Raw genomic sequence first — 72,089 nt, 5'->3', positions numbered from 1 at the left:
CATAATAGAAAGTATTTAGAATATTTTAGGGGATTATCAAGCACTTTTGGTGGCAATTAAACACTTTTCAGTCATTTGCAAAAACAACTGCACACTATTCAGTGAATTTGAAAATGAGCATAACATACTCTAAACAGTCCTTCCTTTGGAAAATACAACAGAGAAACAGTAGGATGTTTACAGCAGTAGATATGTTTTTTAAATGTGTACGTTATCATTATTTAAAATGTCAAAAATTCCAACCTAATATCCATCAATAGGAGAATGAACAAGTAAATCGTGGTATGTTCATACAATGAGAAAGAATAGAGCATGAAAATAAAAAAATTAAAGCTAATAAAGTCAAGCTGAATGCATTTCAAATTCTTAATTCTGAATAAAAATAGAGAATATATATAACATGATTATTTTCATATAAATTTAAAAATACATAAAATGATAGCAAGGAAAAAATCAAAAGATAAATTGAAATAAATTAAAATGAGACTATCATAATCCAAAATCTGTGGGACACTGGGAAAGTGGTTCAAAGAGAAATATTTATAGCATTACAACCTATCTCAAAAAATAAGAAAAAGCTCAAATAAACAATCTAACTTCACATTTAAAAGAACTTGAAAAGAACAACAAACAAAGCCCAATATGAGTAGATGAAGGGAAATAATAAAGATCAGAGCAGAAATAAATGAAATAGAACCTAAAAAATGATACAAAAGATCAGTTAATCAAATACCTGGTTCCTTGAAAAGATAAACAAGATTGACAAACACTTAACCAGGCTCATCAAGGAAAAACAGAAAGGACCCATATAAATAAAATCAGAAACAAAAGTGGAAAAATAACAACTGACATCAAATAAATACAAAGGATTGTAAGAAAATATTATGAAAAATTATATACTAAAAAACTGGACAACCAGGATGAAATGGATAAATTTCTAGAGACATACAATCTCACAAATAAATCAAGAAGAATCTGAGAATCTGAATAGACAGATGACACCTAATGAAATTGAAACTAATCAAAAAACTTCCAACAAACAAATGCTGTGGACCAGATGGCTCACAGATGAATTTTACCAAACATTCCAGGAGGAACAAGCAGCTCTCTCTATCAAACTATTTCATAAATTCATGAGGAGGGAAAGCTCCCAAACTCATTTTATGGGGTCAGCATTATTCTAATTTCAAAACCAGATAAAGATACTACAAAGTAAAAAAATTATAGGCCAATATCCCTGATGAACATAGATGCTAAAATCCTCAATAAAGGATTAAAAATCAAATATAGCAATGCATCAAAAACATCACACACCATAATCGAGTAAGCTTTATTCTGGGAATGCAAGGATGGTATAACATTCAGAAATCAAAAAATATAATTCACCACATAAAAAAAATAAGGACAAAAACTACATGATCATATCATTAGATGCAGAAAATACACTTGATAAAATCCAGCATGGATTTATGGTAAAAACTCTCAGCAAAGTGGGAATATAGAAAACATACATAAACATGATAAAAGTTGTATATGACAAACCACTGCCAGTATCATATTCAACATGCAAAAACTACAAGCATTCCCCCTATAATCAGGAACAAGACAAAGATGTCAGCTTTTATGTCTCTCATTCATCATAGTTCTAGTAGTGCTAGCCATAGCAATCAGACAAGAAGAAATAAAGGGCATCCAAATGAGGAAGGAAGAAGTAAAACTGTCTTATTTGCAGATGACATGATATTGTATATAGAGGGCCCCAAAGATTCCACCAAGAAACTATTAGAACTGATACATGACTTCAGCGAAGTAGCAAGATAAAAAATTAATATCCAGAAATCAGTTGCATTTTTATATATGCCAGTAATGAACTAACAGGAAGGGAAATTAAGAAAATAATCCCATTCACAATTGCTTCAAAAAGAATAAAATGCCTAGGAATAAACCTAGCCCAGGATGTAAAATTATAAGACACTGAAGAGAGAAATTGAAGAAGATAAAAATAAATGGAAGCACATACCATGTTTTTGGATAGGAAGAATTACCATCATTAAAATGCTCATACTACACAGAGCAATCTATAGATTCAATGCACTTTCTATCAATATTCAAATGATGTACTTCACAGAACTAGAACAAAGGTTTCAAAAATTTTTATGGAAACAAAAAAGGCTGAACATAACAACAGCGATTCTGAGAAAGAAGAACAAAGTTGGAGAAATTGTATCACCTAAGATCAAACCATACTACAAGGCCAAAATAAAAAAAAAAAAAAACAGCCTGATACTGACATAAAAATACACACATAGATCAATGAAACAGAATAGAGAGCCCAGAAATAAACCCACACCTTTATAATCAATTAATATTTGACAGAGTAAACAAGCACATACCATGGGCTAAAGATTGTTTATTCAATAAATTGTGTTGGGAAAATTGGACAGATATGTGCAGAAAAATAAAATTAGACCACCTTCTTATACCACACACAAGAATAAATTCAAAATGGATCAAAGACTTAAATATTAGATCCAAAACCATAAAAACCCTAGAAGAAAACATAGGCAGCAAAATTTTGGACATTGTTTGTAGACATTTTTTATTGTATATACCTCCCCAGGCAAGGGAAACAAAAGAAAAACAAACAAACAAAGGGGATTATATCAAGCTAAAAAGTTTTTCCAGAGCAAAGGAAACCATTAACAAAATAAAAAGACACCACACAGAATAGGGGAACATATTTGCTGTTACATATAATAAGGGGTTAATGTCTAAAATCTATAAATACTTACTTAACTCAACACCAAAAACAACAACCCAATTAAAAAAATGGACAAAAGACCTGAATAGACACTTCTCCAAAGAGGACATAAAGATATCCAATAAACTTATGAAATGATGCTCAATGTCCCTAATCATCAGAAAAATAAAAATAAAAACGATAATGAGATACCATCTCACACCCATCATAATAGCCATCAGTAAATCAACAAACAAGTGCTGGTACGGTTGTAGAGAAGGGGGAACCTCTGTACACTGTTGGTGGGACAAACTGTACCCCACATGGTTACAGCCACTATGGGAAGCAGTATGGACAAATCTCAAGAAATTAAAAATGCATCTGCCTTTTGACACAGTGATCTGACTTATGGGAATATATCTGAAGGAACCCAAAGCACTGATTCAAAAGAACCAAAGCACCTCTTTGTTCATTGCACCTTTATTTACAGTTGCCAAGATATAGAAGTAGTCTAAGTGTCCATCGATAGATAGATGAATAAAACAACTATGGGGCATCTACACAATGGAATTCTACTCAGCCATAAAAAAGAAAATATGACTTCACTCATATGTGAAATCTAGCGTACTGAACAAACAAGCCAAACAAAGACAACTTCATAGATGGAAAGCAGATGATAGTTAGTAGTGGTATAGGGGGTGGAGAGATGAGGCAGAAAGCAAAAGGACTCATAGACATGGCCAGTGGTGTGGTGATTGCTGGGGAGAGTGAGGCATAAGAGGACCAAATGGTAATGAAAAAATACAATAAAGATTAAATTTTTAAAAATTAAAGGCACAAAATGAAGAACCTAAAAAACATATAAAATGAAGCTATTTAACTGCTAAAACTATACACAAAAAATAGTTAATACGAATTTATTCTTGCAGTTATGTCTAAGGTGAAAAGAGGTGATTTTGGAAAAGGGTACACAGAGGACTTCTAAGAGACTGCTAATTTATACTTTAAGCTGTGTGATATAGGTGGGTAGATAGATGATAGATAACTTAGACAAACAATAGAGGTTCCTAAGCTTCTCCTCATTTTTTCCTTAATTCTTGTTTCTTCATTCTGCTCTGGTTGAATATTTATTTATTCCTTCTGCTCCAAACCATTGATTGAGTCCTGGTTTCCTTCCCATCATTGTTGGTTCCCTGTATATTTTTCATTATTTCACTTTTCATAACCTTCACTTTTTCCTCTATTTTGTGACCATACTCAATCTGTCCTGTGAGCATTCTGATTACCAGTATTAGGAACTGTGCATCTGATAGGTTGGCTGTCTCTTCATCACTTAGTTGTATTTTTTTTTCTGGAGCTTTGATCTGTTCTTTAGGTATGGTGGAGCCTTCAGTATGCGCCAGGGCGGGACAACCCTGGTACCCCTGAGATGGCATAGGGCTTAACGCTGCAACTGACAAGTGAGCCTTTGTTTCTATTGTGTGGTGGCTTTTGCTCTTCCTTTGCCCTGTCTTGATTGTTAAAAATGGCTATTTCTTCCCATCCCCCATTTCTTTATTTAATTAAATGGATAAAAATAAAAGAGAGAAAAAAAAAAAAAAAAAAAAAAAAAAACACAAAAACTACAATCACAAAACAAAAGGAAAGAAGGTAGAGAAGAAGAAGAGAAGAAAAGAAGGTAGAGGGGGGGGGGAGCAAGAGAGGGGGGGAGGGGGGGGGGGGAGAAAGAAGTGAATGACGGAAGAGGGGGGCTGGGGGGGGGGGGGGTGGGGGGGGAGGGGTGGGAAAGGGAAACCAGAACAAAAAAATAAAAATGGCTATTTCTATCAGTTGTTCAGTGGGTGAATGTATTTCTAGAAGTGCCTGACCCTTAGTATACTTAGGGTTGGTGTTTGTGTACCTTTGTAAAAGCTTAGTTCGTTTTCCCCTAAAAGGGTAGGATTTTATTCTTCCCTTGATTGATGTGTGTTTTTGAGTATGATGACTAGCTAATCTATTGGCTTAAGTCCTAGTAGGTCGCTTTGTATTGCTCTTTATCTATAGTGCAGCAGTGGGAAGAGAACAATCTGTGAGTGACTCTAGTTAGGTCACAAATCAGTGATTATAACTGATAAAGGCTTTTGCTTTTTGTAAGAACTGTTTGAAATATAACTCTAAAAATGGTAAATGAAAGTGTATCAGGCTGACAAATCCATTTATTTGTCCCTAACTGTCCATTTTACCTAGGATTTCTATTGGAAATAATTGGCTTTGGAAAATTAAAGGTATCTCTTGACTTTTTATTTGTCATTAAAATTGTCTTTGCCATTTATCTTTATGACTTTCCTTTTCTTTCTGATTTCTAGTTTCCCTTCTTCCCATGTTTTTCTTGAGTTTCCTACTCTAAAGCCCTTCTTCCTATATATCTATTTCCTTTATTTTTTTCTTCATTTTCTTCCTCTCCAATTTCTTCTTTTTGCTCCCCCCCAACAATCCTTTGTCAACTTGCACAGATCACCTATGTCTTACGCAAACCCTCTGAGACACACTCAGACACTCTGCAACATACTCAATCTTGCGACTTACCTCATCCTTTCTGCAAGACTCAACATTCCAAAATAACCATTAGAATTATAAGTGAGAGTGTACTAGAACTTTGTAGTCTCTTGAAGATTCTTGGATAATTTTCTTATTTGGCAAAGCTTTCCATGTATTTTGAATATATTAAATAAACCTGATTAATCTAAAATTTTTCCTTTGTAAGAAAAGGAATAAATCCTTGAGTTATTTCGGGGACCTTTGAAATACCCCAAAGCTATAGGAAAAAGTCTTTTAAAATGTAAATCCTGGAAAGCTTGCCAAACATATTTAACCTAAGAAGTATATTATGAAATCATATTTGACTATTTGTTTAAAATGATAATAAAAGGCATGAAACATCAATGTAGGCTGACAAAACTTCAGTTCCTAGGATGGAGAAACATAACATAAATTTTTTAAAATTAATTAAGTATTTGAGTATCACACCATGACACATAATTATTTTACTAAACAAAACCTTGGATTTCAGGCAGATACAGGAAAACTTCATACCAAGGTTTTTTATAAACGCTTTTAAATTTATGCAGTCCTTCTGCAATACACAGTCCCTCTCAGTTTATTTCTTTTTAGTTCATTCAGAAGTAGAACAGTTCTTTTTTTTTCATTGACAGATGCATACACTGCTCAGAAGCGAGCTGTTTTGTTATTTGTAGCCTTGACAACCGCAAGGAGGCTGGAGAAGAAGGGTGGTGATGTCAGGCTTGGGTGACCTTCAGTCATCTCAGTTTTTAAAGTACCAGTTTTTTTTTTCTTTTGAACATTGAGGGGGTTATTGCCTCTGGGGACAGAGCAACAAAGGAAAAACAGGGTAGAGAAAGTAACAGGAGAGAGCCTAGGCAAGCTGCTTTGGTTTCTTTAAAAAAATATGGCTAGGAAAGGATTGAGCTAAGACGGGGCTGCCTTCATTCTCCTGGAAGTTAGGAAACAAGGTTCTGGAGACAGGATCTGGGGGTTAGTCCAGGTCGTGCTTCCGCTGTCCATTGCTCCCCTGGCTGCAGGTCTTCTTGGAACCCATAACATACAGAGGAAACAAAAGGTTCATTCTTGAGGAGGGACAGGGAAAAGATTGTGAGACATTTACTTGGCAAATGCAACACTGCACCTCAGGGATAGGGTCAGGGGGTGAGGTTAGAATGCAGCAGGCTTACAACAGGTTAATGATTTAAACCTGGCTATGATTTAAAGGCAGAAAAGACTAGGGGAGTTTGAGCGGTAGGTCAAAGTGTGCTGTTTTGTGAGAGGGGCTCCCAAAGGCCATTACATCTTTGGTCATCACCTACTCTCTTACAGATCATCTACAACAGCCAGGAGGACTTGGAGTACTGGGTGAGTAACCCTTATTTTCTACATCCCCAGATGGACCAAAGTTACATTACAGTGATGGGAGTTCTCTATGACACCCTGCACGTCTTAGGAATTGACCCCAGACACCTCCATGAGGCCCCCACTCACACAGGGACTCCCAAGAACTTGGACCAGAGGGAGGATGTGCCTCTTCAGTCTTTGGAGCCCAGGAGATCCTGAGCATAATCTCAGATGTTATTCTGTTTCTGCCTCCAAACTTAGACTCAACATATCTGAATACCACTCATCCACAGCACTGCTGGGTTATCTTTAACTCCAAAGGTGAGACAGGCAATAAAACATTGCTGGTGAGACCATTGCTCACTGCGTTCCAGACAGCTGGAGACAAAGGGTGGGATCCAAGTCACTCTCTGAGTCACAGCACCAAGATATGTTCTGGATGGGGAGAGAAAGAGACCTGAGTCAGAAGGCCCTTCTCCTCGACCTCAGTTCTTCTCTTGCCCACAGGAGAATAAGTCAAGTGAGAGACAAATACGAACATGTACAGTGGAAATGAGACAGCAAGTTTATTTGTGAAATATTCACACAAGCATGGAGCTGCAAACAGGCACCCTGCAAGTCTAAATGTCCCCCATAGAGAGGAAAGAAAGTTGTTAGGATGTTTGTTAGGAAGTTTGTTCTATGCACTTGAGCAGAGGGTACAAGTGAGTACTTAGCGAATCCAAATATGCTGACTATTGGGGTTCGGGGGTTATATGCCTCAGTCAACTTCTAGGTCACCCTCCTCCCCCTGGGAAAAAATGTACATTACGAAGGCTTTCTTTCTCAGTTAGTAAAGGCTCTTCGTCTTCATGAAATCACTACAGAGGCTCCCTTCCCCAGCATAAGCCCCCCCCTCCTGTGCAATCCCTGCTTATGATATTTAGGTCACCCAGCGATCTTAGTGAGATCAGTCCAGAAGCCCCTTTCTCAGCACAGTCTCAAGGACTCTCCCCGCCCTCTGTGCTATTTGCTTCCATTGCTCTGGACACCTGACAATTTTATCAAACTGAGCTCAGAACTGCTGAGTTAATTGGTGAGACAGGTTTTCCTTTTGCTTCTAGCCTTCTTTTTGTTAGATTGTAATGGCCAGGGTCCTACCTTTATTTCCCCTCTGGCCACTCATTCCTAGCTGCTTCCTAACAGTATGAGATAAAACCTTGTTACAAATCCAGTGTGTGTGGATATGTGACACACACATAAATACATACATATACATGCACATGTAATATATACAACTAAAATAGATGGATAGATAGATATAGTTTATATATACACATATACATATGTATAATATACATATCTTAGTACTTTTTCTTTCTGGTTGATTTCTGACATTATTGAAGATGTGTATTTTTTCCAGTATGGAGGATGAATTGACTTGGATTCATCCTTGAATGTATCTCAGAATTATTTATTTTATTTTTTGTATGATGATGCTTGGAATTTATTCTTTGGCTGCAAAAAACTATTTCATGCTAAATTAGAATGACATATTCATGAATTAAGTCAAACAAAGTATATTATTCTCACAATTTGTGAAAAAATTGCTTTTATTTATGTGGTAATTATTCTGTATCCCATATTAAAAAGATTAAATTCAGCCCACATGAGTAAGAAACCATAGAGAAAAGCCATTTGAAAATTCTTAGTAAAAATGTACTTTGGGCGTGGTATAACAAACAATTCCATCATCTTTATGATGAAAAAAAGCATTTATAGATTTGGTTGAAGATTTAAATTATAAAAGGTTCACACTGTTAACCTGTTTTTAGCCCATAGATGTTCAGTAATATCATCCTGAAACATCCCTTTTACACTGGCAACTACTACTTGGCCCATTCTCAGTAGTCGAACGGGTTGGTCACTATGGCTACCACCAGCATCTTCCTTTCCGGTGTATGTCCCTTGTGCTCACCTTTGACCATTTCTCCTTGGTTGGACAGGGGATGGGAAGATGGAAGCTTTAGAAATCCAATCTGCCTTCTCATCCAGAAGTTAGCTTTGTCTCATAGCTAATTTTTTCTTGTATGTTCACCACAAACAAAGCCTGGAAAATCTAGTGATGTGATATGGGGCCTATATGAATTAAGAAATCAACTTTATTGCCATTGCATAGTATTTATTATGAACCCTGAGACATGGACAGAGTCATGAAACTAATTTAATGCCACTTCTTCGTATTTCAGACAAGGAAATTATGGCTTAAAGAGATTACTGTCAAACTGGCCAAAGCCACATTAAATATTTAGTGGCAAGTTCCTAAGGAAAATCCCCTTCTCATACAAATAAGATATTCAATAAGTTTTGTTTTTGTCTTCTCCCCTAAAGGCATAGGCAATTCCATGAGTTTTCAGATTTCTTACAAAGAGTGTAATCAGCCAAGGAGACTCTGGGGCTATACATTTATTACTATTTGGTAACATGGATCCTGAAATTTGGGGGCATTCCAACAGCATTCAAGGTAGAAAGTAAAGGCCCAGAGGGTTGAAATAACCTCCTTTTTGATTACTTTAAAGTTCATACATTCCTGTTAGTGATATCTGCCATGTTTGTGGTGGTAAACCTATGAAAACTGGCAGGAAATCCATGTTACCTTTGTCTGCTCTCTGTGCCTCAGGGAATTTCTCTGTTGAATATTGAAAATTTAATAATATCAATAAGTGCTTTTATATTCTCTGACTATTCCACTGATGTTTTTAACTTTAGTCAAACTATGTTTGCTATTTAGAAATATTTCTCACTCTCTGCAGATTGCGAACTCAGTTGGGAAGGTGCTAATGAGGTCACGGATGTGTTATCCCATCTGGTTGGAGACAGGTTTTCAGAGCCAAAGAATGAATTCCAAACATCACCAAGTCATGTAAAAATAATATTTCTGAGATACATTAAGGATGCATCAGAGTCAACCCATATTCGCTACTGGAAAAAAATAAGCAGCCTCCAATTTCATGCCTCACCACAAGGCCCACGTCCTCCACTCCCCTTACTGGCTGCACATGACTCACAGGGGCTCTCACACACTCACGTGTTATCTAACTGTATTGTCAGGAGAAAATAATTGAGTGTGGTGCCAGCGAACATTGCTAATAATAAGAGCATGGACTTTGAATGTGACTAGAGTGGGATTCCAGTCTTTGTTGATAAATATGCAAGCTGTATGGCCAGTCATTTAAGTTAAGTATCATTTTCTTTTTCTTTACAGTGGGGGTAATAATGATACATCACAAAGATGCAGTGCAAGTTAAATGAGCTAGTATACATAATGAACAAGCATAATGCCTTATGCATTCTAGCTAATAAATATTTGTTTAATTACACATTTTGAAAAATAAGTAATATCTAGTCCACATTGGGAAACAACTATTTCCTTGGTGGCTCTTTTTGGATTATTTCTACTCTTGTTATAATTTGACACAGATTAACTTGCAGGTTTGTCTCAAAAGTAATTTTGACATTTTCAAAGAATGGTTTGAAAAATGAAAACCATCTTTGGCTAGATGTTTTACCTATGCAATCGCTTTATGGAATGAAGGCACGAGAGTAAATTATCTCTAATTCCCCTAATGGAGTGAAATTATTTTTATCCATTATTTTATGACTATCTCCATAACTGGTTCAGTCTCATTATCTCACCTTTTCCAGAAACGTGGTAAAGGGACAGACACTCGAGGATAAAGGAGAGGAATTTTATTGGCAGTAAAAAGGGAGACATTGAATACAGACCAGTACAGAGGAAAAATGCAGGTGGAACTATGGTCTAAGAAGCTGGACTTTGGATAGGCCTAATCAGGGTGGTTGGCTTTTTGTAACATAAGCTTACAAGCCTATACAGAAACAGAAAAGCTTTTGGGGTTTTCAGAGTTGAGGATCTCTGTGGTGTGCCTAACAACGAGTTAGTGTGGTAAGAAATTTGGTCAGCTCATCAGTAACATTTGCACAGAATGCTAACTACTGGGTCTGGGCTCAGGAGCATCGTTACCTCCATAGAAAATTGTTATTTTTCAGGGATTTGCTTGGCTGGGACTCTAGCTGATTCTGTACATCATGACAACACAGATACTCAACTGGAGAAAGCTATTGGAATCAGAAGCAGTATTCAGCTCTATTACATCAGCACACACTGCTGAGAACCCAGGTGAAATCACTGCTGATGAGCCGCCATGCTGCTTTTTCCTCCGTGTTTCAAAATAATGAAACATTTTACCATTGAGGAGGTATATGTGGGCATATGCAGCTATCTTTTATAGTTTGCTTGGGTGGCTCTAACAAAGAACCACAAACTAGGTGTCTTAAACAATGGAAGTTATTGTGTCACAATTCTGGAGGATACACATCCTAGATTAAGGTGTCAGCAGGGTTGGTTCCTTCAGTTGACTATAAGGGAGAATGTTTTCTATGCCCTTCTCCTAGCTTTCGGTGGTTTTGGTGTTCTTTGGGAAAAGATGCATTTATTTTGATCTCTGTTTTTATGTTCTCATGGTGTTCTCCCGCTGTTCATTTCTGTATCCAAATGTATCCTTTTCATATGATACCAATCACATTGGACCAGGGTCCCACCATGGTCCTGTACAACCTCATCATATTGGACAGGGGGTCACCATATTCCAGTATTGTTACAGAACAGAGGTCCAAGGGGGGCAATATTTGGCCCACTCAGGGATGCCAAAAACTGTTACAGAACAGATACACCAGGGCCCAGACTCCAGAGGATGGTATACTAATACCTTCCAGACCACCTACTGGGCCCAATCATCCATCACCAATTGGAAAGACATCTCTCAATGCCAGAGATTTGTGAAAAGGAAAGGAAATGTTTATTTAGTGCTATACAGACTTAAAGTGGTAACCTAACATCTTCATTAAAATATCAAAGTCCTTTAGGATATCCTCCTACTCACCCATAGCTCCCTTCTCCCCCTTCCCTAATTCAGAGTGTTGTAACTCAGGAAAAAAACACACGTCCATTTTTCCAGGCCACTGGCACCATCAGCTGTGTGCATCACCCAGGCAGTATTGTTACCAAACAGGAGGTCCGGGGGTGGGGGGACAATACAATATTCGGCCCACCTAGGGATGCCAAAAACTGTGACACAACAGGGGCCCCTCCCAAGAACAGAATACTAATATCTACTGGGCTCTTCTGTCCGCCCCCAATTGGAAAGCCATCTCTCAATGCCAGAGATTTGTGAAAAGGAAACAAAATGTTTATTTAATGCTATTCAGGCCTAATGCCACCACTAAAATATCAAAGTCCTTTAGGGTATACACCTACACCCACACAGCGCTCCCTTCTCCCACTGTCCCAACTCCGGGTACCATAAATCAGGAAAAGAGCACACGTCTGTATTGCAGGCTGCTGGCACCGTCAGCTGTGTCACTGTGCAGGATCTTGAGTTAATCCAAAGTACTGTGGTACCCTCTCATGGTCCACTGGCAAGAGTCCTTTGTACCCAGTTCCAGTCAAAGTCTCTCCTGCTTTTCAGGCCATGCGGCCAAAGGGGGCACCCCAAAGCCACGTGGGCCTCTTTTACCAAAGCTGCAGGGGTTCTCACTCCACCAAAAGCACATGGCTTTCTTCTTCACCTGGCTGCAGGGATCTCCATTCTGCCCCAAATGGTGTGGTTTTCCCTTTCACCTGGGCAGTTCTCCCCTCATGTCCTGGAGCCCAGTCTTTTCCAAGCTCCCACACAGGCGCTCTCCCTCAGGGGTACAGCCCCTAGTTCCATCCTGAGTCCCAGCCACTCTCTTCTCCTTGGCTCCAAACTTGGCCACTGCTATTTAATATATCTATGAAGCCAGTTAAAGTTATAGATATGTTAAATAATCATTTCAGAGGTTAGCTACAAAACCCTTGCTATGCAAAACAGCTCTCAATGGCCCTGCTCCATTCGTCCCTTGGGGGGGGTAAGGACATCTTATATGTCTCTCCGATATTCCTATACACTTTGAATTCTGGACACCATTCCAAATCCTTTTTTTGCCCACCCCCCTTGCCTGCACCCTGTATCAGGATCTCCAGTTAATCCAAAGTCATGTGGCACCTTCTCACGGTCCACTGGCAAGAGATCTTTGTACCCATTTTTCCAGGCAAAGTCTCTCCTGTTTCCCAGGCCACATGGCCAAAGGGAGCACCCCAGAGCTGCGTGGTCCTCTTCTACCAAAGCTGGAGGGGTCTACACTCTGCCAAAAGTGCCTGGCTGTCTCCTTCACCTTGCTTCAGGGGTCTCCATTCTGGAAAAGCCACATGGTTCTTCTTCATCTGGCCAAGAGGGGGTCCTCACTCTGCTAAAACCACAAGGCTCCCTCCTCAATGGCTGCTGTGTCTGGGTTTAAATCCCCTCACCAAGTTCCTCTGTACCCCTATTTCCAACTCCTCCCACAGTCAGTTACACCTGCCAGTATTTCTATGTTATTGCAAGTTTACTGGGCTGCCATCGTGAGTCTGGGTAGGTATGGCCCCATGTCCTAGAGCCAATTTTCTCCAAGCTCCCACACAGGCACTGTAACTCAGGGGACCTGCCCCCCAGTTACAACTTGGAGGGGAAGTGACTTCATCCCCCTGGCTCCAAGCCTGGCCACAGCCATTTAACACATCCAAGTGACCCACCAAAGACTATAGGTATGTTAAATAACCATGCCATGTATTAGCTGCAAGGCTGTGGCTGTACAAGACACCCCTGCATGTTCCTGCTCCATGTGTCCCTTCCCCAACTCACACCTGTGGGGGAAGGGGTGAGGACATCTCGTATGTCTCTCCAATAATTCCTATACACCTTGAGTTCTGGGCACCATTCCAAATCCCTTTTTAGGGCCCCCCTCTGGGCTGCATCCTGTATCAGTATTACTTCATCTTATTCGATTATATCTGCAAGGACCTTATTTCTAAACAGTCTCATTTTGAGAACTGAAGGTTAGGGCTTCAACATATGAATTATGGGGAACACAATTCAACTCATAACACTGAAGAGTCTGAAAGAACGAATCCACATTGGAGGAAACCTTGCTCTAGAACATAAACTTTAAGTTCCTTTCCCAGGTAGTTAAAATAAAACCTTATGCAATTTCTCTCAAACTCACCTTTTAAAACTTATTTCACTACCCCCTTTCCATGTAAATTACACTAAACAAGCAGACCCCACATTACTGTGTATACGAAACCATTTTGTACACACTTCGAACAACTTTTGAACCACTTCGATCCTCAAACTTCTCCCTGTGTTTACTCAGATTCTTATTTTTAGGGACCAAATCAAAGACCGCCTCTTCCAGGCCGCCCTCCCCTTATTACCTGGACCCCAACTCCAGTTGGCACCAACTACTTCCATCATCAATGACCCTGACTTAGTCTTCTTATTTAGTGCTCATGTTATTTATGCAATGGACTTTTCTCTTATTTTAGACTGTTAGTTCCCTAAGGACAGGTTATATGTATAGTTTATCTTCAGTTTCCTATAGTATTTGTTCTATTATTTATATACACATATATATACAAATTTTATACATATATATATACATACATATATAATTGTTGTTCACTAAATATTGAAGAAATTAGTTTGAAAAACAATTTTTTTCTGATGTTCCTGTACAGTTTCTTTTTACTTCAACACCTTTCCCTGACCTCTGTGGCCCAGACAGGGACTCTCTGCACCAGATGATTTGGCCTATAAAGTGGTTAAGCAAAAACAAGCCAAGCCTCTTTCTTTAGAAGTGTGTTCAATGTTGTTACATGGGGAATGACAAGGCACCCCTCAATGGGAGATCTGTTTTTAGTTGTCTCCAACAAGAGAGTGTTTCTTCCACCCTGGAGATCAACTCACTTCTTCCTTTCACCTCGGTGCAGGAGAAAGAACACAGACACAGAGCAGGCTGTAGGGAAAGAGTTGCAGGAACAGCTTAGAGACAAGAACTGGCTTCTCTTCTCCATTAATGAGCAAAGCAGGCAGCTGGCATTTTTCTGAGTACTTTGGAAAGGAGCAAGACTTCCTCACCAATTGAATTTTAAATGCACTTTAAGTATTTGCATTGCAAAGACTAAGATCCCCCAACTAAATTGCACATAGTTAACAAGGTCAGAAAAAGCAGAGAAAACAATTAGCTGAACAACTCAAGAAAAGTCAAGAGTAGAGGATTCAGCAGCAATGATTAACAGTCATCACTAGAAGCTCGTGAGAAGACAATAAGAGTCAACATCAGAACCTCACAGCATGTAGTTCAAAAGTATTACATACATCAATGTTTAAATAACATTCACATTAATATATATTATTTTCATTAAAAAACTTTTTTAGAGGTTATAGTTGTATTAAGTCCAGAGCTATAGGATCCTGGGATATAAGAAAGAGTAGGGAAGACATTAAAAATGATCAAAATTAGGCTTTCAATTGCCTATACAGAGCAAACTAAGGGATTAGCACCCTTAGAGAAAGCAGTCTAAACAGTGATGAACGAAGTCCAGAATATTACACTTTCCCCTGGCTTAGCTGAATTTTTTACCATGGTGGATGTCCCTAATGAAAACCAGAACTGCTAAAGGATAAAAAGGACCACTTGAACTTATGTTTTTCCTCTTTGTTAAACTATCACTCAACTTTCTCTCTCTCTCTTAAGAAAATTCTAATTTCTTTCTATTCCATTAAGCAAAGTTAGCAGTAATCCTAGTAAAACAGCAACTTCAGGCAAAACATAATAGGTATTTCAATTGCTTTTAACTTCCCAACAAATATACAATTTCTATGAAACAGATGGTGGCAAAAATGGCACCAGGATGTCACTGGGGATTGGACCTTAGTTTAGCAACCTTGGTGCTTGAGTTCTGGCTGAGAAACAATTCAAAGCCAAAGCTCAAATACAAGCAAAGGTTTATTTAGAAAGTCACAGTAATAGGAGAAATGAACCATGGAAGAAGTGAGGCAGTTGAGCTGTGTGGACTCAGGAAAGAAGTTACAGAGGCAAAAGAACGGCCCTTGGAGCTTAAGGCAAAAAGAGAGGCAAACAAATGTCACCTGGAGAAAGAGGGTGAGGAAAGGCAAGGTGTGCTCCATAGAGAGAGCCATAATCAGTCCTCCCCTGGAGGGTGTTTACCTTGAGGTCTCAGGGGAGGTTCTCAATAGAATATTCATTAGTTTTCCAGGTGTAGGCTTCCAGGGTCATGGTCTCTACTTTGGTCAGTGCTAGGGTAGGAGGTCATTGTTCATTCCAGCTGGTTCTGATGTCAGCCATACCATTACTTCACCCGGCTTTGCTGTCCTTCTGGGCCTGAAGCTGAAAGACAACTGAGAACTACATGTTATTTTTAATTTGCCCAAAACTATCTCTATGGTCTGCAGACCCAAGGCTTTGTTCTTAAGGTTATTGGATGTGGGCCAGAACTTCATTGTGCTGAGGGTTCAATGCTTAAGGAAGTGGTTGTTCAAGGGCTTGTATGGAGAGTTATAAGGCTGTGTTCGGGTCCCCTTGTTTCTCCTCTAAGCAGGTTTACTACATGACTAGCTATAGTCTCAGGGAGAAAAGGTCAGGGGAGAGTCAGCCCCATGACCAAGGATATGAAAGGTCAGTGGGTCTAAACCACATGACCAGTGATATGCTAGGGGGGGAAATTTTACACTAAGGGCAAGCTCTTTGTTTTCACAGTTTTGCCTGTTGCTAAGCACCCAGGACTTTCTACCCTAGTGACCTTCTGTGACTGACCTACCACTTTGCTCATGTCTGTCTTGCTGCCTACCAATAAAACAACTGTTCGACTCTCCTCATCATTTCTATACTGCTTATATTTGGGACCTAATAGATCTGCAGAGCATAACCTTTCACATGTTAACATTAACCATGTATCATTTCTTTTGCCAAGTAACTTCCTGACTAGAAAATGTAATGAAACACTCACCCTGACATTGCTACCTGCCTTTTTTCACTTTGAGACTATAATGCAACATAAACGTATTTTGCCACCTCTGGATTCATGTGCTTTAGCAGCTACTGCTGGGAACTTACTGTGAGTGTAAGTAGTTTTCGAAGGCTCACTGCCTTGCTGTGAACTTTCAATAACTGGAGCTGAGACAAGAGCCTGGCATATTTCTCCAATGCAAATGAGGAGAAATTCCATTTATATTCACACATTCAGAGTCTTGTTGATAAATAACACTAGAGCTCAAGCAAACCTTATCCAAAATAATCTACACTCTGACAAAATGGAGGCTGCAGAGTCACTGAGATATTAAATACGAAAGGCCTCCAGGATTTCCTTTCAGTATTTCGTACAAGAGATTTATTAGCACACCCTATCTTTATGGTAAATGATGCATAAATAATGGTAAAGGTGCAAAAGGAGAACATATGAAAACTCACATACAGAGCATAAATTGGGTGACAGCCAGCTTTCCTAAGGGTGAATGGTTCTGCTCACTTGTTTAGAGTCTGTCCTCCTGTGATGGATGCAAAACCACGTTTTAGAATGCTATCTGCTCCAAGGAAAAGAGAGTGGCTTCTTTTCTAGCAAACAGAGTTTCCAATTTTTATATAAAGAGGGATATCCTTTTTCTATTTTAAGGGAAGGAGCACTCAGTCAAAGCCCCCTCTGGAGTTCATGCTTTTGCCTATGGAAATTGAACTCATTCTAGTCCAGATGGACTCCTCCTCTCCCCAGTTCCCATGGCCTTTGTATTTTTATAATGAGGAATGGCAATTCCAAGTAATTATAGAAATAGTTATAAAAATAATAATATTGTTATCAAAACAAATATATCAACTAAACATCTACAGCCCTCCTACTTTTCCATACTACACTTGTATGCATTTTCCAATGGGCTTAAATAGGGTACTCAGGGAAAAAACACGTCTTCAGAGACAGAAAGGACCCTGCAGATCATCTGCTCCCTGGAGATGGTCTCCTGCGTAACTGACAAGGAGCTGCAACTTACAAAGCACGGGGAGGAGTACTTGGAACCCACTTAACTCATGCAGAGTTGGTGCTAAAAAGTCATTTATATGTTTGTCTTTTTTCTCCATATTATCTTTTTCCCTTTGTCTTCTCATTACTTATATAATATACAATTTTGTTTTCTATTTGCAACTTTCTGCTGTAGTGATTTCAAAGTTTTTGAGTAATCATTTACTGCAAAGATGATAAGATGTGTGTGTGTGTGTGTGTGTGTGTGTGAGAGAGAGAGAGAGAGAGAGAGAGTATTTGGGCTGGTTTATTAGAAACTTAAGATTCATTCCACATAATTCAGCCTCACAAAAATCTCTCCACTTACCAGTGAGGCAAGGTGCTCTGGCCTTGGCCCAAAGCTCCACTTTTGTTCTGGGCCACCTTATTGGCTTGATTCAGGTCTAAGGCAATTTGCATCTTCAAAAAAATTAATAATTGTTCTAAATTGCTTTCCATATGGTACAGTGCCAAGGAAAAATCAACAAGTTACTGCCTTCATGACATGAGAGAGAAAACTGTTGTGTTTTATTAAATGTAAGACAAAATCACATGTAGTTTTTAATAATAACTCTCAAAGCTGGTATTAAGTACCTGAACAGATAAGACCATGATAAGGTCAAGAAAGAGGATATTTAAACATCTGTAGGCTTTTTTCTTACTTCTTTTTTTCTTTTTAAACTTAAGCTTTTAAATCTTGAAAGTTCATATCCAGTGCCTTGATCAGAGATGATAAATGAACTACTGAATTGGAAGAAGATGCTGCTATTATTTTAACCAGTAAACTAACTCAGGGTTAATCTGGGTGTTATTTAACCTATTGAAAGTGTTTTGAGTGAACATATGGTTTCTATTGTGAAATCAAGGCAGTTTTAACTATGAATATAGATAATTACCCTTTGGACTTTAAACATTTATATGTGTCATGTTGTGTCAGAGCGTTTTTCATGGTCAATAGGTTGAAAGGTTATAAAGTTAAAAATGAAAAATCAGTACTTTTCAGTAAAACTGTACAACCTGCACAAATAATGCAATTCGCTACTGCTCTCTCTTGGAAAGAGCTGGTAATGACACTCAGGGAGCAATTACCGCAGCAGCAGTGGCCTAGCCAGTACCTGTAAAACACGGTCTCAGTTAAAAACCTGCTCTTTACCTTTAGAAATCAGCTTGTCACTTCACTTTTATGAATGTCTCAGTGATTGTTGCATTAACTGAATTATGGACAATGGATTTTTTCTTAGTGTAACAGAAAGAAAAGAACACTTAAAATTATTTCATAACCTCATATAAGATGTGTCTAATGCAACTCTGATTTGAACATTTAATAGAGATGTAATTTTTTTGAACAGATATTGAATGTTTACAGCAGGATACCAATTTCATAAATTGCTCAGTTTGATCTCAGTACTTTAGACCTGAAAAACCAACTCCTTGTTATAGACTCAAACAAGATTGCAAAGATGCACAGGACTTCTGTGTGGATGGAGGCCATGTAGCCTCAAAAAAAACATTACCTGCTTCAAAACACAGTAACAACAAATTACAAACTCATATGAAAGAGATTGAAAAAATATCAATTTTTTAAATTAATGCCACCAAAATGACTAAATATTATAGAATTTTCTAATCAATATGACTCAAATGGCCAAACGTAGCTGTAAACATAAAACTTATTCTGGAAGTAGTATTTTCAAAGTAGTATTACAGTATTATTACATGTTTTGGGTCCACCTCCCATCTTCCTCTGGCTGGAGAGGATAGCCCTGTCTCCTAGCAGATGCCTTACTGCAAACAAGAAAATGCTAAGACAGCTATTCCTTCTTTCCTCTTACCTAGTAAATGACACATTTCTTGGGACAGTGTCTTCAGTCACCTTGGTTTTATTAGAAAAGAAAGGCACATTGTTTGTGACATGAGCTGGTTGCTCAGATTGTTTGGAACCACTGATACCGGATGCCTTTGTCCTTTTCAAAATCTCGTAGCGAGGGGTCACACAGTGTTGTTCCAGTGCCGCAAGACGCTAAAAGAAAAATCTGTGTTACAATGAAGAACTCCGAAAAATAAGAGTTTATGACAATATGGATATTTTTATTATGCTAGACTAAGAACCAATTCAGGGACAAGTGCACAGTCTCTTTTGATCAACAGGTGGGCCTTCATATTTTTTTTTAAAGATTTTTTTCTACCATGAAGACACGTCAGAATTTTAATAAACTGACATTTCCTTTAAAGGGAGGTTTAGAAAAACACTTAAAATTTATGATATTTCTATGTCTTACTATAATGCAAAATACCATGACTGCCATTGTAACATAGAATAAAATTCTGAGTAACCTCAAACCAGCAACTTTCAGTTAGATTTTTCAATACATTGTGCATGATAGTGTCCTCACTTTTATATATAAATGCAATCATGAGTGAAGCTCACCTAATATACAAGAGTTCACAGGTTAAGAAACCAACAATCACCCCACTGATTTTACACACGCCAGGAATTTATTTATTTATCTTTAGAGGGGAAGGGAAGGAGAAAGAGAGAGAAGCATCAATGTATGGTTGCCTTTCATGCCTCCCCTGCTGGGAACTGACCTGCAAGGAACTGGTCTGCAACCCAGGCATGTGCCCTGACTGGGAATCAAACCACAATTGTCTGGTTCGCAGGACCGTGCTCAATCCACTGAGTTACACCAGCCAGGCTTTCATTTTCTAATAAAATATCATGTAAGCCTCTAAGTACTGATTTGTTTACAGCCAGTTGTAAGTATATTTTGTTTCCATTTTTAAAATTAAATTTTAGGATTTCTATGTTTGCTATCATGGCATCGTTAACACCCCTCCACCCCGCCCCACCCAGGGTCTTCTTTCTCTGAGACCACTATCCATAGCTCTGGTCAGACTACCCCACAGCAAAACATAAATGCCACAAGTAAACTTGAAGAGACTATGGTAGTTTTTGAATAATTATTGCAATCATTCTTTAAACTTACCCACAATGACAAAAACATGTAAAAAATATACTTTGCATATAATCCAGGCCACCGTTACATTGTTCCTAAGAAATGGAAGTGACAGAGAGATAAGAATGGGGTCAGCAGATAGAATCAGATTCTCAAGCAACACTGTCCATAGGGGGTGGGCTTATAGAAACAAACAGTTTTCAAAAGCATTCTCACTATTCTCCCAGCCAGAGCTGTTTGCTGTCCCTACTTCTTCATGCACACACACACACACACACACACACACACACACACTCTTTTTAAATTGCCTATTTCTTAGCCACCCCTCAGTCAAACACAGACTAAGGAGATAGCACGTTTTGAGACACTAACTTTTAAAAAAGCTCTGCAATTAACTATTTAAAAATCACTAAATGCACATTAAATATGTGTCATACTGGTAATATGAGATTGAATTGTTATTATTTGTTCAGTAGCCTAATTCATGTAGTCAATCAAAATTAATAGAGTTCCCACTACGGCTTTAATGGTAAACTAGACTGCCACCCTCTCTGTTCTTGATTCCACAAGCTACAATGTATCATAAACTTTACCTTAACAGATTTCTTTTTTAAGACAAGCTATTATATTTCTGGGATAGCTCAGCAATAGTGTTGCTAAATAGTGGTGGAATACATTTAATGGCTTCCCCAAAACCCTTACATTGGCAATAGTCTTCATAAGCTCCAAGGAGCCACTTTTAAAAGTCATTTACTTTACATCACACCCAAGGTCTGACAGACACTCACCATAAGCTGCAACTCAACAATGTGCTGTTTAAACTGGCCAAGGCTGCGCTCAGAGTTCAGAAGGGAAACATACCAGAAGTTAGTCTTGAGTAGTAGGTGAAATACTTTACCCTGTAACCTACTTCTGAGAGATGGTAAATTGGTTAATGAGGTCATTTTCATACATTTTATAAGCTTCTTGGAAATGCAGTGGTGGACAAATACCAGATATATGAGAAATATTCCAGGGCTTCAAGGTCTTTTTATAAGTTTGACCCCGTTATCTGGGCTGAGAGACCCAGTCACCTGATATTCCCGGTGCTTGCTCACCTTGGGGAGAGAAGTGACAAAGCTAACTTTTAAAATAGTCCTTATTACTATTTTAATGAATATTGAGGCATTTATTAAGAATGCATAAGAAAACATTAAATAGACTTAAGGAAATTCCTGAAAAAGACATACACCTGTGAAAACACATAAAGCACCCATGGCTGTGGTTCACACTCAGCATTTTATTTTACCACTTTTAATAACATTTGCCGCACTGTATTACATCATAATCTGCCTGTGGCTTGTTCCTTGAGCCACACGAAAATAAAGAAATGGGACCGTGTGAAGGGCATTAAACATAGTATGGTTAATACTAGTAAACTTCTGGGAAAAAGAAAACACGTTTTCTAGATTTCCTCATTGTTCTGGATATCATCACAGTGTTGTCTGAGTGATTTCTTCAGAGAACAAATGAACTATATTGATGTTATTTTAGCACTAAGATATTATTGTTATTTCTTTCGAAATCACATTGAGGTAAATGTAATGAGAATTGTTATTTCAGAAGCCGTGATTAATTTCAAAATTGGACTACCTGAGGCATCTTTCTGAGGAGATGGTGATTGTATTATGCCTATGAGAAAGTTTCCATTTCTTCCAATTCATTTCTTCTTCTTCAAATGTCTTAGAGATTGATAAGAAGTCCCTCACATTAATCACTAAGACATAATTTTAACCTATCACATCTCTAAAACTAATATTCAGTTCCTCTCTAACATATTTCTCCATATCTTTAACAGCAGGTGGGTGTGCTGCTACTCTGAAGAAGCCTTGGTGCCAGCATGGCAGAGTCTCCTACTCATTTCATGTACTAAGTAAGCACAGAGAGAAAGACCTAGAAATAATACAAGATCATCTCTTTCATCCAATCCCTGATTTTAATCCTGAAAGGGAAAATCTACAAATTGGGTTTAGAAAATGTTGGAACAACTCTAAAACAACAAATAATTTATAAAATGTTTGAAAGCCCTTTAACATTTTGGTGCATAAAAATTGATAACATCAACTAATTGCCTAGGTTTATATCCCAATGCAGAAACTTGTCAGTTGTGTAGCCTCAGGTAAATGACCACCTCTCTGATCTTCAATTTTTCTCATTTGTAAAATGATGGTAATGCAATCTTTCTCATTGGTGTGATGTGACGTTCATTGCATGTCACCGACTCATTGAGTTTGCTCAAACTATTGCGTGATGCCCATTTTATAGAAACTGAGTGTGTGGCACATTGTATCTGGTGCTCAAAGAAATGCTAGTGTTTCTTAGTCCTTACACTTAAAACGGACTTGCATGTATTATTTGCTTAAAATGAATACAATCTGCTATTCAAGATAGCCTAAAATTAGTTTACAGCATCAAACTCAAGTTCTAAGTTCTTTTTTAAACTTATATTTTATTGATTATTCTGTTACAGTTGTCCCAATTTCCCCCTCTATACCCTCCACCCTGTACCCCCTACTCCCTCAGACCATCCCCACACCACTGTTCATGTCCATGAGTCATGCATATAAGTTCTTTGGCTGCTCCATTTCCTATACTGCACTTCACACCCCCATGGCTATTCTGTAACTATCTATTTGTACTTCTTAGTCCTTTCAGGCCTTCACCCATTCCCTCTAGACCCCTTCCATCTGGCAACCAACAAAATGTTCTCTGTATTGATGAATCTGTCTCTGTTCTTGTTTGCTTAGTTTGTTTTTTAAATTCAGTTATTAATAGATAAGTACATATTGCCATTTCATTGTTCATAGTTTTGCTCTTCTTCTTTTTCTTAAATAAGTCCCTTTAACATTTCATATAATAATAGCTTTCTAGACAGGAAAAATCTACAGGAGTTCATCATGAATCTCTAAGTTCTATGTGAAATGTGTCGAAAGCCATCCTCTGCATCAATCACTATATCTACTCATTTGAATTTCTTGCCCAGTTGTCGTAGCTGGAACTAAAAAAGTAAGTGTTCCAAACACTCCATCTTCTGTAACTTCCTGGAGGGTAATCTGAAACTGGTCCCCAAAGAGGGAACAAGGAGAGACCCTAGAAAGAGGCAGACCTTTCTAGAATGGAAGGTGGCAGGTTTAGTAAGCAAGGGAACTTCCTTACAAGGCTTGTTGGGCAACTGCAAGATGAGTAGTTTTCTGTAGCTGTTGGACAAATGTCAAAAGTTATGTAGGGTTCTTAACACGGTTCAGTCAAATACCAGTACAGACCACATTTCTACCTCAAGTCTGTGTCCTTGGGGCAGCTGTCAGAGCATGGAGGGCAAACAGCACTTTCCAAGTGTAAGGAGTGAGTGGAACCTTCCAATTGCCCTGGTCTAGCTCACAGGTCAACCTGTGTTCGTGTGTCTAGATGACTTCCCCCAACACTGTTAAGTTAAAATCAGGGATGTACCCCTGTAAACTAATATGCAAATGATATGAAACACATTATCATATTGATCTCAAAATGGTCTATTTAATAAAGAATAACTGTGTTTCTAATGTGAGTGAAAAGAACAGGGTTGACACCACATATACATGCTAAATTATGCATGGAAATATTTTTTGAGATATAAAAGAAGAGAGTATCTACAAAAAAGTGTGTAGCTAGTGCCTAAATGCCCAATTTGTTTTTATTATTACCAGAAATATGCATATAAGCTAATTTTGCAGGTGGGCTTGTTGCACCTGTTTTTCAAATGGCAGTCTTTAATGAACTACCTTCCTCAGAAATAAATGCAGTAGTAAATCTGTAGGCCTAATGTTAGTTTCCAGACAACTGGCCATGTCCCACTCAAATATTATAGTATGAGATTCAGGCCTCCTCCATATGTCATTAGTCTAGGCAAGTAGTCTATCAGGAGTTAACTAGAGCAAGGAAATAGCCTATTTAAAAAATTACAAATTTATCTTTATTCCCCTTGCTCTCACTAATAATTCTACATGAAACAGATAAGTGGAATAAATTAATATCCACTGCAATTTCTACTCATCCGATACCTAGAATCCATGAGCCATAGAATTTATCTCTTTTAAATTCTTCTTTACTTACCATCTTACTGCTTTATTTTTTACAGTCAGACCCAGAGAATTGAGTAATTCTTCCTATATCACTGAAATAACTAGTGACTCAGGTACTCTAGGCTCTCGGGACAACTAGCTTAGTTTTTGTTTGTTTTGTTTCATTTTGTGTTAAAATTACCACACTAGATTCACCTGACAATCAGTTTCACTGTGAATTCCTTTTCCTTTAATAAGATATGATTTCCTAATTGGTAATAAATTTTGTTACTTTTCCTCAGATTTAATTCTCAAGATGTGTTTCTGCTTGCTGTGGAGAAATGTATTTTTGGAAATGTATGCCACTTAATTCCTGTTGATTTTCTATAACAGATGGTATAGGTGTTTGATATCTGCACTCACCTTCATATGCCCTGTTATTAGCTTTTTAAAAAAAATCTGAGGACACCTTTTTTTTGGTTCATCACTGCAACCTTACCTACCTTTCCCACTACATTTAATATTATTTCTAGGGGGAAAAACATAACAGAAATTTCCATGTTATTGAAATTGAGCACGATTTGGTCATTAATTGCATTGTTCTCATTATGTTCTATGCCTGATGTTTAGGGCTCATTACTGAAGTGGGAACTCAGTGGAACAAGATTCTTAACCAGGTGTGGGTTATTAAAGTGGCAGTGCCCAATTTGAAATTGTTAAAGGAGAGGTATCAAAGTTGATATGCTTAACTATGTAATTCCTCTAGAAAGAAAAGTAAAGCTTGCTCAGGAAAATCACTCACATCCATCATGTGACAGAGAGATTCAAAACCCTGCTTCCCATGGGTTGCACCAGAGGAAATCTTTATGTCTTTACATAACATACTTCAGCAGCTTCAAAACTGACACAATAATATAGTCTATTAAAAAGCACACATTTAGGTATTTACAAAGTTATTTATTTCTTGCCTCTTGCAAAAGGGATGTTTTCCTTCACTTAGAAGAAAATAAAAAGTATAAACTAAAAGAGCACATGCAGTATTTATTAGTCTTTGAGTACCACATATTTAACCTCAGTTTTAAAAAATATATACTCTTAAAGCTTTATTCAAGGTAACTAGACCTAGAAATGGGCTAATTTCTTCAGGAAGATTAATGCATGCTCAAAAGTCAGTTGAAAGTGAGGTTTTTATTAAGTTCTTTAAATCTTTATGTAGTTCTACTGTAGCAACATCATGGAGGGGGTTCACCGTTCGACTTGGGGATTACGGTGACGTGAATCTGTGTCAGCCAGGTTAGGGTGACGCTTATAACCACCTGTGGAAATATCTGGTGCATGATGTTAGATCAACAATGAGTCTGGCACAAGTCAGAAAGCTAAAATAGATATTTTATTATATCGCATACAGTATGACTGTTTATGAAGGAATTCATAATCCAATCCTACAAATTCTCTCCTTCAGCCAGGTAGAGTGGCTCCCATTTTACACATAAATAAACTCAAGCTTAAAGAAAATGTTTTTCTTGCCCCTGAACTCACATTTAGCTAATTGTGGACTGCAGATTGGAACCCTAAACTCTGACTTTTTCCATTACCTCTACGTGAACTGCTCATAAATGGTTAAAGCAAAGAAATATATGTATGTCAAACATTTAGCACCATGAATGGCATATATTAATGTCACAATGAATGCTGACAAATATTATTATAAGTCCATATATACTAACATTCTATAGAGCAGTTGGAAGAGAAAAAAATCTAGATTCAAGTTTTAAATTGAGAAATTATTATTACAAATACAGAGGAAGGATTTAAATGCAATACTTTGGGTAGAAGAGGAGTTGGGATAAATCCAGGGAGCTCTTTCTAAATGAGGTGGCCCTCAGCCAGACTTGGGTGTTCCAAGACCTATAGGATCTTGGGATCTTATAGGTCAGAGAACAGATGGGGGGTTGCCAGAGGCAGGGAGTGGAAGGAGGACACATTTGGTGAAGGGAGTCAAAAAGTACAAACTTCCCATTAAAAAATAAATAATTCATAGGCATATAATACACAGCATAACTTTGTAGTTAATAGTGCTGTATCGCATATTTGAAAGTGGCCATGGAAATAAATCTTAAGAGATCTCATCACAAGAAAAAAAAATCTATGACTATGTATGGTAAAGGATGAAAACTAGACCTACGGTGATGATCATTTCACAATATATATAAACAGAATCATTATGTCATATCCCTGACATGACTAATATAATGTTGCATGGCAATTATACATCAATTAAAAACAATATGAGCAAAAAAAGGGGGGGCAGGGTTGGAGTCAGCCTGAATGGTCTGGGGTAGCAACTGAAAAGAGATCAATTACCTAAAATTCCAATTTTGTCATAACAATTTGTTCTGTTGAACAAAAATACATATCATTTGCTCAGTTATAATTTGACCAAGCTGTGAATGAAAAATTTTGGAAAAGTTTATAAAAACCCCACCAACACTATCACGACATTATAAAAGTCTATGGATGGCAGGTATTTATATTTTCTTCCTATAAAATTATAACTATTTTGAAATGTGGGTGTTGGAATTTTGCTATATCTGAAAATGGATTTCATATTGAGGCTAAGTCTGTCCACTTCACCATTTGTACTTCATTCCAACAGAGAATAATTTCTAGTTCATTTATTTTTGTATAGAAAACTTACACTAAAAAGATAGTTCACATATAAAGGGTGGTTGGAATATAGGAAGCCTACAAAATTCTATTGAGTTCTCAAATAACTCTTGATTTTCCAGATGCAATTTACTCTCATTACCCTTGCCTTGTTCCTTCAAAAAGAGGTATGGAGGCCATTTTATGGTTTTATGAATGTTAGCACTTCTAACAGGGGTTGGATATAAAGTGAGAAGTGAAATTTAAACCAGCCCATTTCACCATTACTTTATTTAACTGAATCCTTTGAATGGGGCAGAAAATTAGCAGCTCTAATGGAAGTAGGACTTATTTCTGATGTAACATACCCAATTTTTGTCCTTTCTTTATTCAGCTATGTCAAAAAATGTTTATTTTGACCCATGGTACATTATACCAGCCTATGCTTGGGCATACTCTAAGAAGCCTTAAGAGTTTCACAGAGGGGTCTGTACTTTTGAGTGTTTTATGCACTTATTCCTTAGTCTGCCACCTGCAAATGGTTTACCTCAGTTTACGTCAGTAGCTATTTCTACCCAGATTATGTGACAACTTTCTGTCTTGTGACTTCATCGATGTTTCCAGTTCCTCTGCCCCTCCATTGCTCAGCCTCCCCCAGTGTGCCAAATCTGTTCACATCACCACAGTTTGCCTAGTCCACTCTCTCTGTTAGCACTGCCCTGTCCTCTAGTCCTCAGCCTCGCAGACACTCGTGTATCTGTGAATTGTCTGCTCAAATAACGCCTCTTTTAATTAACCAGGATATAGACTATTCTCGCCCTGTGCTCCCATAGGACTCTATTATTACTATTCATTATTTACCATGTGCATGAGTTCCTTGAAAGCTTAAAATACATTGCACCATAGCTTAGTGTCTGGAGCATAGTTAAAACCCACCACAGTTGTTCTGAAAAGTAATTATAGTTTACATGTTTGAGTGTTTCCTATGCTGGAAAGTGTCAGGAAACTTATGTACATTACTCATTTACTCCTTAATATGACTCTATCAACTAGGTAGTGTTACTATTTCCATTGTCAGGTAAGGAAACTGAGACACAGGGAGATTAAATGAATTGCCCAAGGTCACTCAGTGAACAGGATGCAAAGCCAGGAATTTCCACCTTGACATGGACTTCAAAGCCTTACTCACTATGGAGGAACATTCTGAGGGAATATAGACATGAATGAATCACTGCAAAATTCCATGCTTCGACCTTGTGTTCATAAGAATTTGGCAGTCCCAGGTATCGATTGACCATATATTATATGCTTGACACAGAAGGCACATATGTGGCCTTAAAAATACTGCAAACAGAAATAGACATCATGTTAATAATGGGTAAAAATCTGCTATAGATATTCTCATATCAGAAGTAACAGAGACACAACAATTTGTGATCAGTTCTAAACAATTTGGTATAGTAAAAGCTTTATAAATGACAGTTAAGTCTTAACAGATGAGAAGTGTTTTTTTTTAAACCAGGGGAGAAACAAAGAAAGAAAATATCATGGTGGTTTTAATTCACATTTCTCTGATGATTAGTGACATTGAGCATTTTTTCATATGTCTAATGGTCATCTGTATGTCCTCATTGAAGAAGTGTCTACTCAGGTCCTTTGTGCATTTTTTTTAATTGGATTGTTTGTATTTTTGGTGTTAAGTTTTATAAGTTCCTTATAAATTTTGGATATTAAACCCTTATCAGAGGTATTGGTGAGTATGTTCTCCAATTCTGTGAGTTGTCTTATTATTTTGTTGATGGTTTCCTTTGCCGTGCAAAAAGCTTTTTGGTATGATATAGTCCAATTTGTTTATTTTTTTCTTTTGTTCCCCTTGCCTGAGATAGCACCTTGCACTTGTCAGAGTGTCTATCATCAATAAATCAACAAATAACAAATGCTGGCAAGGATGCAGAGAAAGGGGACCTGTAGTGCACTCTTGGTGAGAATGCAGACTGGTAAAGACACTGTGGAAGGCAGTATGGAGATATCTCAAAAAAATAAAAATGGAACTGCCTTATGACCCAGTGATTCCACTTCTGGGTATTTATCCAAAGGAAAAAAAAATGGAAAGGGTCATCCAGGACACATGTATAAAGGACACATGGACAAAGCCAAATGGGGATAAGATCAAGAGTGGGAGTTAGGGATGGTGGGGTAGGGTGAGTGATGGAGGGGTAGTGGAGATAACTAACTGTACTTGAACAACAATAAAAATAAATAAAAAACACTAAAGAATGAAAGAAACAGAGAGAAAGGAAGAAAGAAAGAAAGAAAGAAAGAAAGAAAGAAAGAAAGAAAGAAAGAAAGAAAAAGAAAGAGACTAATTAAAAAAATGTAAGCACCCCTATGTACATCGCAACACTATTTACAATGGCCATGATTTGGAAGCAGCCCAATTGTCCATCAGTAGATGAGTGGGTAAAATATCCATGGTACATTTACACAATGGAATACTACTCAGCTGTAAAAAAAGAAGAAAACTTTACCATTTGTGACAATATGGATGGATTTACACAACATTATGCTAAGTGAAATAAGACAGTCAGAGAAAGACATATACTATATTATTTCACTCATATGTAGAATCTAATGAACATGCTGAACTAACAAGCCAAATAGAAACGGACTCAAAGACAGAGAGCTGGCTGACAGCTCTGGAACGGGGGTGGCGTATTAGGGGGTGGAGGGATGAAGCAAAAAGGGAAAAAGACTCATGAACATGGACAGCAGTGTGGTGATTGCAGTGGGGGAGGGTGTGAGTGGAGGTTAAAGAGGGTATAAGTGTGATAAATGGCAATGAAAAAAATAGAATAAAAACAAATAAATAAAAATAAATAGAGTAAATAAAATGAATTTGAAACAGAAATATTTTTTCTAGTTTGACAGAGCTACAAGAACAAAACTGTCAAGGTTCACATCAGTTCTAGTTAAAATATAAATAGTAATAAGTAAGAATAACTACCAAAATTCATTTCTACTCTAGTTCTGTTATATAATCAGTCTACCCACCTTTAGTGTTCACCTTATTTCATCATATATATGTATATATATATATATATATATATATATACACACACACATATACATATATGTGTATATAATTTCAAGTTCTTGATCTCACTGGATCAACTTTTAAACATGCTTGTCTTTCTCATTACAAAAGTAATGAGTGAAGGAATATGTAGTGTGCTATACCATTTATATGAAATTACAGAGTGGATGAAATTATTCCATGATGAAAAAATATCAAAACATTCTCTGTTCTCTGAGAAAGGAGGCAGGGTAATTTCTGATTAAGCAGAATTATTTAATGAATAACTATCAATTTGTGACGTATCTCCAATATGCATTAACTAGAAGTAGTGATAGTGACGCCCTTGTTTTCTCCCTGACATTAGTACCAATGCCTTCTGTGTTCTCACCTAGATAGACTAATGGATCAGTGGACAAGACAAAAGAGTCCAAAAAATAGAACCACCTTTATATGGTTAATTGATGGTTCGACAAAAGGTTTAAGGTAATTGAATGGGAAATAAAAAGTCTTCCTGAAATGGTTTTAATACTGGTAGGTAAGGATATGGAAAAATGAAGTACAATCCTCCTCTTAAACCATTCAAAATATTAATTTGAGATTTATGCTTAATTATAAAAGAGAAAGTTATAAAGTTTATAGGAGAAAACAGGAGAATATCTCCTGGTTTTAGAAAAGTGTTTCTCGCACAAAACACAGAAAGGAAAAACATAAGACAAAATAATTTGTAAATCAGGCTCCATTAAATAGATTCTCCAAAAAGGTATCACCAAGAAAATTAAAGGACAAACCACAGATTGGGAAAATACTCAGAATGAATATATCCCTGAGGAGGAATTTATATCCAAAATATATTAAAAACTCCTAAATGTTATTTACAAAATGACAAATAATAAAAGCCTGAGAAAAGACTTGAATATATTTTATACAAAATAAGCTTAATAAGCAAATGGCTGATAAGAATATAAAAAAATTGCTCAACATCATCCATCACAGAGCAAGTCAAATTGAAACTGCAGTGACATAGTGACTTTACATCCACTAGAATAGCTAAAATAAATACTGTCAACAGCAAATGCTGTCAAGTGTGAGGAACAGTTGGAACTTTGCATATAGCTGGTGCAGTGTAAAATGTTACAACCACTTTGGAGAACTGACAATGTGTTATTAAGTCAATTATACATCTACTCTATGGTCTATCAGTTCTGCCTCTTGGCATTTACCTCTCTTAAATGCCAAGAGCTAGTTTATTTTGTCTTTATTCATAATCCCAAACCCCCCAAAAATGTTTTCATCAACTAGAAAATGCAAAAGCAAATTGTATACTCATACAAAAAACTATTTAGCACCAATAAAAATTTTTAAAAAACAGTTGAACTATAGAAATGAGAGCAATGTTAATATCGAAAGGAAAATGAGAGAATTTTCTGCAGTGATGGAAATGTTCTCTATATTGATTAGAATGTAGGTTACATGATTGTATACATCTGTCCAAACTCATTAAACTGTTCTTTTAATATCTTTGCATTTTACTGCACATAAATTTTACCTAAATGTAAATTTTCAATATGAAGTATATAAGACATCACAAATTAATATGCATTTAGAATCTTTATATATCGCTAGTAGAAATGTAAACTGGGTCAGCTGCTATAGAAAACAGTTTGGGGATTGCTCAACATGTTAAAAATTGAATTACCATATGATTTAACATTTCAACTCTTAGGTACATATCAAAATAATTGACACCAAGCACTCATATAAATACATGTGCATGCATGTCCATAGCAGTGGCAGTCATAGGTAGTCATAATACAGAGAAAACAGATCCTATTTCCATCAAAAGATAAATGAATAAGAAAATTGTGATACACACACACACACAAACACACAATGGAGTATTATTCAGCCATAAAAAGGAATAAAGTATTGATATATTCTACATATCAATAAACCTCAAAAATTTTATGCTAATGGAAAAAGTATGACACAAAAGATCACATATTGTATGATTCCACCCATATGCAATATCCAGAACAGGTAAATCCATAAAGGCAGATAGAGATTGGTGGTTGCTAGGGGCTGCTGGTTAGGTACGGGTGCAGAGAAACTGCCTACTGGGGATGAGTTCTGTGTTAGAGTGGTGGAGGTGTTTTTGCACTGGACAGAGGTGGTGATTGCTTGACACTATGAATGTACTAAATGAAATTGAACTGGTCATTTTAAAAAGGTAAATTTTATATTAGGTGAATTTCACCTCAATAGATTAAAAAAATGCATTAATTTTATTTTCTAATGTTGAATTAAAGTTTCTAAATAGTAGTAATAAATATCTAAAAATGTGATGCACCAAGTCCTTTCCAAATCTGAGAATCTATGATTTATGATGATTATATCATGGAGAGATAAGATGTGCTCTTACATGTTTTACCTTTTGTATTAAAGTAAAGCAAATATACAGAAAAACGCCTAAAATGATAGCATCATGAATGTTTCTCAAACTAACATACCTTATAATTAGCCCTAATATCAAGAAATACATGATTATGCTGTTCTGCAGCCCCGCAAGTGCCCTTCATGCCACAAAGATCACACCCACTCCTTCTGTTTCATTGCTTTATTAACTTCACTCAGTATAGATTGGTTGTGTCCAACATTTGTGTGGAATATTGGTTGTGTGGAATAATCTAAATGGGATCTGGTGATGAAGAACATTTATTGATTTTATTATAGCCCAATTTATTAGTGATTTAAATTTTTTGTGCTTTATACAACCTGCTTTAAAAAATGTTTGCCTACTCCAAAGCCACAAAGATATTTTTCTGTAAAACAACCCCCAACCCCCCCATTCATGGAGAATTTGTTCCAAAGCTCCACTGGGTACCTGAAATCATAGGTAGTACTAAAAAATAATCAACTTCTTAAACTCTGCCAGAAATGTGGCAGCAGCTTCTTCATCAGAAAATTCATCCTCTCTAGTAATTATTATACTTTTTGAGTCCAAACCTATTGCTGAATCTGTGTAACCAGTAAATAGCTTCATGCAACTCATTTCAGGGGATCCCTTGCTGAAGTTTTTGAATAGGCTTATATACAATGTGTCACCAGGAGTCAAAACCCATTTTATGTTCATGTCTTCCTCCCACAAATTTCTGCCTTTGTCATCTCAACTAAGCACTTTACATACACCATGGCCATAAGTTGTATAGCTTGAGGCGTGGCGGCAAAACTAGCATGATGAATTTATTTGTCCTTGTTAACGATTTCATGGATAAAAGACTTTTTCTTATATTAGATTTTAGCAAACTCGGTATACAATATATATGTATATATATATATATTTTTTTTTTAATTAAATAGAGAACTTTCACCTTTTCACTTAAAGGAAACAACTTAGGGTTTCTCTTTGCCATGCCAGAATTGCCAGCATCACTACTCTTGGATCGTTATCAAATAAAGTAAGGATTACCTGAACACAATCACTGTGATACCAGGCCAGTCAGTCCAATCACCTGGATGGCTACTAAGTGACCAATAGGCTGGTAGCATATACAGTGTAGATACAATGGACAAATGGATGATTTACATCTGACCAGGACATACTGGGACCATGCAAGATTTCATCACCCTACTTGGGACATACAATTTAAAACTTATGAATTATTTATTTCTGAAATTTTCCATTTAGTATTTTCAGACTGTGATTGACTGTGGGTAACTGAACTGAAGAAAGCCAAATTGCCAATAAGGGGGAACTAGTGTCCTTTCTCTTTAAATGTATATTCTTATGCTATCCACATTTAGGTTGCTTATTTATCTATTATTGAATATCTTATGTAGTGTGATGGAAGGCCCAATACTTTTTAATTATATAAAACTTTGGAGTTGATCCACACCACTGAAAGTATCACTCCTATTTCACTGCACTGCAATATTATCTTTACACATAGGAGGTGCCTCCACAATGAAATTTTTGTCTTATCTAATTGGTCAGCTTTTTAATACTTATGCTAATGTAAGTTTTTTATAATCATAATTATTATATTAATACCAATATATCAGTTATTAATATCAATACCAACTTGTGGTAGTCATTGTAGTTATAATATATTATAATTATATATTAATATACTTATAGTAATTTCTTATGGTTAATGTTATATATAATAAAATTATTATGACAATCATTGAAGTCTATACTATAACTACTCCAGACTGGTTATTTTTAAAGAATATCTAGGTATCTCATTATGGTTTTGATTTTTATTTCCTCGATGATTAGTGATGTCGAGCATCTTTACATAAGTATATTTGCATTGGTATGTCTTCTTTGGAGAAATTTACCAATAAATTTTACCAAATTTATTTTTACCATTATTTTTGATCAGGTGTTTTTTCTATTGAGTCATGTGAGTTTTTTAAATAAATTTTGAAACTCAACCCTTTACTGGATATATCATGTGCAAATATATTCTCTTATTCAATGGACCTATAGGTTAGCATGCCAGTTAGACAAAGGACAAACACCATATGGTATATGTGAAATACTTAAAGCAAAATCTGAAAAAAAAATCAGATGAACACACAAAGCAAAACAAAACTCTTAGGAACAGTGATCAAATTGATAATTGCCAGAGTTGGAAGAGGGAGGGAATAGGTGAAAAGTGGGGAAGGGAATATAGTCAATAATCCAGTGATATTTGCACAATGAGAGATAATTATTAGACTTGGTATGGTGATCACATTATAAGGTACATAAATGTTGAATCACCATGTTGTACATCTGAAATTAATACACTATTGCATACCAACTATATTAAAAAACAATAGCTAAGCATGATTTTCTCTTTGCATGCCAATGCTTTTATATTTTTAATAAACATAATTTTTATTAAAGTATCTTTATTAAAAAGTAGGAAATGGAATACTATTACTCAAAATATACTTGCTAAACATACCACGTTTTACAATTCAAGAGTATTTCTTTTTTCTTTTGTGTCTGTTCTTTTTGGTTTTACTATTTGTCTATTTTTATTTATTTTGATTGTAATTTTTCCATTACCATTTATCCCACTTACAGCCTCTACCCACCTTTCTCCTCCATCCCACAGCTACCACAGTGTTGTCCTGTCCACAAACCCTTATTCTTTTTTTGCTAGATCCCTCCAAGCCCCAATACCTCCCTCCATCCCAGAACTGTCAGCCTGCTATCTTTGAGTCTGTCTCTATTTTGCTTGTTTATTCAGTTTGTTCATTAGATTCCACATATGAGTGACATCATACAGTGTTTGTCTTTCTCAGACTGGCTTATTTCACTTAGCATAATGTTCTCCAGGTTCATCTGTGCTGTCAAAAATGGTAAAACCTTCTTCTTTTTTACAGCCAATAGTAGTCCATTACGCAAATGTACCATAGCTATTTTATCCACTCATCTACTGATGGACATTTGGGCTGCTTTTAAATCTTGGCTATTGTAAATAATGCTGCAATGAGCGTAGGGATGCTTACATTCTTTGTATTAGTGCTTGGGGTTTCTTTGGATAAATTCCCAGAAGTGGAATCACTGGGTGATAAGGCAGTTCCATTTTTAATTTTTTGAGTTATCTCCATTGTGCTTTCCACAGGTGTCTTCACCAATCTGCGTTCCTGCCAACAGTCCAAAAGAGTTCTTTTTCCTCTACATTCTTGCCAGCACTTTTGTTTGTTGATTTATTGATAGCTTTTCTGACAGGTGTGAGACGATGTTTCATTGTGCTTTTAATTTGCAGTTCTCTGATGACTAGTGACATTGAGCATCTTTTCATGCATGGTCCACCAGAAGTAATGTCTGCTTGAGTGTGGTTGGTAGTGTAATAATGTGGGTGTAATAATTTATAGTTTTAATTTGAACATTTTACCTAAAATGTCATGGTACAATTCAGTGCAATATTGTTATATTACAGAATTGCATTCTTATGATTTTGTAACAAAAGATTTTCTAATAAAAAAGGGGTGTTATTTGTGCCAGACCCTGTATGTCTATTGGCCATCTGTATGTCCCTCTTTGGAGAAGTACCTACTCAGGTCATTTGTCTATTTTGTAATTGGATTCTTTTTGGGTGTTGATTTTTACAGAAAGTAGGTTAAAAAGTATGCAATTATATTTCCCGCTTTTACAGACATCAAATGTGTGATTATAATCAAAGTAAAAGTTTGATTATAGAAAATCAAAAAAGAAATATTGTGAATATTTTAAAATATTTATTGTTATCATTGTTAACATTTTTGCCATACTTATTGTCTTATTTTAAATGCATTTTTATAGTTATGAGATAATGACAATGACTTTCAAGCATTCTAAATTAAAACTTCATATAGTAAGAAGACATAAAGCTGGACTCCAGATAGAACATATGTTCAATTGAGCAGACTATGGACTTTTCACAGTTCAAAAGATAACTGACTCCATCACTGTTATGAGTTTAATAATGCATAAAGTCATTGTTCATGTTTTGACAGTGGAAATATGATAATCAAATCAACTTTACTTTTATTTAGGATTTGAGAAAGTCATAAGAATACATTTGTGGATAGTTCTCCCGCAGTATTTTAATCGAGTAAATAGTTTAGCCATTGAAATGATTACCAGATTAATACAATGTTTGTTTTTTTTTCTAAATGTGTATCAGAATTAGCAACACAGTCTAACCAAACTGTGGGGCCAAGCCAGGAATTTCTAAGCAAATATAAAATGCCTGAGGAAGTGCTGAGAAAAGGATGCTGATTTACTGACATGTCATTAAATCTCTCTAAGAGATATTCAGTTATTTGTTTTCAATATGCAAGGCAAAAGTACCCAGTCTTAATTTCCTGTTTTAGTATCTATATGGATATATATATATACATATATATATATAAGCATTTATTTGTCATTTATTAGTCTGTGAGAGTAATTGTTAAATATTATCTTATAAAATTGGGGGTATGTAATTTATTTTCTGATTTTTTTTGATGTATTGAGGTTTTTTCCTAATACTCCCATATATTTGGATATATATAAAAAATACTTGGGTTACAGCTTTTTTGTGTGTTCCATCATTTACTAGAGTCGGAGATTTTAGCCTTTTAAGGTAATCTATTATTTTCTTAGGGGACTATGTGATGTTTTCCTTTATTATGGAAAGTAAAAATATTTTCTGAGATTGTATTTATGTGAGTAATTCTATTGATTTATTTTGCAATTCAGCCTTTTCCTTGGTATACTTATGTTTCCCCCCTCTCCCTAAGGAAATTGTTCATGGCTTATATCTTTATTATTTGAAGTAGTTGCTTCACTTTTAACTACCTTGTTTCTTTCTAAAATAGACTTACAACACATAAGTTAAATTTCATATTTTTATTATCAATAGCTTTCATTTTTCCTTCATCAGGTTAAGTTTTGGCCACTCTCTCTGCACTATCAGGGAGCATTTTGTGTCTGGCACGTTATTGGGTCCTTAGTAGCATTTCTTTTTTTCAGAAATGTTTTTCATGCTTATTTCATTCTGCTCATGCACTTTTTTTTGGGGTTTTTTTTTTTTTGTCATTTCCTCTGCATCTCTTGCTTTTATCTCATACTGATTTTTTAAAATCTCAACGCAGCCTAAACTCTCCCATCTCATCTATATCAGATGCTATGACTTTGTATTCTTTTGGCTACATTCTTAATGGAGCACTCAGAGTGATCTTTTTACATCACAAATCTAATCATGTGCCTTCCTTGATTAAAATTTTTCAATTATTTTCTATGGCACTTTGGAAAAAGAGAAAGAACCAAGATGTCTTAAAAGGCCCTGCAAGAACTTATTCCTCTCTCTGTTTCTATCTTCATACATAGGAACTCTTTTCTTTTTTTAATCCTTTCACAGATGCTTATTAAATGTGAAACTCAAATACCTATAAGCACAGCATCACAAGAACATATTCATATTAAGAAGGTATTTAATGTCTTACACATTGAGCTGCTAAAATTCTAATATTGGTAGATTATTTCCAAGAGAATTTGATGATACTGAGAGTCCATCGGTTAGAAAATTGCTAAATATAATCAAGTATATGTCGCAGGTGTGTGTTTGCTTTATCATTTGCTAATGTTCTCACAAGCAGTCTATACAATAAATGGAGTAGACGGGCAGCCTACTAATTATGCTTTAATAATTTAGACTGTAATTGACATGATGTTAAACCCATGATGAAAACCCATTGTTGTAATTTTTAAAATAGAATTTACTTCTTATTAGATTCATAGTAAAATTGAGCAGCAAGCATAGGGTAACAATAGAAACCCTGTCCTCACACATGCACAGCCTCTGCCAACTGTCCCCATCCCCCACCAGTCTCACATTTGTTACAACTGACGAGCCTACGATGACACATTATTATCACCTAAAATCTGTAGTTAAATTAGGTTTCACTCATGGCATAGTTTATTCTGTGGGTTCTAATAACGTATAATGACATGTATGCACCATTGTCAATTCATATTATACAGAATGGTTCTAGTGTCCCCAAACCCTAGTGCTCTATCTATTTACATCTCATTCCCCCCACCAACTCCTTGCATCATGGATCATTTTACTATTTCCATAGTTTTCCCTTTTCTAGAATGTCATGGTTGGAATTGTATAGTATGCAACATTTTCAGATTGGCTTCTTTCATTTATTAATGTGTACTTAAAGTTCCTCCATGTTTTTCATGGATGATAATTTATTTTTTTAGGTGCTGAAAAATACGCCACTGCATAGACATCCTACAGTTTACTCATCTGAATGAAGGGCATCTTGGTTACTTTCAACTTTTGACAATAATGAAAACAAGCTGCAATAAATATCTGTGTAGAGGTTTCATTGTGGATACATGTTATCCAAATGATGTTTTTAACTCATGTGGATAAATTTCAGAAAATGCAGTTGCTTGATCATATAGTAGGAGTATATTTAGTTTTGTGAGAAACTGCCAAACTGTCTTCCAAAATGATTGTATCATTTTTCATTCCTTTCAGCAATGAATAAGGCTTCCTTCTGTTTTATATTCTGCCAGAACTTAGTATTGTCAGTGTTTTGAATTTTGGCAATTTTAATAGGTGTATATAGTACAGCGTTGTTTTAATTTGTAATTCCTTAATTGCATATGATACTGAGCATCTTTTCATATGTTTTTTTTTTCTGGCACCAGTATATCTTTTTAGTTGAGGTATCTGTTCAGATCTTTTGTTTATGCTAAAATTGAGTCCCTTATTTTCTTATTGTTGACTTTTCAAAGATCTTTGTATATTTTGGATAAAAAATATTTTATCAAATGTATTGTTCACAAATATTTTTTCTGTCTGTGGCTTCTTATTCCCTTGACAGCATCTTTTACAGAACAGAAAATTTCATTTTAATGAAGTTTTGTATATCAATTGTTATTTTATTTTATTCTATTAGAGTTGTAGCAATTTTTGTTCCTTTGCCCTCCTCTGCCCAGCCCAACCCCTGCTCCCACAGTCTATCTGCACACTGTCATCCCTGACCATGTATCATCCATACATGTTCTTTGAATACTCTTCCCCTTCTTTCCATGATTAACCCCCTAGCCCCTCCCCTCTGGTCACTGTCAGTCTGTTTCCATGTTTTCAAACCTCTGATTCTATTCTGTTCATTAGTTTATTTTGTTCACTAGATTTCTCTTATAGGTGAGATCATAGGATATTTGTCTTTCATCAACTGGCTTATTTCACTTTAAATCCAAAATCAGATAAACACACAAGAAAGAAAACAACTGTCCAATATCTCTGATGAACTTAGACTCTAACAGTCTCAACAAAATATTGGTAATTCAGATCCACCAATGCATTAAAAAGATCATACAACATGATCAATTGGGATTCATCTCAGAGATGCAAGGATGGTACAATGTTCATAAATCAATAAATGTAATATACTTAATAACAAAATGGAAAGAAATCCCATAATCATATCAATAGGTGCTCAAAAAGCATTTGATAAAAATCTAGCACCTATTTATGATAAAAAATTATCAAAATGTGCACAGAGGGAGCATTCCTCAACATAATATAGGCCATATATATGAGAAACCTACAGCCAATATCATATTTAATAGGCAAAAAATTAAGAGCTTTCCCCTTAAGACCAGGAACAAGACAAGGGTGTCTGCTTTCACCACTCTTATTCAACATAGTACAGGAAATATAGCCACAGTGATCAGACAAGAAAATTAAATAAAAGATGTCTAATTGGAAAGGAGAAGTAATACTGTCATTATTTGCATGACATGATAGTGTGCATAGAAAACCCTATAGTCTCCACCAAAGAAACTACTTGACTTACTATGTGAATTTGACAAAAAAATGGAATATAATGTCAATATTCAGAAATTGATGGCATTTTTCTACACCAACAATGAACTATCAGAAACAGAACCTAGGAAAAATCCCATTTACTATAGCAATAAGAAAAATAAGGCACCTAGGAATATATTTAACTAAGGAGGTAAAAGACCTCTATTGGAAAACTATAGAACACTGAAGAAAGAAGTTGAGGAAGATACAAATACATAGAAACATAAACTGTGTTCATGGATTTGGAAGAATTAACACCATTAAAATTTCCATAATACCCAAAGCAATGTATAGATTTGATGCAATGTCTATAAAATACCACTGGCATATTTTACAGATCTAGAACAAATATTTCAAAAATTTGTATAGAACCAAACAAAATAAAACAAAGAACCTTAGCAATCCTGAGAAAAAAGAACAAAATAGAAGAAATCACAATACCTGAGATCAAACTGTACTACAAGGCCTCTGTAATGAAAACAGTCTGGTACTGGCATAAGAATAGACATATAGGTCAATGGAACAGAATAGAGATACCAGAAATGAACCCATGTCTCCACGGTCAATTAATATTTGACCAAGGGGGCATGTGAATACCGTGGAGTAAAAATAGGCTTTTCAATAAATGGTGTTGGGAGAACTATACTGGTACTTGCAAAACAACGAAACTAGACCACCAACTTATACCATACACCATAATAAAAATAAACTGAAAAGAGATAAAAGACTTAAATATAAGTTGTGACACAGTAAAAGTCCTAGAGGAAAATATAGGCAGTAAAATTTGAGATACTCCTCATAGTAATACATCTTCTAGGGCAAGGTAAATAAAGAAAAAAATAATCAAATGGGACTACATCAAATTAAAAATCTTCTGTGTGGCTAAAGAACCCATTGTCAAAATAAAAATGAAATTGATAATGTGGGAAAATATATTTATCAATAATATTTTGGACAAGAGTTTGATCTCCAAAATAAATAAAGAACTCATCTGACTGAACAACAGGAAGACAAACAATCCAATTAAAAATTGGACAAAGGACATGAATAGACACTTCTCCAAGGTGGGCATATAGATGGCCCATAGACTCATGAAAAGATGTTCAACATCGCTAGCCATCAGATAGATGGAAATTAGAATCACAATGAGATGTTACTTCACGCCAGTCAGAATGACCATTATAAATAAATCAACAAACCACAAGTGCTGACAGGGATGTGACCCTTGGTGGGATGTGACCCTAGTGCACCCTTGGTGGTAATGCAGACTGGTGTAGCCACTGGGGAAAACAGTGTAGCATTTTCAAAGCACTAAACATGGAACTGTCTTTTGACACAATGATTCCACTACTGGGACTATACCCTAAGAATCCTGAATTACCGATTCAAAAGAACCTATGCACCCCAATGTTCATAGCAGCACAATTTATAATAGCCAAATGCTGGAAACAACCTAAGGCCCATCAATAAATCAATCAGTTGTTTCATTGATCAGGCCTTTGTTGTTGTAACTAAAAAATTATTGCCATACCCAAGGTCATTTAGGTTTTGTCTTATATTATCTTCCAGGAGTTTTCTAGTTTTGCATTTTAAGCTTAGATCTGTGACTATTATGAGTCACAGATCTAAGGGGAAGAATGTAAGGTCTTTTTTTTTTCATTATTTTATCTATGTGGAGATCTAGCTATTCTAGCAATATTTGTTAAAAATACCATATTATATTTTCTCTCTTGTCAAAGATCAGTGAACTGTATATATTTGGGTCAATTTCTGTGCTATTTTATTGTATTGATCTATTAATTATTTGTTTGCCAAGATCACACTGCCTAGATCATAATAACTTTTTAAAAATATTTTATTCATATTTATTCCCCAAAACCCTTACCCTCTTTCCTCTATTATTTCCTCCCACCTCCCCTCTGGTTACTGTCAGATTGTTCTTAATTTCAATATCTTTGGTTATATTTTGCTTGCTTGTTGATGAGGTCCCACTTAAAGGTGAGATCATATGGTATTTGTCTTTCACCGCCTTATTTCACTTAGCATAATGCTCTCCAGTTCCATCTATGCTGCTGCAAGGGGTAGGAGCCCCAAGTGTATAGAGCACAAGGACAAATCCAAGGGGGATGAAATCTGGGGGGAGGTGGAGATGACTGAGTTAATGGGAGTGGTGGGGGTAAATGCAGACAACTGTACTTGAACAACAATAAAATGCTTTTTAAAAAGATTTTATGTATTTATTTTTAGAGAGGGGGAGGGAGGGAGAAGATAGAGAGAAATACAGATATGAAAGAGATACATCAGTCAGTTGCTTCTCACACACTCCTCAAACGGGAACTTAGCTCACAACTTAGGCATGATCCTTGACTAGAAATTAAACTAGCAACCTTTTGGTTCACAGAGTGGCACTCAGTCCACTGAGCGACCCCTGCTAGGGCTGATTATAATAGCTGATTATTAAGGGCTGATTATTAAGACTTTGTATAACAAAGTCTTAATACTGAGTAGCATCAATAGTCCACCTTATTTTTCAACAATGTTGTTTTGGCTAGTCTGGGTTTTTGCCTCTTTGTGTAAACTTTGGAATCAATTTTAGGTGTCCACAAAATAATTAGCTAGAATTGTGATTAAGATTGTATGATTTTATAGGTGAATTTGAGAATGACACTTTTATAATTAAATCTTTCTATTCATGAACATAAAATATCTCTTCATTTATTTGTTCTTCTTTGATTTTTTAAATCAGAGTTTTGCAGGTTTTTAAAAATCATATATATATATATGTATATATATAGACATATTTTACCTTTGTACCTAAGTATTTCATTTGGGGGTGCTAATTAATATAAGTGAATTTTGAATTTCAAATTATACTTGCTCATTGATGGTATATAGGTAAGAGATTAACATTTGTATATTGGCCTTGTAGCCTGTGACCTTGTGAAAATAACTTGTTCCATGAGTTTTTAAATTGATTCTTTTGGATTCTACATAGATGATCATATCATCTGTCAACAAAGACAGTTTTAGTTCTTCCTTCCCAATATGTAGAACTTTTATTTTATTTTCTTGTCTTATTGCATTAGGTAGGACTTTTAGTACATTGTGTGAAAGAAGTGATGAGAGATATTTTCTAGCAGAAAACCTTCTAGTTTCTCACTATGAAGTATAATGTTAGGTATAGTTTGTTTTTTGTAGTTGTTCTTTATCAAATTGAGAAAGCTCTACTCTCTTCCTTTCTGAGAGTTATTCTGAGAGTTATTACTTTTTTAAATCTTGAATGCATGTTGGAATTTTTTCAAATACTTTTTTTGCATCTTTTGATATAACCATGTGATTTTTCATTATCAGCCAGTTGATGTAATGGAGTAATTTTTGAATGTTGAACTAGACTCACAAAACTGTAATAAATTCTGCTTGTTAGTGGTATATTTTTAGTACACTTTTGGAATGACTTCATAAAATTTTCTTGTTTTTAATAGTGTCATGGCTTATATTTAAGTCTTTTATCCATCTTAAATTTATTTTGGTATATGGTGTAAGTTGGTGCTCAAGTTTCATTTTTTGCACGTAGCTGTCCAGTTCTCCCAGCACCATTTGTTAAAGAGGCTATCTTTACTCCATTTTATGTTACTGCCCCCTTTGCCAAATATTAATTGACTGTAGAGAGTTCGGTTGATTTCTGGGCTCTCCATTCTGTTCCATTGGTCTATGTGCCTGTTTTTATGCCAGTACCAGGCCCCTAGAGCAAGGGATATAAAGGAAAGAACAAACAAATGGGAACTCATCAAAATAAAAAGCTTCTGTGCGGCTAAAGAAAACAGTATTAAATTAGCAAGACAACCAACTGTATGGGAAAACGTATTTGCCAATGATACCTCAGACAAAGGTTTAATCTCCAAAATATACAAAGAACTTACATGACTCCACTCTAAGAAGACACCCAACCCAATTAAAAAATGGGAAAAGGACTTGAACAGACACTTCTCCAAGGAGGACATACAGAACATCCAGAGACACATGAAGAGATGCTCAATATCATTAGCTATCAGAGAGATGCAAATTAAAACCACAATGAGATACCACTTTACACCAGTCAGGATGGCTATCATAAACAAAGCAACAAACAACAAATGTTGGAGAGGTTGTGGGGAAAAGGGGTCCTTAGTTCACTGTTGATGGGATTGCAGACTGGTACAACCATTATGGAAAACAGTATGGAATTTTCTCAGAAAAATAAAAATCGACCTGCCTTTTGACCCAGCAATTCCACTGCTAGGATTATATCCTAAGAATCCTAAAACATCAATTCCAAAGAACCTATGCACCACAATGTTCATAGCAGCACAACTTATAATAGCCAAGAGTTGGAAGCAACCTAGGTGCCCATCAGTAAATGAATGGATCAAAAAATTGTGGTACATATACACAATGGAATTCTATGCAGCAGAGAGAAAGAAGGAGCTACTACCCTTTGCAACAACATGGATGGAACTGGAAAGCATTATGCTGAGTGAAATAGGCCAGGTGTTGAAAGACAAATACCATATGATCTCACTTTATCAAGAAGCTAAACAACAAAACAAACAAGCAAGCAGAAAAAAAATACCAAAGACACTGAAATAGAGAACAAGGGGACAGTGACCAGAGGGGAGAAGGAAGGGAAGTGAAGGGGAAAAAGGGGGAGGGACTTGGAGGAACAAATAGGAAGGACACAGGGACGAGAACTAAGGGGGGTGGAAATGGGAGGGAGGTGGGGAGCAAGTGGCGGGGGAGGCTGGGATGGGAGAAATAGACAAAAAAAACTGTACTTGAAAAATAACTAAATAAAATTTTCAAAAAAAGATTTTCTTGTTTTTTAGGATTTTTGTACCTATGTTTATTTGAAATATTGGTCCATAATTTCCTGAAGTCTTTTTGTGTTTTTGTTATTAAACTAATGCTGGCCTCATAGAAGAAAATAAGAATAATTTCTCTCATTCTATTTTCTGAAAGGGATTTTAATAATAGGTATAATTTCTTTCTTAAATACTTGGTAGAATTCACCAGTGAGCCTATCTGAGCCTGTACTTTCTTTTTGAAAGGTTACTAATTATTAATTCAATTTCTTTAATAGACTTAGCCTATTCGGATTATCTATTTGTGCTTGCATGAGTTCCAGCAGATTTTGTTTTTCAAGAAATTGGTTCATTTTAACTATGTTACCAAATTTGTGAACAGAGAACTGTTCATTTAATAAAGTATTTCTAATATCCATTGAATGTATAATGATGGCCCCTCTTTCATTTCTGATATTAGATCTGTGTGTTCTGTCAGTTTTAATTACTTATCCTGGCTAAAGGCTTATTTTATTTTAATCTTTAGGCAACAAACTTTTTGTTTTAGTTATTTTCTCTATTAATATATTGTTTTTAATGTTATTGATTCTGTTTATTAGATTTAATTTGCTCTTCTTTATAAATATCCAATACTTTAAAAATATTTAGGCATATTGACTTACTCTCCATTTTAGGAGGTACCTTATATTGCCAAGTTGTGCCATAGATATTAAAAAAAAACTTTATTCTTTTTTTAAGATACATTTTATTTATTTATTTTTAGAGGAGAAGGGAAGGAGAGAGGGAGAGAAATATCAATGTATGGTTGCTTCTGGTGCATCCCCTGCTGGTAACTGGCCCCTGCTGGGAACTGGCCTGAAACCCAAACATGTGCCCTGGCGGGGAATGGAACCACAGTTGTTTGGTTCACAGGCCTGCACTCAATCCACTGAGCTACACCAGCTAAGACTAAAAACTTTATCCTTTAAATGAGTGTCATGTGCCCTTTACCATTGAAACTTGATTTGTGTTACATTATTAAGTCGTCATAGCAATCACTTAAGGCTAGACATTATTATTACCATTTTATTAATAAAAATGGAGTTCAGAAAATTTAGCTAAATTAACTATGACAGAAATAAAAAATTAACACATCTTAGTCACCAAATGCTATTTCATAGCTAAGTTTTCTATGTATACGGTTTTATATATTATATAAAGAGCTCTAATTCAGTTTTTTAAATGATTTTATTTATTTATTTATTTTTAGATGGAGGGGGAGGGAAGGAGAAAGAGAAAGTGAAATATGACTGTGTGGTTGCCTCTCGCATTCCCCTTTCCCAGGACCTGGCCAGCAACCCAGACATGTTTCCTGACTGGGAATCAAACCAGTGATTGTTTGATTCTCAAGCCAACACTTAATCCGCTGAGCCACACCAGCCAGAGCTAATTCAGTTTTTTAAATGTATTCCATAAATGCCTAAAAATATGAGATTTTGCCCTAAACTTTATGGCAAGGAAGAGCTAACATTGATGACAAATGTATTATATGAGAAATAAATACTAACTCACACCATACCCCCATGAGCTTTATGAGATAAATTAACCTGGTTTTACAATTACAAGGAGGCCTGAAAAGAAACTAAATTATTTGTTTATAGTCTACAACTTTTAAACTCTAGAATTTCAAATCAAACAAAAACACTTTTGATGTAGAATCCTTGCTGTTAGCCACTAAGCTACCTAATTGCTTCAGTGATAGCTTATTCTTTTTAAAATATATTTTATTGATTATACTATTAGAGTTGTCACAATTTACCCCTTTGTCTCCCTCCACCCAATAATCTTTATTTCCTCCACAATCCCTGCCTTAGTTTATGTCCACGGGTTATGCATGTAAGTTCTTTGGCTTCTCCATTTCCTATCCTGTTCTTAAGATCCCTCTGCATATTCTGTATCTACCAATTTGTACTTCTTCATCCCTGCACATTTCCCCCCATTCTCCCCCCTTCATCCTCCCAAGAAGTAACCCTCCAAATGTTCTCCATATCTATGACTCTATCCTGTTCTGCTTTACCTAGTTTTTTCGATTCAACTGCTTATAGGTGTGAATTGATATTTTAATGTTCATCGATTTGATCTTCTTTTTCTTAAATGAGTCTCTTGAGCAGTCCATATAGTAAGGACTTTGTGTTGATGAGTTTCTTTAGCTGTACCCTGTCTGGGAAGCACTTTATCTGCCCTTCCATTTTTAGTGGTAACTTTGTTGGATTGAATAATCTAGGTTGTAGGTCTTTGCTTTTTATTGCTTTGAATATTTCTTGCCAGTCTCTCCTAGCCTGCAGAGTTTATTTTGAGAAATCGGTTGACAGTTTTACAGGAGCTTCTTTGTAAGTAACTATCTGCTTTTCTCTTACCTTTTTAAAAAAAAATTATTTTATTGTTCTTCAATTACAGTTGTCTGCATTTTCCCCCAACCACTGCCCTCTTCACCCCAGCTGAACCTACCTCCCCTGCTTGCTTCCATCCTCCCCACCTCAGTCTCTTACTGTTCTTAAAACTCTTTCTTTATTTTCACCTTTGGCATTTTAATTATGATGTGTCTTGGTGTGGGCCTCTTTGGGTCCATCTGGTTTAGGACTCTCTGTGCTTCCTGGACTTGTGTGTCTATTTCCATCACCAAATTTAAAAAAGTTTTTTTATTATTTTTTTCAAATAAGTTTTCAATTTCTTATTCTTTCTTTTCTTCTTCTGACACTCTTATGATTTGAATGTTGGTAGGTTTGAAGTTGTCGCATTGGCTCCTTACCCTATCCTCATTTTAGCGGTGAGGTGGTATTCTTTTTCCTTCTTGTTGTTCTCGTTCATTTTTTTTCTTCATGTGTTTCAAATCATTGATTTGATTCTCAGCTTTATACACTCCACTGTAAATTCCCTATAATTTTTTATTTATTTCACTTAATGTAATCTTTATTTCTGCCTGGGTCTTTTTATGATATTGAAATACCTGATCAATTTCCTGAGCATCCTAATAACAATTATTTGGAACTCTGCATCTGATAGATTCCTTGTATTGATTTTCTTTAGTTCTTCTGGAGTTTTTTTCCTGTTCTTTTATATCAGCCATTTTTCTTTGATTCCTCATTTTGGAAGCTTCTTTGTATTTGTTTTGATGTATTAGGTACAGCTGCTTTGACTCCCTACCTTAGTAGCATGGTCTAATGTATAAAAGTGCTGCCATAATCTGAATGGGGTGGAGCCTTAGGTAATTGCCTAGGCAGGGTAACCTGTGTGAACCAGGTTGATGGAGTCTCAGATATGGTGCCACCTGCTATGTGGCTCTGTGTTGGGGAGGGCTTAAAAAAAGGTACAATGGCTACTGCCTAGTCTCTGGAGTTTTTTTCCAAGAGGAAGCTGTCCTCCACCACTTACCCTGATACCAAATATTTTTGTTTCTCCACATGTGCCACTGGTGCCCTTCCAGCTTCTGCCCTGGTGCTGCAGCCCAGAGGGAATGGGCCTGTTTAAGACCTAAGTTTGTTGCAAAGTCTTTAGGAGGAGATACCTGAGAATCCTGCAGTCTTGTCCACTGCCTCAGCCCCCCACTTGTTTTTACAACCAGAAGTTGTGGGGGTTTATCTTCTGGATAAACCTGGGACCCTGGGCTGTGTGGTGGTGTGGGGCTAGAATCCCCTCACTTCCAAGATATCCATCCTTAATTTTATCCATCACATATGAGTGTGGGAACATCTATTCTGCATCTTCCCATCTCTGCCCCTCCTACCTGTCTGAATGAATGTGAATTCTTAATTCCTTGGTTGTGGGACTTTCATTCAGCCTGACTTTCTCATGATTTGGGGTGACGGCTGTTTTGTAGCTTAGTTGTAGTTTTTGCTGTGTTTGTAGATGACATAGCTATGTTTACCTATTCCTCCATCTTGACTGGAAGTGCAAGTCCAGATGAAAAAATTTTAATATTTTTTAATTGGGGAGATAATTCTATCTTTCCTAACTAATATCTCCAATCAAGTTTAGCTTCTATAAGGCTAATTACTGTATAATCTTTTGTGTGATACTCTTAGTTGAAATGATCAGCAAAACACACTTCTTCCAGAGATATGGGTTTCTTCTACCAGTTTGGATGATGGTAGGTGAAGAAGCAAAAAAAGTTCTCCATTTCAGTTCACTGTGTCAAACCAAAAGTTGCTTTGGCTGTAGACTAGCAGTTTTTACTCAAGCTTCTTTATTTCATCTGCCATTCAGGTGATGGATCTGTGAGAAACCAATGTGTGTGGCTGGTGTGGCTAGTTCTTGACAAACTCACAAAGAACCCATTAATGTTTTCCCATAGTCCAAGTGAAGCACTAGTGACCAGTTAATGTTGGAATGTTTTCTGGACTGATGAGGAGGAGATGGAACTTGGATAACTCAGGCTTGTCTACAAAGCTGAATTTACTAAATCCACCTGCTTGGCAGTTTGCTGCTTCCTGCTAGCCTGCAAGGAACAGAGCTGATAACTTATTCTTAATATTAGATATAAATCATAATGAGAAACACTTGCATTATATAAAAAATGCATGCAAACCAAATAATTTAAAGTGGGAAAGCAATTAAATTTACCTAAAGGCATTTAAAAGTAACTAGATAGGTCTCATCTAATTTATCAATATATAACTTTTAATATCCAGAATAGTTATTAATATGTAGTCCTTCAAAATAAAAATGAAAAGTAAATATTATTATACCATCTCTTCTTATTATTTGAATTATACAAAGAAAACAGAACAAATATTTTGAGAAAATACTACATAATCTAATTAGCCCATAACCAATAGGATGATTAATTTAGGAGTTTTACTCCTTAATAAATAGAAATATTTCTCTTTTAAAGATTACTTGTTAGTTTATGGTTGTTACTATTTTGCAACTTGATTTTTAAATAGCCCTTTTATAACCCAGAATTATCATTACCATGAAACAAAAAAGTCATTTCTAAAATAAAAACAGCATTTGGAACACATCTGTTTTAATAACATGCTTTAAAGAAATTTGCATCTATTGGAATATGATGGCTTGTTTGTGTATTGCTTTGGAAAAGTGCAGTACATGACTCAAAGTTAGCCTGTGTATCAGGGGAGATGGGTGTTTCCATGGTAAGAATACATTTTTTAATTGAATAGCAAACTAATAGGCACATAAAACCCACATAAGTTGTTGGCAAAAAAAATACATCTCCTGAGGCTGCAATTAAACATATTTCTCTTCTGAAATATTTTGCTTTTTTCCCCAGGTTTTGTTTAGATTGTAAAGCCATACGTTTTATTTTGCAGCCTAAAGTCTCCTTTCCTCAGCTATACGTCTTTCTCATTTCCATTCACCAACGGAACTTCATTGTTCCGAGTGCAAAGAAGAACTACTTTGTGTACGAAGGAGACATTTGAGATGCTAAACATTACACAAACCCACTTTCTGATTTCTAATAAATATCTGGAATAGTTGCATGCAAAAAATTATTTTTGTGTAATATTAAATATAATCCAAAAAACTATTCATTTTTATTTTAGAGTTCCCCATAAGACAAGGATCACTACCTAAAGTAATTAATAAACACTTTTGAATTTTATTAGAAAGATGTCATTAGTTAAATTTGCAAACTAAAAATCATCATTTATCTCAGAAGTCTGGTATTTTTTAGTCTCTTCCATTTACCGTACTCTCCTTTCTTACGCCCCACCTCACTTCATAACCCTACTTATTCATACCTTTTGTTGACATAGCAGTAAAAATATTTCCCTTTTATTAGTTTATCCACTTGCACATTATAGACTCACATCTCTCTATTCAACTTTTGTTTCAAAAAGAAAAGTCCCTTTCATGGCAATTTGTAGATGATACAGCAATTTGCAGGATGATGCTCTGCTTCCCTTCCCCTTTTGAATATATATATATTTTTTATTTTACTTTAATCACAATGAGGCATGTTGAGAGGATAGTCATTTGAACTCAGAGCCAAGTTATTTTTGGTAGCACATTGATAAATTTTTAAGTAGACATTGTATTTCACAAAGAATGCTCTTCTGAGATCACTCTGGCTTGAACAATAAGAAAATTCAAGACTACAGGAGACCAGCACAACAGGATATCCATAAGTAACAACGCCTACTTATCAACCAGGGGAAGCTTAACAGACTTGTTTCTGACGGCGACAAACAGTGAGCAGAATTTTTAGAGAAGCTGTAAGCAGAGAATAAACACAAAAGATAACTGAAAAAGATTTGGTCGAGTGCATGAAGACAGCTTCCTGGTGCAAATCAAAAGTGATTTAGAGCACTAATGACTGATCTTTTTCAGCAGCTGTCTCAACTTTTATTCTATTGCCTTGTAGAGTTCACCCACATGTGTTCTCTCACTTTGCTTTCAGAGTTCATTTTTCATGATGGTCATTTCTTATGATTAAAGTGGACTTGTCTTGAAGGAATAGATGAATAGTCCCTTGTGGGTTCAAAGACACCTTCAGCAGCTTAGAACAAAAGGAAATTATTATAGAGATCAGGGGACTACATGGAAATGTTTTTACAGATTTTAAGTAAAATATAAACAGCTGTTGAGAGAAGCATTGCACAGTTACAGTTGTTACCAATCCATTAATAATCTGAACACAAATTCGATCCTGTTCATTATGTGTAGCCCATACTCCTCTATGGGGAAAATAGTCAGATTTGAATGTGTAATAAATGGATTCACCAGTAAATCAGAACAAATATAGAGAAAGGAACTGGTGAATCAAGTCTGGATTTATTATGTAATTTTCTTGAAAACCAAGTAATCAATATTCTCTAGCTATGTAATCAGTGGTGCTAATAGTGGCAGCCTGCTTTTATTGTCTACCATTCAAGGGACAGTCAGTTAAATGATGAAACACCTCAAGAAACTCTTCCCCCTGTCTGTACATCTTCCATACTTGTAAAATACAGTCTTACTTTCTAATCAAGTTCAATCTTTCTGGATAGTTACTCATTAAAACAGGAACAATATTTCTCATTTCTTCTCATCAGTGACTCCTCCCAGTTTGCTTTATGACTTAAATTGTTCTCATAATATATCCTACAAAAGTCCTCAAGGTGTCTTTAAGTTGATGTTTGCAATGTATGGGGTAGAGGTAAGTGACTGATTAATTCTCTGTGGATTTTTTTTCAACTGTGATATATAGAGCCTAAACCAGAAATGATTATGTTTCATTTTGCTTTCAAAGACCTAAATGCAGAAAAAAGATTTCACCAAATCAACTTGATTACTATTAGTTATATTTGTATAGATGTTACATAATACAATAAAATGAAAAACCATAAAGATTTTACTTAGCTCGAGCTAGTGTAGGTCAGTGGATTGAGTGTGGGCATGTAAACCAAAGGGTCACCAGTTTGATACCCAGTCAGGGCAAATGCCTGGATTGCAGGCCAGGTCCCCAGTGAGGGGCACGTGAGAAGCAACTACACGTTGATGTTTCTCTTTCTCTCTTTCTCCTTACCTTCCCCTCCCTCTAAAAATAAATAAATAAAATCTTTAAAAAATAAATGAGATACTCACCTAGAGTTAAAAAAAAAGATCTTACTCAAATAGATGACATAAACTTTTAAATGTTGGTGTACACAATTAATGGCATCTGGTTTTAGGCTAAAGGACCTAAAGGCAATGAGGGTCCATAGGGCAGCAGGAGTGTCCAACCTTTGGCATGACTGCCCTGTCTGTTGGATATTCTTAAGAACTTTATAAAAGTTAGACAATACTTTCTTCTTTCAATGTTTTGCAGCTACTCTATGTTAAATTCATTAAAAGATGAGGCTATTCAACAGAGGTCTTTCTAACTAAAACCTAAGTCTGTAAATGCCTCAAGGTTAAGAAATAATAACATCAGGAAAACCAATCACAGTCAACTAGGCTTTTTTTCAAATAAAGTACTTCTTAAGTTATAGCCAAAAGATTTCTTTCCTTCCACCTTTTCTCTCTAAAAGTTATCCCCTAGACACTTTCCATGAAGTGCTTCCAACTACTTCCAGTTTGGTGGTGACTAATTTGGAACAAAGTTTGAGAAACATCAATATGCATTTTATCCTATTCAACAAAAAACTGCCTCATTTGTAGGTACTCCCTGACAATAAAATATAATATGCATATGAAGAATTCTAACTGGACCTGGCTCAGTAGGTTGGAGTGTCAACCTGTACAGCAAAGAACTGCAGGTTCCATTTCAGGCCAAAGCACCTATTTAGATCATGGGTTCAATCCATGGTTTGGGTGCTTACTGGAGGCAACTAGTCAGTGTTTCTCTCTAACATTGATGTCTCTCTCTCTGTCTCTCTAAGATCAATTTAAAGAATCCTGATTAATGTAGGAGATCCATGGACTTCTAGGAAAAACAACCCAGATGAAACTGATTTTTTCAAAATATGTGGACATTAGTTCAAGTGCATTTATTGAAAATGATGCATTGTGATTATAAAAATGTGTCATTGCCACAGTATGTTAAAACTCTCCTACCTATAGAATGGGAAGCAAATCTTATTTGTAACCTTACCAAAATGTTATGTTGTCCCCTATGCTATCTTTCCTCTTCAGGTTCACATCTTTGTAAGGTAATGCATAATCCTCAAATTTACGTCTTTCTAATGTTTTTAATCATCTCATAGGAAAAGAAATAATAGAATGACTGTTAAGCAAAAAATTCTCTTGCCTAAAGAGTGAATAAATGGTTCCATTTTGTAAGTAAAATGAATTTTTGATATGCTCAGGGGTGACCTAGCACATAATGAAAGAAGGAACATTTTTAATATGCTCATTAGTGGTATTTATTAGGACACTTATGTAAGGAAAGAATGATCATGTAGGAATAACATTTTCATCAGGTAAAGTACCCCCTTGAGAGCCTTATTGTCCCCAAAAGTTTGAACATGAGCCATGTTAACACCTGAAAAATGCTATTTCTAAATAAAGTAATTAATAGGCATATGTGTCTGGATGATCTAGACATTGAAGGAGAAAAATTTCACCTCAAAAGTAGATAATAAAAGCATCAATTATGAAAGAGCCATTATTGTTATTCTAGCAAATCTGGCCTGACGCATTTTTAAAGTGTAGTTATAAACTGTTATACTGAGTCAATATTTGTTTTTTCTCAATGACTTCTGTCTCAAATTTTCTGTTTACAAGTCAGAGATGATTTTTCTCAATTTTTGTGTTCCATAATCAGCCTGGGATTTGGAACTCAATCTGCGTTCTCACTATCTCTTCCCCTGGCCATTGATAAAGATCTGTAATTACAATGAGGCCAAAGATTTTCGTGATGATGTCAAGAGGCAGAACACAATCTCTCCTGACCTTTCCTAAACATATTACTCTGCTACCAGTAAAAGTTTCTTATGTCAGTGAAGCAAAAGTCAGAGAGAAATAGAAATAACAGAATACTTCTCACTTTCTTGCATAGCACAGCAAGGCTGCACAACCTATACTGTCTACTAGAAGAGAAAAATTCGTTGGCTTGGCATCTTTGCTCTGTGTCCTAGAGTCAAATTCTAGGTTGGGTCAAATTCTAGATCAGAGCTCAACTATTTACCAAAGTCAATATAGTTGGCTCTTTAAACCTATTTTGATTATTTATCAGCGAAATTTTGTCATGCCCCTCCCTTCCCTTATTGCCAGAGTCCCCTCCCTTTGAACATGAGAGGGTGTATGAGGTAGTGGATAGTGAACAAGGTCATGACCTCTGGAGCCAGGCTGCCAGGGTCCATTGCCTGGCTCTACCATTCAGCAGCTATGTAACCTGGGGCCACTGACTACACCTCTTACATCTCATTTGCTGTGAAATGCAGACATGTACTTACATCTGCAAGTGTTGTTCCAAGGATTGAATGCATAAAACAGTTAAAGGCTTACATCAGGGCTTTGCAAACATATGGCATATAAATTAAAACTGTTATTATTATTAATCTTATTATTATATTTTATTGGTTGTTATTTTTCTTCTAGCTTCCTTTTATTTACTAAATAGGCTGGAAAGCTGAAAACAAATGTCTTTGATTCCCTTCCATCTATACTGCGGTCTTATGATCAGTTTCTTCCAGTCAATTCACCTGCATAACAGGACAGTTGGCCAGAGGGATATCAGAAGTTCTGGAGAGCATGGCAGAATATTGACATCCAATCCAGCCCTAGGTTTCTAAGAAGTGGTATCAACTTCACGGTTGATTCCCCTGGAAGAGTCCCACGGTGTGGCTGGGCATTCTTTTCTGACCTTGAAACACAAATCTAATTCTCTGTCATTGCTGATAATCTGATGTTCCATATACTATCAGCTATGCCTTAGTAAATTCATTTCTGCTTAAACTAGCTGGAATGGACTCTGTTATCTGCAATAAAGAGCCCTGGCTGTCACACAATGTCACTTAATGTCCCATGGAACAGCATATCTTGTAAGTGTGACTACAGTGTGGCAAGGTTATGCCTCTCATACAGAGAAGAGGGATCTCTCTCACATATATGACAAATTATTCTTTGTGCAGTTTTCAGATAGATGGGTCCCTTACCTGCAATGCTGTAACCATCGTCAGCTTCAAATTTCCAGGGAATTAAGGGCATTTGCTCCAAGGATCACAGCATGTTTATGGATCTCCCAGTGCACTTTGTGCTTTTTTTGAATGCCTTCCTTTCACCTTAGCCCAGATCAGCACAGTCAATCTAATGCAATCTAATGCCCATTTTGTATCATTGGAGAGCAAATTTCAGTGTAAATAATGTATATAAACTTGATAAAGTCCTGGTTTACAGATGGTCTCAAACTTGTCAGAAATTTCTGCTTCCATTTCCCACCATGACTCTTTGAATAGCACATCAAGGCTTGCATTAATTTCTGTTCATTTAATCACTAAGAAGTCAAGATCATTCTCAAAGAATCATGAAACAAAATGCTCAGTTAGCTAAGGGCAAAGTTGAGAATATAGATCTTCTAGTTCCTAGTCTAGGACCATTTTCATGATTCGTTACTACCAGTCTTTTATTTAACTTAAATTTATTTATTTTATTTTTCAATTATAGTTGACATACATATTATATTTGTTATAGGTGTACAACATAGTGATTAAACATTTAGATAACTTATGAAGTGATCACCCTGGTAAGTCTAGTACCCATCTGACACCATACATGGTTATTACAATATTAACTATATTCCCTATGCCATACTGTACATCCTCATGGCTGTTTTTGTAACTGATAACTTATATATCTTTTCTGAATTTAATTTATTTGGGTAACATTGGTTAACAAAATAGGTTTCAAATGTACAATTCTATAATACATCATTTATATGTTGAATGTGTATTTACCATGCAAAGTCAGATCTCCTTTCATTACCACATATATGGCCACTTTTACCCTTTATTGCTCCTCCTACCCCTGGTGATGAGAATATAGACTGGTACAACCATTATGGAAAACAGTATGGAGGTTGCTCAGAATATAAAGAATATGGTTACCATATGACCCAGCCCATCTTTTGGGCAACTAAAAATAAATAAACAAAACATTTACTGACAAAGATATGTGCACTCTTATGTTTATTGAAGCATTATCCACAGTGGTCAAGACATGGAAACAACCAAAACATCCTTGAATAACTGAGTGGATAAAGAAGATATACGATGGAATACTACTAAGCCGTAAGAAAAGATGAAATACTCAAGGGATGTCTATGTTGTTGCAAAGGGCAGTATTTCATCTTTTGTTCTGACAAAAATGATTTGACTTTGGGTGGTGGGCCTACAATGCAATATATAAATTATCTATCATAGAAATGTACACTTGAGAGCTATACAATCTAATTAATCAATGTCACTCCGATACATTTAATAAGAAAAAAAGATAAAATACTACCACTTTTCTACCACCAGTCTTAACCAAGACTCATTGACTGAAAGAGCATCGTAACTCTCACCATTATACCATGGGTAGTTATGTAAGTGATGGTTGCCACTCTGATTAACCTAATCTAATTAAGTCAGTCATTAAAACTATATATTTAATCATACTATCATGAATAGTAATAACAGGTCCCAATATTTTAATTTGTATTGTATTTATAACAATTACATTTAATATCAACTGATTCCTCAGGGCATCTTATTTGTGATTTGCAATGCAAAATGAGAATGGTTGATGGTATCACATATGTATTTAGGAATTTAGAAAGTTGATTCATTCCTATGAATCTTCAAAAGTCCTTTGGCATTTTCTGTCTATAGTGCCCATCCTTGTTCCTAACCCTTCCCTCTCCATTCTCTGCAATTTCTACCACTCCTCAAGGGAAAGATACTTTCTGCTCTGTCTAGCTGTTCCTCATCACCTCAGATAGATATTAGTGCTCCCCTACAATGCTCTCTTACCAGCACTCATGGAATTTATCAAGTGATCCTTTCTATTACACCTTATTGTTTACTGAAGTTTGCTTTCCTTATAGAAAAATTCCCATACCCAAGGGCAAGGTATGTCCAGAAAGTATTCAGCCATTTAATATGAAAAATAGGGGCACTTACTGAACAAGATGCAAGACACATTGTACATAGGACAATGACATCTTCTAAGCAGGCACATTGGGACCTCACACAGTTCTCCTAACTGCAACACACTGTTCCTTCTGCTCCAGTAGCAGTAACTACAGGATGAATTTTGTCACAAAAAGTTTCATGCCAAGATCCTACATCAAAATCTCAGACACAGTAGTTTTGGAATCCTCAGATCAACTTCTAGTTCTCACGCTGTCAGTCAGTCACTGATCTCTTTGTTGACTGCAGCCCTAACACGTTCAACATTCTCAGGTGTTCTGTTTATTGCTGACCTTCCAGAATTTGGATCACTTGCATCAGGTTGTCAGCCATCTTTGAATAGTTTGTGCCACACTTTTATTTGTGCTGCACTCATTGCATTGACCCCTAAAGTCTTCTTAATCATCCAAATAATTTCTTCAGAGGAATGGGAAAGCTTAGTGCAAAATTTCATGCAGATTCGTTGCTCTTTTAGTCATTTTAATGCAACTGCTACACAGTACACATGTTCACGCAATAGCATCTATCAGCTCCACTGCTTAATATAGTGAAGTCATTGAGCATGCATGCACATTCCGGTTCACTCTCCTTGACGGCCAGGTTACACTGATGTCACTCAAACCATTCTTGTTATGTTAACAATGGCTGGACTTTTTCTGGACAGACCTTGTATATCAAGTCTTATATTTCTGTTCTTGAGTTCCTCAGACTGTCTGTAGCTCTTCAGAGAGTCAATGTATATTTGATGAGTAAAGAGGGTCACAAACTCAGCTCTCTGCTAGGGGTGTTCAGTCAATATGACTGAGTGTCACTAAGCCTTATGTAAAGAATATGCCTGTAAGATGCTTGTACTGTGACCCAGCATAAGGCTCCCTACACACATTGCCTTTAAAACACTGTGTAGGCTTCATGAAAGCAAAACGAAGCACGTCCATAGGTTATGTCAAGCCCACCCCTGGAAAAACTGTGTGCCTTGAATAAAACACAAGTTGTAAACATCAGCCCATAAAGCTAAGCCGCTGTTCCTAGGGATTGAGTTAATTTTGTCTTCCCCTCTAATTTCCAGTGAGTAGGTGTGTAAAGGTCATAGAGAGTCATACTCATTTGTCATTAATTGATGGTTTGGTCTTATTTTAAAAATTTTAAAAATGTTACCTTATTATAGATGTATAATATATCTATACATTAATAATGTTACATCTATACATTAATAATGTTACATTATTATTATTGAATATAATACAATATATTATATTCAAATCTTATGAAATTATTTTACCAGCATTGTTTAGTTTAAACAACCTCATTTTGTACAAATATGAAAAGTCAAGGCTGGAGAAGGTCAAGTGACTTGTTCAGATCCGTGCAGGACCAGAATGTGATTGAGATTTCACTCGACCCACATTACTTACTGCCTACTCCAGAGTACACCCCACAGCATTATTGTGCTCAGCACCAGAACGTTGTAGTCATCTATGTGTCCAGGGACCGACGCAGAAGTGAGAGAAAGTTTCACTGAAAAATAATGAGTTTTCCAGGGTTTGAGGTTTTTCTTTACTTTTTGCATATTTTTTCTTTGGGTTGACACATAAGATTCTGCATAATATCCCATGCTTATTTCTCATGCAATTATGGGTGATTTTTCATTCACCCAGTATATGTGCATGTTTGCAAATGATGGCAATTGGCATCCTCAAGACTTTATACCTACTTTGCAGTGCTTATTCCTAAATCCAATGACACAGAAACATACAAATGCATTCGCCATATTTTACCTTTCAGAAGAATGTCTATAGCAAATAAACCAGGAGCCAAATTGAAAATTTGAAATTGCATTGGGAGCTAATGAAAAATTAAATGATCTAAGATAATTCCCAATGATCTAGAGAGTCTGTGCTACACTAGAAATGATATGCAGATGGTTTCCATTGGTTTAGTGGGTTTCGAAGATTGGAGTGCCACCTGCCTTCTTCTTTTGAATGGACTCATGTAAACTGTTTAAAATAGGAAAACAGTGATTGTTTTATTCCCATGTTCATTCTATCTGGTGAAAAGTTACATGGGCAATTCTCCTCAAAATCTAACTTGCTGTGGGAGCAATACACCATGGACTATATGCCATGACTCAGAATGAGAGAAAGTGTGAAAATGTTGCTGTAGAATTTCAATCTTTATGTTTGTTTGTTTCATGTCTAATTTTTATTCTGAAGTGTAAAGCTCTTCTGAAGTAAAGTACAGTTGACATACAATATTGTATTAGTTTCAGGTGTAGAACACGGTGAGTGGTGGGGGTTTGAGCAAAAAGGCTAAGGGGATTAGGAGGTACAAACATGTAAATAAGTCATGGGGATGTAAAGTACAACATATGGAATTTCAATCTTAATAAGACTGAGAGAGAAGAGAGGACAGGGCAGGACTGTGGATGGTGATGGGGTGGTTGGGGACAGTTATAGCTTTCTTGAGGTTCTGCTGTAATAAATCATTAGCCCTGGATTTGGTTACAATTAGTAAAACATGATATGGGAGGAAAACTGTGAAGAAAGAGTAGACTGTTGCTACTCACAAAATTTTAAGCAGTATTCATAACAATTTCATCACTCAAAATGTGATCAGTTCATTATTTTGATTTGCTATCTTTTGACAACTAATTACATACCTGTTCAGCAGTCAAAGCTGAATGGAGAAACAGTAGAAGAACAAAGGCAAGTGAATATTCTGAAAAACAATTTAGTTACATTCTCAAGCTCTCTGTTTTACTTAATGACCTTGACCAATATAACTAAACCTTTCATAGAACAGCTACAAAAGAATATCCAAATAATTTAGTTCTGGATGTGTGAACTGTAACATTTTATTTGTATTTTTTCATTGAAGTGAGTTGAAAAAATGCAGAGGGGAGTTTTCAATTAATATCAATGGATTCTATGATCTCTTATATAAATTTGAAGGTGACAGACCACAGCTATTCAGGGATTTATATTTATAATTACAACTGAATTCTTATGTTGAAATAAAATTAGTTTCATATCAACGTAGTTTTATGATCAAGTGCCCTAAATGTCAGACTCAAAAATCCACTGCCAACACTAGCACCCTGAGAAAAGGAGAATATCCTGTGTAATCTGCCCATCCAGCTTTCCTCCAAATAGTGTTCACTGTAGAAAAAGAAACCACACAAAGAAAATTCTCTAAATGTTGCCTATCTGTCAGTAAACAGTATAATAAGTGGAAAAATCACTCTAATAATTTAGGAAAATATCTCATTTATTTATAGAAAAGAGGTTTAAAATGTTCATTTGAAAAAATCAAAATTACTCAGATTATTAGCCTTTTTACTGCCTAATTCCTATACTTCCTGTTTCACTGTCACTACAAAATCAGTATTTCAGGTGATTGGTAGTATTTTAAAGGGATAATGAATAACACAAATAATTCATTATGACCTAGTTGTTTGAAGTGAAATATAACTTAGGAAAGATCTTTCATCCTTACCAAATCTGCTCTTCAGGGCAGGGAGTAATGAAATTTCACCACAAATGAGAATTGATCTCGGCATCCTTTCCTTCAGATCACACAACAGAAGTTTTACTTTCTTTGGGAAAATGCTGTCCATCTGAGAAGCAAACAAAGAGCAAAGCAGTGAAGAGTAATGGGAAAGGAGGGAAGGAAGAGAACCCATTGGGAGAATACAAAAAAAAGATGTGGAAGGAGAATACTATAAATGGATTAGATTGAAAGACAAGAGGCAATTTACAGAAGCACCTATGTTCATGAATTAAAATAAGGAAGTAGCCAAATGACAACAAAAAATGAAAGGAAAAGGAAAATGCATTATCTAACAGGTAGAAAGCATGACACTATTTTTGCCATTTGAAATAGAACTTGTAGGAAACTGGAAGTTTTTCTATGAAGGTTATACTCGGCTACCTCCCAAACAATCAAAATGATCATATTTTAGCAAATCATTTATTGGAGAATGGAACTAGAGAAGTGGCTGGGAAGTTTCTGATATATAATGAAAGGGAAGGATCAATTTTAACATTGTATCCCCAGAACTAGGCATGCCTATACTTTGGAGTTTGGAAGAGAGCATGATATGATACATCTTTAAATACTCTTTTCCAGTTGTGTAAAATGTGAATTTTGGAAGTAGAGTCCTGTGAAATAATCACTTTATTATATTGAAGCTGAACTAAGGTCCTTGCAATCTTTTTAGCCAACTCTGAGAGGGAGCATGGATAAAACATTATATCAATCATCACAATTATATAAATTTTTCTTTGCCAAACCTGAGATTCCTTCATCCCCAGTCATGCTCACCTTTGCATCATGTGACATTCACATGGTGAGGAATGAAGCAATGATACACAAACCATCAGTTTGTGGTCTTCCCTGCAAAATCTTTCCTAGAACTTTGTTTGGAACAAATTATAAGAAGTTTGTTTGAAACAAATTATAAGAAATTTGTCTGAAACATATTTAGAAGTTTGGTCGCAAAACTTCTAAACAAACTGTTTATCTACTTTGGACTTATCTTTATTGCTCAGACTTTTGCTTGTCTATATTTTCACTTTCAGTCTGGCCAACTGTGAAAAGAAAGACCTATTGTGTTCTTAATATATCTCTGAATTTGTTTAGCTCAACATTGATATCTTTACTTGGTGGACAAGCCACTTCCAACCCATCAATTTAATTTCATGGTCTTTGAACTGCTCTGTTCATTGCCCTCACATTAAAACTCTCCCGGGAAGCAATGAGTTGAATGTCAAGACCTAATAACTGATTTAATTCTCATAATACTTGGAGCATGGAGTTTAATTCATACACATTCTTTTGCAAGTATTAGTAAGTGTGTAGAGTTTTCGTCCCCATGAATCTGACAGAAACAGCATTTGTCAAGGCTACTAATGATCTCTGTATTTTCAAATCCAATAGGCATGTCGCCAACCTCATTTTTTCTGAATACTCAGCAACATTTGACACAATAATTTTCTATCTTTAAACCCATCAGTCCTTCCTACTTTTAATGTGCTATCCACAATGGAGAGAATTTAAGGCTAAAAATTATGTTTCACAAAATCCTGGAACCTGCATTTAAAAATAGGATTTGGGTTTGATCAGTCAATATCTTGTCATGTAAATTGGCAACCAAAAATTGAAGTGAGGGCAAAACTCTTACTGATTTTTGCTGCTTCTGCCAGACAGACATAATATTCAGGGAGTTAGTTTGTTTGTTTTCTGGAGAATCATTGGTGGAGCTCTCAATGGCCATATTCATTACATTCAGGGGTTTCCAGAGGCATATCAGTTTCAGTCTGTAGATTATTTCCGGGAGGTCTGTTGCTGGATCTCACAGCAATGCTACACTTCCTAAGCATGCTGACGGCAGTGGACGCTGCAGCTCTGTGCTGCCATCACTGGCCCTGGGTGGGGCCAGCCCAAAGCCTTTAGTGGACAGCTCTGGTTTACCAGCTGACCTGCAGAGAGGATGGTCTAGAGAGAGGAAAGCATGCCCAGGTCAATCTAAATCCTATCTACTCACCTTTCAATCCCTCTTTCTCTCTCTCTCCTTTTTTCTGCTTTATATTGCTATACTGCCATGGTCCATGTTCTGTGCTTTACATATGTCCAGATATTTCTTGAAGACAAAAGAAGAAAGACAACAGTACTTCAATAGAAGAATTAGGAAGATTTTTTTCTGACAATGTGACTGTCACATATTGGTCTTGAGTTGAACAGCACTGTTACAAACAACTCAAGGAGCTTGGCTAAGTATAAGTGACATGTAAAAAGCATGAAAGGCAATAGTGTGCTATTGATAGGACTTGGTAATTTTTTTCTCTACAGAGCTGAAGAAAATACCTCTATCAAAACTTGTTTCATAAAATCTTTTATCAGAACACACATGGTTCCCTTGCTCACCCATATGAACAGTCACTGATTTATTCCCTGCCAAAATCTGTGGGTGTTTTAACTGTCATGTATCTGGTAATGTACCATAATATTTCACTCTAAAAACTGAAAGTCATTTAACATTCATGGAGATTAGAAACCAGCTGAAGATAGCAGCGTGAGACCAGAAAAGCAGTTAGGTGCTTAGTGAAATTTTGAATTCCTTATTTATTACGTGACTTCAACATAAATGTGTGGGGAGAAGAAATGTAGATAGCATGTTAATGATATTCACATATCCCAAATTAGGCAAATTGAAATTACAGAACCAAATTCATGTACTTTGTGTCTATCTGATGCAGGGATTATTATAGAGAACAAAAGAATCTTCAATATTTTTACACAGAAAAGTGAAATAGAAAATAAAAGTGTATTTATGAAGGCAGAACAAAGCCATTTGAAAGGGAGAGCTACTGATCAGTGTCACAGCATATGTAAATGACCCCATAACAGCTCTTCATATTATTTCCTAGTAAATTATATAAAGTCAATTCACATTTAGTTATCTGCCACATGCTAAGATCATTCACAAAACCCCCATTTCTGAAATCATACTTTTATAAGTAGTCAATGAAGAGAAAGCTTAGGTAATATGAACAGTTAAGACAATTATCTTCATTCTGAAAATGTATTTAGATACAGTGAAAAAACTTTAATACTTTCTGTTTCTTTAGATTTCATATTTGGACATAATTCTCACAGAAAGCTTTTATTATTACCCCCAGGATGACATTAGGTGCTATTTTTCCAAATGTCCTCCTGGAATCCGAAATATTCTAGTACTTTTCCTAATTGTAATTGCTTTCTTACAGGTCTAAAGCACATATCGAAGACTAAGTTCTTACAGTGGGTGCTTGATAACATATTTGCTGATTCAACAAGCTTGTGGTTTAGTGTTGCAGAGGAACAGAATTATAAAGACTATGTCATTTACCATGAAACATGGAAAACATATAGGCTATATTAGTCTCCATTCCACGCACATGGTCATGCTTCAGATTCAACCTTGATGCTTCTTCTTTGCATAAAAAATAAAAAAGAGAACACTTTACAGAAGGGACTTGTTTTGTAATCTTGGAAACAATCTGTAGACTATTTAGGATTAAAGTCATTTAAAACATTGATATGAGCTAAGCAATACCAAGTTTAAACTGCGTTGAGTAAATATTCTATTCATTCTTCACATTAGTTTTAAAACAAAGCATGAGAAGTGATTAATTCAAGGTAATCATTATAGTGGTTATTAGACATATTAGATATAAGAATAAAAATATGTCTATTAGGTTGTCTGAATTGTAATGTAATCTCACATGCTAGCTTCACTATTCACTATTTCAGAGTTTTAACACACTTTTCCCAAAGTGTTGACCCAACTATACATAATTTATTCGGTGTTCTACCCTAGCTTACTTAATGCCTAACACATAGTAGGTGCTCAATAAATATATATTAAGTGAAAAATATTATCTTTATGTATCAGCAAGGAAACTGACAAACATTTTCTCAAGGTCTAAGAGCAAGTAAATGGTAGCACCCGAACCTAGCTGTTTTCACATTAAATTACATATTCCTTTTTTGCTGTAGTATAATGATTCTTAACCTTTTCATCTCATGACACACATAAACTAATTACTAAAATTCTGGGACAAACCAAGAAAAATTTTTTCCAATCTGACAAAAAATAGGTATAATTTTGATTCATTCATGACAGATGACTACTATTATGTTGCTTGTTGTCATTTCTTTTAATTTAACAATCTAAGGGAAGATTGGTCAGTGCCCCTAATTAAATAGTTATTGTATTTTTCAGACCAGAAGACACACCTAAATTTTAGAGTAGGAAAAAACATTTCAAAGCAAAAAATGTGCTAAGAATATTTAGTAATGTAAAGAACATAGTATTTCACTAACGTAAATGTAAAGCTACATTTGGACTATAAGATGCACCTCCATTTTCCTCCCAAATTTGCAGGGGGAGAAAAAAAGTGTGTCTTATAGTCCACAAAATATGGGTGAGTATTGCATGCTTTAAAAATCCTTGTAGCACACCAGTGTGCTTGCCATGGTTGCTAGAGTATATTGGCTGGGTTCCACGGTTCCTAATACTAAATGAAGTTTTATAAGAAAGCTCTTAGTTTCAGAATTTTCAGATCTATACCCAGTGTTGTAGAGTTCTAACAAAAATCATCCGGTGGAATGTACTGGTAGAGGAACTTAATAATAGGTCTATGAGAGATGATGCAATAAAACCCAGAATTTTCTTCTGGAGGACAGACCCCTTGTAGAACAGGCTTCCCCACTAAGGTGAGTGCTCTAGGAACTCATCTGTATCAGTGTATCAGCTGGCATTGTTGTGAGAGGCTGTATTTGGCTTCAGTGAATTTTTTCTGATGATGCATTGTTTCAGTACATTTACCCATTTCATGATGGGTGATTTATGAGCACACTGTCAACATCACACTGAGAGATCAGCAGTTTTTGACCAAAACCAGCATGATCCCTACGCCCCAGCCTCCCTATTCATCTGATCTCACCGCAGTGACATTTTTTTGTTATTTCCACAGAGGAAAAAATGTCCTCAGAAGGAACATTTTGACAATGCAGAAGAAGTCAAACAAAACACAGCAGAAGCACTAGAAGGCATAAAAATTGATGAGTTCCCAAACTGTTTTGAGCAGTGGAAAAAATATTTTGATAGATGTATTGCATCAAATAGAGAGTACTTTTTAAAAATTTTTTATTTAGTTATTTTTCAAGTACAGTTTTCCATTTATTTCTCCCAGTACTTTAAAGGTGACTGAAGATTACATGTAAGAATAAATACACAATTTTTTAAAGGCCACATCTAAAAACTTTTTAAAGATTTTACTTATTTATCTTTAGAGAAGAAGGGAAGGAGAGAGAGAGAGAAATATCAATGTATGCTTGCCTCTCCTGCTTTCCCTGCTGAGAACTGGCCTGCAACCCAGGTATGTGCCCTGACTGGGAATTGAACCATGATCCTTTGGTTTGCAGGCCCATGCTCAATCCGCTGAGCTATGCCAGCCAGGGCAAATACACATTTTTTATAAATAAACTTTGTTTTGAGGTCCTCCTTCATATTATGAAACTAGGCTTTTCATCTGTTTTTTCTTAAGAGTCAATAATTGGGGCTAACATACTATTCAAATTATGTATGAAAACATAAGTGATATAAGAATCAATTTGTATCAGTTAATTCCCCTGAATATTAGCTTGGCTAGAGAAAGTGTCCATGGATGTACCCTGTGACCATTTCTACAGAATATGAAAGGCATAAATATTTGTGATAAACTTTTTATGGTTGAAATAGGTCTCAAACTTACCAAGATGGTTTCATAACCACCCTTTTACACAGACACATTTTGTTTCAACTGTGTTCTGAGAAGGTTGTTAAGAACCATATATACTGAGGTCTGTCCAGAAAAACTCCAGCCATTGTTAATATAACTAGAATGGTTTGCATGACCTCAGTTTAAACTGGGAGCTACAAAGTGGACTGGAATGTGCATGTGTGAACAATGATGACTTCACTGTACTAGTCCGTGGGGGCAGTAGACACTGCTGGGTTGAGCATGTGTACTGTGTGGCCATCACATTCAAAATGACTGAGTGAAGCAACAAATCACAATCAAATTTTGCATTAAGCTTGAACGTTCCTCAGCAGAAACTATTCAGATGATTCAGAAGTCATTTAGTAATGATGCAATGAGCGCAGCGCAAATAAAAGTGTGACAGAAATGCTTCAACGATGGTCAAGGATCTGTTGCAACTGATCCACGCTCTGGAAGGCCTGCAACAAGGAGAAACACCTGAGAATGTTGAACGTGCATGGGCTGCAATCTACAGAGACTGATGACTGACACCGTGAGAACTAGAAGCTGATCTGGGGGTTCCAAAAACTACTGTGTCGGAGATTTTGACTTGGGATCTTGGCATGAAACGTGTCATGGCAGAATTTGTCCCATGGCTCTGCCAGCAGAGCAGAAGGAACATCAGGCTGCACTTGCTAATGACTTGATTGAAACCACTAGCAATGAACCAGGTTTCTTCAAGAAAGTCATCACAGGAGATGAATCATGGGTGCCTCCTTTGAAGGGGACCAAAGTGTCATTATTCTATATACAATGTTTCTTATCTATAGTATCTTCTTCAATAAATGTTTCAATTTTTCATAGCCATGGCTAAATACTTTCTGGACAGATAATTTTTTATATATGATGCATAATGTTTATACTGATTACATTTTTTTCTTTGGTTAAAAGGAATACATAATCATTGTAGAAAATTCAGAGACCAAAGAACAGCAAAAATAAATTGGAAATGTATGCTTTTGGTCTTAGCCATATATATCAATATTTATTTCATACTTTACTTTTCTTACAATGAGAATCATAAAATTTTGCACTGTACTCTATAGAATAAACATTTTCATAGACAAAATCTAAAATACTTTTAGATGATTTTAATCTTTAATATTATATTATCTGAATATACCATGTTTGTCAATATATCAATTATTGACTGTCAAGACAGTTCTGATTTTTCACATTATAAAATGCACTGAAGAACACTCTTGAATATAGTTTTGTCTTTATCTCAGATATTTCAAAGATATATTCCTAGAAAGTAAATTATTATATTAAAATATTAACACTTTAAAATTTTTGTGATATAGTGACCAGAGGGGAGAGGGGAGGAAATTTAGGGGGAAATGGGAGAGAAAGGAGCTCCTACCCTTTGCAACAGCATACGTGGAACTGGAAAATATTATGCTAAGTGAAATAAGCCAGGTTGTGAAAGACAAAACCATGTGATCTCACCTTTAGCAGGAACCTAAACAATAAAACAAACTAGCAAGCAAAATATAACCAAAGACACTGAAATGGAGAACAGGCTGACAATGACCAGAGGGGAGAGGGGAGGCAATTTCAGGGGGAAAGGGAAAGGATTCACAGGAACAAGTATAAAGGACACATGGACAAAAACTAAGGGGGGTAGAAATGGGAGGGAGGTGAGGAGCACTGTGGGGTGGGCTGGGATGGGAGTAAAAGACAGAAAACTGTATTTGAACAACAATTAAATTAGAAAACTAAAAATGGACCTGCCTTATGACCTAGCAATTCCATTGCTGGGACTATATCCTAAGAACCCTAAAATACCAATCCCAAAGAACCTATGCACCCCAATGTTCATAGCAGCACAATCTACAATAGTCAAGAGCTGGAAGCAACCTAGGTGCCCATCAGTAAATGAATGGATCAAAAAATTATGGTACATATACACAATGGAATTCTATGCTGCATAAAGAAAGAAGGAGCTTCTACCCTTTGCAACAGCTTGGATGGAACTGGAAAGCATTATGCTGAGTGAAATAAGCCAGATGGTGAAAGACAAATACCAAATGATCTCACCTTTAACAGGAAGCTAAACAACAAAACAAACAAGCAAGCAAAATAAAAACGACACCAAAATCGAGAACAGAGGGACAGTGACCAGAGGGGAGAGGGGAGGGAATTTCAGAGGAAAAATGGGAAGGATTTAGAGGAACTAGTATAAAGGACACATGGACAACTAAGGGGGGTGGAAATGGGAAAGAGGTGGGGGGCACAGGGGGTGGGCTGAGATGGGAGTAAAAGACAGAATACTGTAGTTGAAAAATAATTTAAAAAATAAATTAAAAATAAATTTTTAAAAGATCCTTAAAATAAAAAAATGTTTGTGATATATTATTAGATTTTCTAAGGACAGCTTTTTTTCCTGGTATATTCTAACTACCTTTACACAAGAAAGTGTGGAGGGGTAAAATGGCCCAGGTATGAATCTCCCTTTCTTACCACTGTATCTTCAGCCTCCAGTGTGAAGTCAGGAACATATTAGTTGTACACCATGTATTTTATAAATTATTGAGACATGAATGAATGAATGATGACTGAAGTAGGAGAGTAATGCTTTCAAAAAGAGAAAGCTATTTTTCATCACTAAATATGTTCTAATTAGTTACTCTCTATAAAAGAAGAAACATTTATATTAAATATGTTGATCACTCTTTTGGTGACAGAAAAAGTCTATCACCATCTGATTCTTTTGTCCCATCTACTTTGCTAGAATGTTGCATGTTTATAGATCATTAAGTTGTTCCAGATTACCTATGACTGGTTGTAAAATTACTCATTTTTACTGTTGTTTTTTATTTCTAATAAATAGCACCACTGTGCCTAATTATACATACCCCGAATATGTATTTATTCTTCAAGTAATCCTCTGCTGTCCCACGTTTCAATTAATTTTAAAATCCTGTCCATTTTTCCTCTTAAGTTTCTCATCTCTATTTCCTCCAGCTTTACCGCCACAGCCCTAATAAAGGATTCTATCACTGCTTCTCCAAATTATACAAATAGTTTTCTAGTTAGTCTTTATTTACTCTTTTCATTTTCAACCCAGACATTGCATCCAGAACTATCTTTTAAAAATGAAAATATGCTGATGTCAAACCTGGTTTACAACCCTTCCATGTCTTTTAGCTGTTCTGAAAATAAGCTATAACCTTTAAATGCTAATAGGAAGCACTGTAGAGTGGGGACATCCTCACCAGCCAAACATGTTCCATCATCTCTATTAACCTACCACTTGAGACTCGGGCTTTCTTCCAGGCATCTGCTTTAGAATGTGTGCACAAACTGCTTTCTATACACAACAGCACTATTTCCATTAACTTCTACTGTCTCTTTTATTCGTGGTTTTTCATCCTTAAGAGATCAGATAAATGTAGTGTTTCAAGGAAACGACTTCCTAAACCCAGACTATATAAGATCCCCTAGTTACTTATCTGTCACCCTTTTGTTCTTGGTTAAATTGTACTTTGATAACTTTTTATGTAATAAACTGTTTTGTCTATGTGCTCTGCTTGAATGTGAACCTCAGGGGGGCAGGAGCTGAGCTTGTCTTTTTTAGGCCTGCATCTCAGCTTTGTCTTACATAGTCAAAAAGCAATAACTGAATTTTTAATTAGGTGCATCCTGGATGCTTAATACATATTAAAATAATTAGATTATTTCACCCAAGTTTTTTAAAGATTTGTTTACAAATTTTTAGGGAGAGAGAAAGAGAAACATCACTGTGAGAGAGATACATTGATTGGTTGTCTCTGATATGTGCCCCAACTGGAGAAAGAATCTGTAATCTACCCTTATGCCCTGACTAGGATTCAAACCATCAACCTGTCAGTTACCAGATGATGACCAATCAAGCCACACTGGTCAAAACTCATCCAAGTTTTGAGCTAAGGTGATAAAAGATTAATATAACAAGAAAGAAAATGAGCTTTGTCCTGCTTCTAGATTCATTACTATTCTCTGTGTTTAAAATCTTTATCTTTTTTTTTAATTTGGCTAACTACCTAGGCATAACTCAAGTTCAATTGAATATCACCTCCTCCACATAAATCTTCTTTGATGTTCACAAATTAAATATAGTTTGCCAAACTCTGTGCCCCTATAACTACCCAATCATCAATCTTTTAGTATTTACCAACAAAATAAGAATTATTTCTTAGTGCTCCTTTTCATCCAAGGTTATAGATCTGTTGAATGCAGAAGTATCCCTTTTTAAATTTTGGAACTAGACTTTTTTATTGATTCTGCTATTATAGTTGTCCCATTTCTCCCCCTCACTCCCCTCCACCCTGCACACTCTCTCCCACCCACATTCCCCCCTTTAGTTCATGTCCATGTGTCACAAGTTCTTTAGCTTCTACATTTCCCATACTACTCTTGCCTTCCCCCTGTCTATTTTCTCCCCACCATCTATGCTACTTATTCTCTGTAGCTTTTCCCCTTCTCTGCTCCCTGCACTCCCCTGTTGATAACCCTCCATGTGTTTAATGTTAGAAATCGAAATTTTAATTTATAACAGATTATAGACATGCTTTTCCTCTTCTTTTGGTTTCTTTTTTAAAACTCTAAATAGTATATCTGTACTTTAAAAGGTGAAAGATTTATATGATCTGAAG

Source organism: Artibeus jamaicensis, unplaced genomic scaffold, assembly GCF_021234435.1.
Source record: "Artibeus jamaicensis isolate MK-2021 breed Jamaican fruit bat unplaced genomic scaffold, CSHL_Jam_final scaffold_1019, whole genome shotgun sequence".
NCBI lineage: Eukaryota > Metazoa > Chordata > Mammalia > Chiroptera > Phyllostomidae > Artibeus > Artibeus jamaicensis.
This window is presented reverse-complemented; position numbering follows the sequence as displayed.